Raw genomic sequence first — 60,948 nt, 5'->3', positions numbered from 1 at the left:
CTAGTTTTGTGTCATCTGCAAACTTGCTGAGGGCATCTCTGCCCCATTGTCCAGGTCACTTATGAAGATGTTAATCAGCATCAGTCCCACTACAGCCCCAGTCGCCACTAGTGATGGGCTTCCAGCTGAAATTCATTCCCCTGTTCAGAGCTCTCTGTGCCTGGCACGTCAGCCAGTTTCCAGATACCGTTTCTGGTGGTTTTCCTGTGCCATCAGTATGGCAGCCTTCATTTGACAGTCTATTAGACTCTTTTGACTAAGTCATCAAAATAGGATGGATGCTAGATAAAGCCTAGCTTCATATTCTGATTTAAACAATATCAATCTGACCCTGCAGAAATGAACTCTGAGTTTTTCAGTGTTATAAAATATATGGTTCTGGTTTTAGATTTTGCGATGTCTTATCCCCATGCAAGTCCTTTAACACTGTGTCTACTACTTGAAATAAAGCGGTAGGACAAGCAGTGTGCGTATGGGGGTCATAAAATCAACACTGCCAATGCCAGACTTTCAATCCATCTAGACAAAAAAAAAGGGCAGTAAACAGTAACATTTAAGCCATGTCGAGTCTTGAAAGCGCACACAAAAAACAAGCCCTGGAGAGTCTGTCTGGTCAGTGAATTCCTTCTGTCTGGAAGTGATGAAATGCATGGCAGTTCTAAACAGTAGTCTTTGACTAATGCTGGTATGAGGATTTGAGTGCGATAGTTAACTGTCAAACCAAAACCATCAATCAACTGCTAAGGTATGAAATGATCCCACTTCTTTCGTCTAGTCTTAGATGTTGCTGGAATATAACTGAAGTATTTGAAATTTTCTAGCTCAGAAAAACCCAAACAGAAAAGATGGCAGTAAGCAGAAAGATTTGCTCCAGATTTTTGGAAATAACATCACCAATAACTTTTATCCACGTTTAGGGTCTTCCTGGGTGACACTGCAGAAAGATATAGGTATTCTGCTAAAGGATCCTGAAACACAGTTTCATGAATCCTAAATACAAGGTATCAAACATTCCAGGAAAGAAAAGTGAAGGAAGGTATTTGATTTCTTGTTCAGCAGTGTTTGCTTCAAAGGCTACACAGGATGACAGTGTTGACTGTCTCATTCTCTCTTCTTCCTCTGTTTTCTCCCTTAGTTCTGTATCTTTCTCTAGGTATCCATCTACTGCATGCTGGCTTCACTCTCTCATACTGATGCAGTGACATTTCTCTCAGCTTTGTGAAGTATTATGAAAAACAGTGACTGGTAAAACATCTGCCACATGTTTGTGATTATGGAGCCAGCACTCATCAAGGGACTTGGATGACAGTGCTAGATATCAAGGAGTGGCTTACATTTCCATGATACCTTTGCTCCCCTCTGCTTCTCCACAGATACAGGGACCTCTCAGAAATTACACTGGGCAGGCTAATAAAACCAATTCAAATCATCCAGACCACCAAATCCCTTGTTTCTGAGAACCACTTGAGGTGGGTGATTGTCCTTTAAACACGTTTTCCAGACAGTTTCCCTGGCTAGGATGAAGCAGGAAAATCAGAGAACGCGGTGTAAGAAGAATGCTGTGCCAAGCAACTTTGTGGAGAGGAAGATGGAAGGTGAAATGCAGCTTATTCCTTCAGGCTCAGAGGCCTGGTGGAAATCTGGTTAGCAGTAATCATGATGAGCCTACATGTGGAGCTGGTGCCACATGGCTATCTGTCTCCTGGGGTTCCTCAGCATTTCTTCCCAGTGGTTCCTCTCCGTGCCTGTGACGTGCAAGCCCAGGCTGCACTTGCCGAGCACGTGGCTCTGCCCAGCACCATCCTGGCTCAGCATTTCCAGCTCCACACTGGAAGCACGCAGGAGCTCATGAGGCACCTCAAACATGATCATCTCATTCCACACAGGGTTGATCTTGTGTTTTGCACGTTTGGTCTGCTTCTTCTTCAGCTTCAAGGACTGATGCCTCAGTGTCACCTTGACAGAAACATCTGTGTAGGAAGTTGTGAGAGACACCATATTAATGAGCATGTAACAAAATACGTGCAACAGAATTTTAACTGGTGCCATCAGACTGAGAGAACATAAGAAACATTGATCCTGGGGGGTTGGTTTTCACTTTTTAGAAATTATTCAAATCTCTTTGGCTTTCTAAGCCGAACATCTATTTTCTTCTGCTGAAGACCACCCTTTCCACTTTATTTCTAGATTTACATAATAGCAGAAACAAGAAACTATGTTTTCTTGCTATTCTACTCACCATTGCCAAGTAGATCTTTCAGCTGCTTGGAATGGAGATTTTTAGCCTTAATAATCACCACCAGCAGGCGGTTAGCTGCTGGCAGGTAGCTGATAGAGAGCAGAACCTCTCCATGGCCTGTAGATGGCTCCTGGAAATGGAGACACAGGAAGGGTTAATTTTTTATACAATCTTGGCTGTAACATTAGGAAAACTAAACAGAACAAGGTGATGAGTGGACAGTTGTGAACCAACCAAGCTGTGTCACTGTCTTTGTACAGGAGATATTTCCAGTTACACTGGATGAGAATGAACCTGGCAAAGATGTCTGAGAGGACTCCTCCACTCATGAGTCCTTGATCATGTCAGTTACTGCTTGCTTTTCTCGCTGGAGAGTAACTGCTTCCCAGCATCTCCCTTTAGTGTAATATTTAGTCAGAAGAGGAGGATTTGAGGCTGAACTACATGAAAGTAGTCAGATATCCCTTTACTGAGAGGTTATTTTTTATATCCCCTGCTTCCATTCCTGCTTTTCATAATTCACTCTGCATTTCAGCTGCTCTATCTGTAAGGAGGCTCTGATCAGACGTGGATCCCACCCAGTCCACGCTGCCTGGCAGGAGTGTAGGGCTCCCTGGGAAAGAGTAGGTGATTCTCGGGTCTGTGCCACACAGACAGACCCTGGAGCTGGAGTTGAACCTTCTCTGATACACTTGGCTGATATGGGAAAAACCCAGTCAGCCTGAAATCCTCCATGAGCTTGGCACAGCACTTTACAGAACGTCCTGAGTTGAAAGGGACCCACAAGGATCATAGAGTCCAACTCCTGTCCCTGCATATGACAACCCCACAGTTCACTCCATGTGTCTGAGAGCGTTGCCCAGTCTCTTCTTGAATACTGCCAGGGTTGGGGCTGTGACACCTCCCTGGGGAGCCTGTTCCAGTGTTCAACAGGTCCCATAGGGAGGTAGTCATGGCCCCACGCCTGGCATTTTCTCTTCCTTCCTAGCCTGTCTTCCCTCAGGCCTGCGAGCAGCTCTCCCTGCCACCCCTGTGGGGTTTCCTCTGGGGCAAATGCTCTGAACCATCAGGCCCTCACTTCAGCAGGCCACACTTTTTCTCTTTTTCTTTCTTCTTTCTTTTCTTTTCTTTTCTTTTCTTTTCTTTTCTTTTCTTTTCTTTTCTTTTCTTTTCTTTTCTTTTCTTTTCTTTTCTTTTCTTTTCTTTTCTTTTCTTTTCTTTTCTTTTCTTTTCTTTTCTTTTCTTTTCTTTTCTTTTCTTTTTTTTCTTTTCTCTTCTTTTCTTTTCTTCTTTTCTTTTCTTTTCTTTTCTTTTCTTTTCTTTTCTTTTCTTTTCTTTTCTTTTCTTTTCTTTTCTTTTCTTTTCTTTTCTTTTCTTTTCTTTTCTTTTCTTTTCTTTTCTTTTCTTTTCTTTTCTTTTCTTTTCTTTTCTTTTCTTTTCTTTTCTTTTCTTTTCTTTTCTTTTCTTTTCTTTTCTTTTCTTTCCTTTCCTTTTCTTTTCTTTCCTTTTCTTTTCTTTCCTTTTCTTTTCTTTCCTTTTCTTTCCTTTCCTTTTCTTTCCTTTCCTTTTCTTTCCTTTTCTTTCCTTTTCTTTCCTTTTCTTTCCTTTTCTTTCCTTTTCTTTCCTTTTCTTTCCTTTTCTTTCCTTTTCTTTCCTTTTTTTTCTTTTCTTTTTTTTTTTTTCTTTTTTTTTCTTTTTTTTCTTTTTTCTTTTCTTTTTTTCTTTTCTTTTCTTTTTTTCTTTTCTTTCTTCTCTTCTCTCTCTTCTCTTTTCTTTCTTCCTTTCTCTTCTTTTCTCTCCTCCTTTCCTTTCCTTTCCTTTCCTTTCCTTTCCTTTCCTTTCCTTTCCTTTCCTTTCCTTTCCTTTCCTTTCCTTTCCTTTCCTTTCCTTTCCTTTCCTTTCCTTTCCTTTCCTTTCCTTTCCTTTCCTTTCCTTTCCTTTCCTTTCCTTTCCTTTCCTTTCCTTTCCTTTCCTTTCCTTTCCTTTCCTTTCCTTTCCTTTCCTTTCCTTTCCTTTCCTTTCCTTTCCTTTCCTTTCCTTTCCTTCCCTTCCCTTCCCTTCCCTTCCCTTCCCTTCCCTTCCCTTCCCTTCCCTTCCCTTCCCTTCCCTTCCCTTCCCTTCCCTTTCCTTCCCTTCCCTTCCCATTTTTTGTTTCTTCCCATTAGTGATGGGACTCTTAGCCTCCTGACCTTTCTCCCCTTCCTTCCCTCTTGCCATGGACAAGCACCTGGGATGCAGAGGGACAGGAGCACAGGGCCCGTCACTCTCCCCTGGGAGAGCAATTGCCATTTCCTCCTGGGAGCAGGTGGTAAGGAGAGAAAGTCCCCACTGGCGTGTGCAGAGCTGCCAGCCTGCGGCAAGCACCAAAAGGGGAGCAGTTATTCTCTCAGCGAGTAGGTGATTGTGACAGAAATCTGGTTTAGTGCGAGGTTAATGACCCAGAAGAGTCCCCGAAAGCCAATGTCAATTCAACAGACTCCCTTTGGACTCCTTAGCATGATCTACAGGCTTTAGGGCAGACAGCCCTTCTCCAGGCCGTTTCTGTGCTCTGCACTCTTGCTTCTGAGCAAGCCATAAATATTTCAAATTAAGTTTTCACCCAGTTACTTGCAACAGGCAAGGACAGGCCCCTGTGTGCTCCGCATGAGCTGATTGAGTCTCCAGAAAACATGGCTGTCATCGCTGTCTGGTTTGAATGACTTATTTGTCGTGCACAAATCAGGTGGGAGGCCATTAGCAAGGAAGCCTGAAATTCAATCCCAAAGCAACCCAAGTAAATATTTTTTTCATGCACTCAGGTAGCAACAAAGGGCTCATACGCATTTGTCTTACATAAATCCTATCCTAAATCTAAGTGGATGTTAAAAATTCCCACACATAAAAACAGAGGCAAATCCAAATGACTGTAAGTCAACTACAAAAGAATAAGTGTTTGTACATGGAGGGACAAGTACAAATACTGCCTCAATACTAAAGCACAGTTCAGGCAAGTTATAAGCTGCTTTTATTTATTTATCCATTCTACAGTTTACCAGGTCCCACTCTATAGCTCTTGGCTAGAATTTGGTTCCTGTAGCTCCAGGCATGAATAGATAAAGTGGAGATTGGGGTGGCAAGGCTCTGTAAACGGGAATACACACACGCACACATTGTGCACATGTCACATGTTGTGTTTATGGCCTTCTAGCCCCTAATATTCTGACCAAGTTTTTGACCAGCCAGTATTCACATGAACCCAAAACCTACAATGGTTGGTGTCTGCTGGAGTTTTGCATGAAGAGACCAAGCCAGAGGTACTTTTCCTTGCCCCTCCTTCTGGGTTTTGTTTGGGTCTTTGTTGGGGTTTCTGTTTGTTTTCTTTTTCCTATTAAATCCCTAACCTGCACTTTGTGCTGCAACCTTGCAAAGTCACATAACAACCAGAGCTTTAGTCTTCCTTTCTGCCCGATAAGGATAAAAAGCATCAGGGGGTCATCAATGAATTACGTGTGCAGGGCACTGCGAAATCACAAAAGGGAAGGTGCTGTGCAAGGAGCCACTATTATCACTGTCATTAGCAAAGCAGTTGGAGGGAAGGAAGACAAGATAAGGATATCAGTCTGCAATATCTACACTCTGCATTGCTCACAGGACTTCATGAATTCCTGAATACTAATTACATTATCTGGTTAGCTGTAAGCTGCTCTCTGAGTTCCTTCCCGTATGTGTGGGAGACTTACTGGGAAGGCAGGAATGACATTTCTGCCACTTGTGGCTTTTCAAGGAAATGTCAGACTTTAAACAAAGGCCAGTAACTTTGTTCCTGGATGGATGCTGTCAAAAATAGCTCCTCTTTTTTTTTTTTTTTTTTTTTTTTTCTTTTGATCAGCTCTTCCTCACTCTCTCCCTCTCTGCTTCTCTATGAATGATTCAGGATCTGTATATAAGCTATCTGTGTAACGGTTGGCTCTCTCAGGTCCCAGATGACGCAAATTCAGCTTTCACTGCACATCCTCAGCTCAAACTGGGGCACTGTTCAGTAGTACTGTTAGTGTTAACCTTGTGCTGTCAGCATGCAGAAGAAATGAATGCTGCCCTGCTTATATGCATGGTTGTGAAACTGGACAAAGGCAGAGTACCCAGTGTGTCAGGACTGCATCAGGTGTACTGAGTGATAACTGACCATTGCTGTGGACAGGCTGTTCCTTGGGTATCGCTTACAAAGCAGATACTACAGTAGGTTAGGGGGATGCGGGGCCTCCACCTATCTCAGTTTAGGAATTTAAATCATTATCTTGGAATAATTACTTTTGGACATATTTTTTTGCAGCAGTGAACTGGGAACTCAGTTCAATTTACAGCTATTAGACAAATATTTAGCTTTGTGCTTGAAGTTTATTAAGCTAATTCAGATCACCCATTTATTTCTGCTGCCTTTCTCTCTGCCAGAATTTTTTTAGAGTGGCCAGCCCAATTAGCATTCAAATGGCAATCAGATAAATTAGCATTATTGGAAATTAGAAATGCTAACTCTGTACTCTGTGTTTGGCCAACTCAGTGGAGAGCCCTCACCTCTGACAGTGTCACGCACTCATTTATTTCAGCATGCTTAGTGACAACGCTGTTGTTGTTTTGCATTGCTCACCCCCTACCATACCAGAATATAATAGGTACCTGTTTGTAGCGATGTAGTAGCAACAATGGCAGTGCCCTACTGCCATGTTGTTAAGTGTATTGCTGCTGCTAGAAGAATAATCAAGTTCATGGCAGGGAAAACACTCCTGAAGAAATGTGCAACAATTTAGTGCACATGAAGCATCCCCTGTACCTGCATCAAATACCGTTGGGGTCCTTCCTTCTATTTTCCCTGCCTGTGCAGACAGGAAGGGGTGGATAAGGAAGGAAAGGGCTGTTTTGATGTTTAAATAAACCAAAACAGTGAAATTAGTCATATTTTGACATCTCCAAGAATGAATAGCACTGCTGTATTGATCCCAGTAAGGATAAGTGGTCTTCAGTCAAACATTTCATTCCCAACAATGTATTTCACTCCTAGCTTAAAGCTCACTGAGGTGCCACTGTATGCCCTACCCACAGGAGCTCTGCAGAGTCCCTCTGTCCTGCTCTGTAGGCACTCTCTGGTTTTTCAGCTCTTGCCACTACTGTCCTGCATCGCTAATTCGCAGGACCTCATGCACTTCTAGAACTTCTTCTAGATATAGGCTTTGAATTACAGATATCAGTGTCTGATTGTCATGTAATTGAGCGAGGAGAGGCAGTTTAGACACGTCTTAACTGCCAGGAGCTGTAGATGGACGGGCTGGGTTGATGGGCCTTTGATTGCTTTCTGAAATGATTAGTTACAGACCAACGAAGAGCAGTGCCAAGTGACCTCTGCAGTCACACATCACCCCTTTAAATCTGGCTCCAAACAAATAAAGCCACCCACTGACATGCAGCTGTCTTGGAAGAGGGCTTCTCCTGTCTGAACAATTAATCATTAGAGTTTCTGTACTACAGACACAAATTCAGTCCATACCTTCTCTGGGGTCTTTAGCCTTTCCCACTGGGCCACCCCAAAGGACTCCTCCATGTTAGCAAGGCCCAGTTTGAGTTCCCCCACAATGCTGTGTCTGGAGAACTTGTCGCAGTTTCTCAGTGTAAGAGTCAGTGTCCCCTCTGGCATCTCCTCTTCTGTTAATGGGAACCTCAGGACCTCCTCCCAGAGGGTGTGAAGCATCTTCTTCTTCAGCTCTGTCTGGGCCTCAGCAATACCAGACTTGCTCACCAGTGTGCCCAGTATGTAGCAATGGCAGCCAGCATCTTGGTCCCCACTCATTCTGCCATGCATAGCTGGAAAAGAAAGATTGATTGTAAGGACCTTTCATAAAACACAGCCTTGAAATATCTGTGGCTTAAGTGCTTATTTCATGAGAGTCATAAAATAAAACAGCTACATAGACATTGACCTCTGTTCCTGCTTGCATGGGGCAGATTAACCCATGAGCGCATACTCTGGTATTTTCCTCATGCTGCACATTGTCCTTGTCTTTCTGCCACTGCAGAATGACCTGTTAGTGTTTGGGAGCCCAGCAGCTGAGTTTAAGGAAACATGCTCTGTTGGAAGGTAAAGAACAGCCATGAGATGAGACACCGCATGGCAGCTCTCATTTACTTTTACCTCAGCATACAAAGAAAGCTTCTTACAAAGGCTTTAAAAGCAGGATGGCGGTCACAGACATAAGAGATGGGAGAGACCTCCCTACTGGCACACATCCACCCCTGCAAGCCAGCGTGGATATGGGTTTTACATGCTGCTTGTCCAGCCTCTGGTAAATGACTTCTTCAGGAGCCATCCCACAGCCCAAAAGATCTGTGTCAAGAGACATTCGCCCCTGATTTTATATCCCTTTTATGTTGAAAAGTCTAGAGTGTGAATCGCATTTCATACTCCAGCTGCATCATCAGAATTGTGCTGCCATTTCCACAGGAAGAGGAGCATGCCTTCCTCTGAGGGGTCATGAAACAGAACGGCTTTGTGGGCAAAACTGAAGTCCTTGCTGCAGCCACTCCAAGGACAGCTGCTCCTGAGCTTTCAGGTCCCATGATTCACAGGGCTCTCCTGGTTTCTTGGGGGAGCAGAGCTGCAGAGCAGAGCTGGATCCTGCCTGGGTGGTAGTGGGGCACTCATGGAGAGCCAGGGTAGCATCCCACAGTCACGGGTGTCCACCCTGGAGGCGAGCTGTGGCTTGCTGCTGGCAGGCAGCCCACAGCAGCAGCTGCCATTTAGCACCCCTTCAATTCTCGCTTCAGAGGGTGTGATTTGATTAGGCTTCCACAGAGATCTGCACTGTGCATGAATTATTCAGTCAGCTTATTTTACTTTCCCAGAGGAACTGATGGTGCTCCAGCCCTGAGCAGAGAAGCTGTTACAGTTGTCAGTTCCCACTTCAGAGAGTGACACAGAGCCTGGCTGCCTGGCCAGATGCAGCCACAGGGACCTTCCTTAGTGGCCAACAAGGTAAGTCTGCTATCTCCAGCTTAGCCCTTGACTTGAGGCAGAGACAGTAGGGAGTGGGTCAAGTTGAAGAATGAAAGTTATAGAGAGAAGGGAGATAGCCCTGCCCTCAAAGGAAAAAAAGATAAAAAAGAAAGAGGTTGCTTTGCACCATGTTTGGGACTGGAGAAGCCCATCCTGGTTCCTGGCTTCGGCTTTTGAGCTGTGCAAACAATTGCTCCCAAGCCATGTCTTGCACAGTTACTTTAACAGATACTTCGATTCTGCAAGCCCAGAACCAATGAAACATCCAGTGATCCTGGGGTCGCATGTTGATTTTAAAGGCAGGAGGGGAACTCTCTATAAAATCAGTGGATGCCTTGTACCCTCCAGATGCAGAACCACCAGTGGAACACCTCTGCCCCTTACCTTCCAGAAGGGTCACACGCAGCTCAGCTTTTTGTCGATCATATGCGAGGGAGTAGTGCAGCTCAGGGGCCTGGTTACAGCTCGCTGCCCTCTCGGGGTTCAAGTGCTCCGTGACACACACGTCCTTTACCACACCTGGAACTGAAATAACCCCTTTAGCAAGCAAGTCTTCACCTTCCAAGGAGAACAAATCCACCCTGCCTTGACTTGACTTTTCTAAATGTCTGACTATTCCTGCACCTTGTATGGAGGAATATAATTTGTGTTCCTTCTTACTCCATCAACATATATCCTTTTTGCTCTGTCTTCTCACGTTCAGCTCTTTCTACAGCACTTGGACAAGCCTTCTGCTCTTTACCTCTTTGTACTCTAAGATGGTTCACGCACTTGCTCTTTCATCTTATGCCTAGGCCAAGGTGTCTAAACTACACTCATTACTTGTAATTTTATTTCATATAATTTTTAACTTGCGTTGGTGAATTAAATCCTGTGTTCCTTGGAATGAGAAATTTAATCTGCTTTTGAACTGCCATGCAACTCTGCATTGGTTCAGATCTCTTTTAAATTTCAACAATACAATCTTTGTCATGCAGAAGATGTCAACTTTCATAGTGCTTGACCAGGTTGAAGATAATGAGCATGAGAAGCTGTGAGGCAGTTTCTCCACATGTGATTTTGAAGCTTAGCACTTATTTCATACTGAAATAAAGCAAGCTGCAAGGCTAAAAGAGAAGCCACAGCTTTTTCTCATCAGAAGCTGCTATCTGCAAGGTCAGTTCTGACTCACACAGAAAGCAGTAGTGGGACCAGCACATTTCCTCCTAAAAATCTCAGCCACAGTCCAGACCAGTTCAATGTGACACCAAAAGGCGAATGCAACAATTCTTGCTTTATTTTCAGTAACACTTGAGCTCTGAAATCAGTCACAGCAGGAAGCAAACTTGCTTGTGCCACTAGCAGTACAGAGAGGCTCTTAGATCAACACACTTATATAAAGCTTTAGCCTACATGCAGCCACCATCCTTCAGCCTCTCCACCCTATAATCTTCTCCCTGACACGTAAGGATGTGGCGCAGACAGTCTCTTCCTCCAATCCAGCTGCTTCCCGTGGTACTTTCTTTTCCATACTCACAAGTCTCAGGGTGGAAGGGTGAATGTAGCAATTGTGCTCCCAAAAGGAAAAAAAAAAAATAATCTCAACTAATTTAAAAAAACTAGAAAGAGTTCCCTGAAAAAAAATTATAACAGATGGCATGATGTGTCTGGCAAACCTTCAGGAAGGTTTTATTAATGTGGTAACCAGAAGAGTTAAAAGGCAGCTGTGAAGGTAAAAATCAGTATGGAAGCAACTCAAACATGCTGCCAGATGTATATAATTATCATTGCATTTTCTCCCAGGCTCCAGGAATCTTATGTTCCAGGCTTTGGCATGTTACCCTTTGGGCTGGCTGGAAAACAAGAACTGCGTTTGGCGAAAATGTCTGAGGTGTCAGCCTTTGGTTTCACTGCACATTACAACAAGCCAAGACCATTTCACCAAACTGTTGGAAAAAAAGCAGTAGGGAAAATGAAGCAGAAGATTCAACCCCTGCTGCCGAAGACCCTGACAAGGACAGTTACTGGACAGGTAGCATTTGTCCTGGAGGAGATACTCTGCCTAGTTCAGATATTTCAGCTACACTAAATACACGTTTTTCTACCTGCCTCCAGTGAGACGGATTCTTCAAAATAAAAGATGTTTAGGAAAAAAAAAGAAAAAAATCAACCAGCCACAACTACAGCTTTGTTATCCGAATGTCACGATGAACTCCATGACTACTTTCTGTTAAACACATGCATTGAAGACAGAACTCACTTATAATGCCAATTATAAGACAGTGAAAAGAATTCTATATATCCATTTTCACATTTATTTATCTAACTACAACCACATTATGCTCAGAAGTATTACTGATCTACACCTAGAAAAGCAGTTGTTGGTTTGAAGACCAAATGCTCCTACCGTTTTGAGGGAGAACAAACAGCTCTTCATTGACTTGTATCTTCATCCTGCTCTCATCCAAACCAGTATGTTTTCCAGCATCTGGTTCTTCTGTTGTCTTCAGGGAGTATTGTGTGTAGTTAACGATTTCAGGTGAAGTTACTACTGGTTTGGGGCCATAAATGTTGGGAAACTTCAGGAGTGCTCGAGGCTGGACTGGCTCTGCAGTTTTCTTAACGTTGAACTGAAAATTAAAAGCTTGTTATTTGCACTAATTAGACTAATTCTTCAGATTCTCTTAATGTTAAATGAGCTGAGACAAACGGAAAAAATACAGTGCCTCTGATCATTCTTACCATCGTTGTTTCTTGGGTTTTAGAAACCATTGTCTGCATGTTCAGAGATTTTCTTGTCAAAGCTGACACCCTTCTACCTGGTGTATGTCTTTTCAGATTTATGCCTCTACAGATGTTTGGTTGCCACAAAAAAAATATATGTCCTTATTGTTTGATTATTCCTCTGTTCCTGTACCAGTTAATCCTTATTTTCTAAGTCTGTTTTCTCTTAGCATAGAAATCAACCATGAAGTTCATTTTGCTGTGATTGAGGTATGGTATTTTTTACCCTGATGTTTGAAGTCAAACCCAAGATCAAGAGGGTATAGCTATCCACAGATTTAATAACATTTTATGTGAGTATGTAGTAAGCATTAGAAAAGAAAAGGTGTGGCTCATACAGCTATTTTGTGCTAGTATGACCATGGTGTAACAAGACAACGGAGAACTGGTTGAACAAATGAGCCCTGCAATGGCAAACCAAAAGTAGTTGATTCACTGGTCATCTCAGTCTCTTGGACTATCTCCTGTCTCCACCTGACCCTCAAACACACATTTCCCCTTTATTATACTAAGTTTGATCTTAACATTTGATCCCCTGCTGAATCATTAACATGGAATGAGCAGAAGAACCTGAAAGGCTGTATAATGCTCAGGCAGCCCAAGCAAAGTTTGTCACAAAGGCATTACTGTTCTCCCAAAACAATGAAAAATATTTTAGTGGAATACAACACTCCTCTTTTCCTTATGTCCCAAGAAAGAATCCTGTCTGCTTACAACTGAAATCATTCTTGATTCATTTATATTTGGATTCATCAATAGGAAAGAACAAGAGCTGACTAGTAAATGACCCCAACCCTTGCAACAGATTTTATTAATGTTTCCAGAACATAAAAGACAAAAAGCAGAAGTAAAACTGCCATTCTGGTTGATTATTGTGCAGTGGGATTCTCTCCAACCTCGCTGCCTGCCAACCTATTTTGTGTTAAGTTCAGATCAAGGGTGAGCCAGAAAATGTTTGTAATTGTAATTAAAGTTTTTCATTAGTCTCATTGTTTCCTGTTAATAATGAACGTAGATGATGCCCTGAAGCACTTGTCTGCATTGGGACTTTGTGGTTCCAGTTCACGTGTCCTGAGGGAGCATAGCTATTCCTCCAGAAAGAGAGCTGAAGAAAGAGAGCAGTCTTGGACTTTGAGCTCTTCAGTCATCCTCGGCTTACAGAGATCATAGCACTATGGTTATATGCACTTGGTAGTGGTAAAGAACTAAATAGGTCAGCGACTCCATCTTCCCAAGGCAGCATCAGTGTTTAAGAAGCACACTATATAACACAGCATTTTGTCTTGTCTAAATTTAGGGGCTTTGAAAGAGAAGTGGGTTGAGAAAGAAAGACATCACTGTGTGCAGATCCCCACCTAGAATTTAGCTGAGTTCAGATATTATGTAAGACATATGGTGCGGGTCTGTAAGCGAGATCCCGCTTTTAGGGACGTGAGCCTCATCAGTCCTAAAATATATAGGAAATTTGAAGTTACTCATCCAAACCTTGAATGCAGTTTTCCTTTCTTCTAAAATTAACGCAGACCGACAAAGTGAAGTATGTTAGGAGTCAGTACACAACAGTTTGAAAAATGAGGTTGCTTTTGTTCTGTTTTGTTACTCCTGACACGCATACAGTGCCTGCCATGCTGCTCAGTCTCTGCTGCTCCTTCTCTCCTGTATAAGGCTGTTGTCCTACCAGTCACTGACTGTCACACCGGGGCACTGTGCCTGCATTGCTGTGTGCTGCTAGCACATGAAGCACTTTGGGATCCTTGGGGAAGAAAAACACCATACAAAGCTGAGTTGCTGTTAGTAGAATCTTTTCTTGCACTTGCTAAAAGCCAGACATTTAGCCAGGAAATCCATCAGCACACAGCAAATAGAGCTTCACTGGGTCTAAATATTCCTCTTGTCTGTCTGCTCTACAGAATTAGAGATGAGAGACATATGCAAGCACAGTGGGACTAGCCCACCCCCTCTTCCAACTGCATCTGCCTCTGTTTATTATTTTTGCTGCCAGCTCTGTTCCCCAGTGCTGTCTGCTAATCTAGTTCATAGCAGTGCCCTACGCAAGTTCCCTTTGCAAACCAGCAGCAGTATCTTAAAGAGATGAGCAGAAGACTTCAGATAGTTGTGCATAAAACATGTGAAAGTAAAAAAAAAACAAAAGTAGCAAGGAGGTTGCAACTGATTCTTCTGGGTCCCTGCTCAGTGTCACTCAAACAATGCACCAGATTGTTGCCACTGCTGGATGCATTTAGTAATGTTCATTCTGCATGCTTTTCTGAGACTTTGCAGATATACAGTGGGTTTTAATTGATCTGCAGATGTATCTTTGTGTTTGAACGCTTCCTCCTCACGTATACAGGGCGTGTCCATGGGGAGCCTCTGTCTATCGCAAATACAAGCATCACTGTCATGGGAGACATGCCAAGTCAATAAAATGCAGTCTTGCTTCATCTTTCTTTTGTCATCTCTGTTCATCAGAATCAGTGGCCCTGACAGGCTTCAATAATTAAGTATGCCAAGCACTGGCTAGGACAAACAGTATACTAATGTAATCAGAAAAAAGTCCCAACAGGTCAATTTATAAACACAGACAGAGATGATAAAACTTCACAAGCTCAGAACTCAATTTGAGATTAATTCCTTCAAGGTATATAGACTGATTCTGAATCAGTGACAGCATAGGAGAAAACATGTTCCTGGCAAGAAAACTATTTTAATTGGAAAGAATTGTTAAACATATGGAATATGCAAAATAAGAACATTTTGCACTTTCTGTGACAGAATGTTCATTCAGCTGCTGTAATTTGGCTCTATTTCTTTAAAAAAACACCCAAACCCAGTAACATTAGAAATAATACTTATAATGAGAAAGTCTACGATGCTAAAAGAATACAATCACTCAGGTAACAGTGATACACTGAGGGCAGGTTGAATAATTTGATCCCCTGTTGGTCAAATACCAGATTAAGTCACGGCAAAGCTTGATGAATGTAGAAATATTGTGAGGACCATAACCTAATAGCTGCTGGGTACTGGAAGCTTATTTGGACTTCAGGGTCACTTAGTGCTTATTTCAGTCATGCAAGCAGGGTGACACCCTGGAGGAAAAGCTCCAGGACGGATTAACACTTTTCCAAAATTTCACTAAAGGCTGTATAAAAAAAAAATGTCCAGTCCAAGGATGGAGTTCAGGTAAATATTTGGGAAGTTTGTGAGCTTTAAGATTACAACAACAAAAAGCATCTTGTAAAAATGGACTGATGGTGAGGTTATCTGTGGGTAGGGTTGTTCTGGACAACAGCTAGAAAAAATGCTATGCAAAGTGACATGACTGTCAAAGTGATACACTTATCATTCATTTTAACAGTAAACTTGGAAAAACTCAGCAAAACTCAGAGGAGTTGGCAAATCCTCTCTATGGGTTAGAAAATAAAAAAAGGAGCCTGGAAAGGCCATGACAAAGCTATCAAACAGGACAGCAGGTGAAAATCATCCTAGCAAAATACAAACAGGTACTAGGAGGGATTCACCGTGCTCATGGATGAACACTCAGAATTAGCAGCAATCTCTTGAGAAGTCCTAAATTCAGTGTAGATGTTCATCCATGGTCAGTGGAGCCATCCTCCAGCAACCAGAAGCTCTGGTAATGTCATTCTATGTATCTGCACCAGATCTCACAATACAATTGGTAGATTTGGTCATCTTTCCTGAGAACAAACTGCAACAGGAGCATGAGGGTGCAAGGGCTCTTTTCCACTATGACTCTAAGAGTGTTAGCCAGAGAGAGACTGAATATATAACTGTAAACATTACAGAGAAGTTCAGTTAGGACTCCTGCTACACTCTTTATAATACAAAACTAATAGGCAGCTCAGATAATTAAAAGACAAACAAAGACTTACACAATGGATCACTGGCCTTTGGAACAGGCTGCTGTGGCATAACATTTGGTTGAATGGCTAGATGAAAGCAAAAAGGATGTAGGCATATACAAACATCAAGAGCAACAACCAACAGGTAATACTTTCAGAGACTGGAGAGTGCTACAGCTCATGCTAAAGATTGTAGTCAACCAAAGAAATAAGTCAAACATTTCCCTTTAAAGGAGGTCTTCCCATTAATAAGTATATTAGAAGGTTCCTATAGTTCTTGTTCTCTCTTGCAATGAGCTCAGGAGTAAATCAGGGTTTTTTTTTTTTTTTATTCTAGCAAGGAAGACAGACTCCACAGGGATGCCTGACATCCATACTCCACATTGCTCTTATAGTAAGTGAAAAAGCAATTCACAGTGTGATGAGATTGTCTGGTCATCACACTCTAGATTCTCACTTGCATTTTATTATCATTTCAATGACTCATTTTAACTTCACAGATAATTAATCTCCTCAGAGGGGCAGGGAGGAGGAGGGATGGTTTTCACAAGAAACCAGCTGTTGACAGGGAACTATCCTGTATGAACCATAAGTTATCTGAATAGAGTTAGAGAAACAGCTGTTATAGGAGATCCCAGCAGGAGTCATCTCCTCTTTACAATGCTGCATGCCACCTGGTAAAGTCCAGTCTTCTCTCCTCAGGAAATTATTTCCCTTGTGATCTAGCTTGACAGCTAAGCAGCATTTCCAGTCCTCCTCCCTTATTTCTGCAACTAGCAGCTTTCTCTTTGGCAATGTGGCAGCTGTCTCCTTCTCCAGTAATTCTGTGGGTCACCCAGCTCCTGTCTCTCTTTTTCCTGCAATCCTCCTCCCATTAACATGTTGTTACATCCTGAACACTGTAAGCAGATAAATAGGCAGCATAAATCACATGCTGATTAGCCTAACAGGCAAGTCGCATTCCCACCCTCTTCATTTAAAGAAAAATCACAGAGTAAATTAAGAGACTGTGTCTTACTTGCTGGACTGGCTGAAGCACACTGGGCTTAGTATTTTCTGTGTCCTCCTCTTGGTCCTTTTCTGAGAGTCCTTTCCCAGGTTGCTTGCATTTGCAGAAGCAGGTGAGACCGCAGAGGGCAAGGATGCTAGTTGCAGTCCCTAAGGTAGCCCCCAGGGCTATAACTGGGGCAGATAGAACCATTGTCCTGTGCTGCACAGGAACAAAAAGCACAGAAACCCTGTGACTCCTTCTTCTGCCTGGGAGAGCAGCTCTCACACATCCACGCTGATTTCTAGCCTGGTTTCATTCTCCTTGGAAGTCTGAAAACAATTCTCTCGTGCAGCGAAGAAAAAGGGACCAATCTAGAGGCAGAGATAAATCATCCCACCTTTGCTAGGCAACAAGGCTACCTCTCTGTCCTGATGATGGGGTTTCTGCTCCAAGTCAGGTAGAGGAAAGAGTGGTTGTGGTGCCTGCAATCTCCATATAGCTGTAAACAGGCAGTTTTCATTGAAGCCTGTTCTCCAGCTCCACTGGGAAAAGTCTGATGTGTGATAGAGAGGAAAGACGTCAGCAGAAGGGGCTGGGCCTTGCTAGCTAACTCACAGAAAGTGCATCCAAAATGTTTGATCAACTCTCTAGCAATATTTCTGAGGGCTACCTTGCTAATTTACTCGAGAGGCTGATTTTTGCTGTCTTAAGGCAAAGATATCAGTTGCCAGAAAGTGCTGGCCTGAGAATCCCTGTCGTGGTAGCATTATACATACAATAGCACTATAGTAAAAATAAAGCCTGTGTGTAAGTCAGGCAAAACCTGGCAATCCTTCAGAGGCTGGGGAACAAACACATGCAAGAATTAAGCACTGTCCCACTTCTCACCAGGTTCCCCTCAAAGTGCAGGGTCTGAACCTTTTGGGGCCACTTTCTGTAGCATCAATGCAGAGCAGCAGTTCTATTTTAAAAGACAGCAGAAAATCCTATCAAACAAGACACACTGGCATATATGCTGCTTCCTCTGGAGAGGCTGAGAGAGCAAACAACATATGCTTGGTATTAGTCACACTGCTTACTACACCGGTGTCAGGCAGTGGGCTGGTGAGCAGAGTAGAAGAACCTACATGAATAGACCTGAAGGGCTACACATCCGTCTCAGTTCTCTCTGGAGGTGATGGAGTGATTAACTTTCCCTGACTCATTTATTTTTGTGTTATTTCTCAAGCTGCCCAACTTGAGGAAGAGAATAAATTCCATCCTTTGATGTGTTTCCTGTGACATGTACAACTGTTTCCCAAATACTTCACAAGGAGTACCTAGTGGACCAGAAGATTATTACAATGCTGGGTCACTATATATCTGGTCCAGAGTGGAACTAGCAAGCAAGAAGCAAAATATTCCTTATAAGGCTCTGGAAAAAATACCCAGTTCTACTGGGAGTTTCTTTGTCTTTCTGTTTTGGAATAGAGTCGATGCCTCTGGATCAGGAAAAAAATGAACTATGTACACAGAAATGTTTAGAAATCCAGTTTTTATGATCTTTCTGCAGCTCAGGTTTTGCCATGGATTCATTTTTTTTTTTTAATGTTTCTCATCTTACTCTTTCTCATCTTACTCAGCCTTTGTTCCATTATAGATGACATGTTCACCTGCCTGGCACAAAGCTTTCCTCACACATCTGACTCTCATTTTAATTGTTAGAGATTCCTCTTTAACACTGCAACATCCTTATGTCATCTTGCCTTCTCCTCACCCTGCCAGGCTAGTCAGACACGCATCTTGCCCCCTACTTCCAACCCTCCCAACGACCCATCAAGAACCACTATAGACTCCTTAAGCAAAGACAATCCCCCAATACTCTGCCAAGCCCATGGAAACTGGCCTTTCAGCTCAGCCCACAAAAGCAAAGCCTTGAGCTTTGTCTTCTGCCTATACAAGAACATGAAAGTGGCCACACCATGCTGGACCACCATCAAATCTCTTGCTGTGCTTAGTAGTGGGAAGAACATCACACAGAGGAGATTGAGAAATCTGGCTAAATGCTTCCTTTACTTCTTGCTCTTTGTGGCTCAGGAGCTTTCAAAGCCTTGAGTAGCATCCTTGTGCTTATCTCTGTTGCTCTGAAATTTCTCTGCCAAAGTTCAACTGTTGCGACAATTTGCTGACCTACCTAAGAACTACTTCATTCAGCCCATAGTTGAACAGGCAACATTGTAATCATACGGCCATGAGGTCTTATCTTGAATTTGAAGAATGTACCATATTGTCACAGACTTCCACAACCACTAAAGAGCAGCAGAAGAGAGTCTGAAAGAGGACAAAAAGGATGAATACATGGTTTAGATGCCTTTGGTTTCCTCCACAGAACGGGATCTTCCCCAAGGTGCTCATGAAATCTAACACAGCTAGATGAGAGGCCCCTGAGATTTGGAAACCACATGAAAAGGAAGAAGGTGTTGTTAAAGGTGGAATACATTGATGGAGATTTGGAATGGAGAAGGCATTCAGTCCATCCATGAGATGCAATCTTCCTGTGTTTTCTACAAGCTGTTCTGAGAATTATATATAACAGAATGGTTTTACAGAATGGTCTGGGTTGGAAGGGACCTTCAAAGACCATCTTGTATAGAATAAGCTGTGGAAGAAAGGCCACATTAAAATCTCTCTGCAAGGCAATAATCTAACAGTGTACCTCTCCAAGATGTTTTCTAGCTGCTCATACCTGAAGATTAAGTTTTACTTGCCAAAAATTGTATATACTGTGAAAAGTAAGATGTACAGAATCATCATCAGATATCATATATTAATGATCATAGCCAGACAGCAGCCTTTTCCTGCTCTTGCTAGGAAAACAAAACAGCTGTTGATAAACATTGAATATTAGCAGTATGTGAGCTTCTACAAGCGACAGGCCAAAGATTGTGGACTTTTTTGTGTGCACTGATGCATGTAACTGGTACAGATACATAATTTAACTGTATCTTTGGCACATACAGTCACTGCATCTATCTGCCATGGTTGCTTATTCTTAACACATCCTGTTCTAAAAAAAAATGGACCATAAATTTATTTCAAAGCCAGATTTACACTTGCTGGTTTTAACACCCAGTAATAAAATTGCTTCTTTTTCTTTAACGCAGCAGTACGTTAAAATTGGGCCAGTTCACACTGATACTGTCCAGAAGCACATAGATTTTTTTATCTGTCAGATCTGCCATTGGAAAGAGACTTGCCAAGGCAGAAAGACAAAAGCCTGCTTTTGCAAGCTTTACTTTATGGGCAGGTTCAGGCCTGACAGCATATTTTACAGTCACTCTATCCACATCGTTTATCTAGATTCTGATACATGTATAAGAATGACAAAAGCATATACTGTCTTTCGGCTCCTGATACTTCAGACATGAATATTCCATCGTGACAAAATATAAGACGCTGGACAACCTTTGATGCCTATAGATTCTTTGTTCCTGCTGTGAGCTTATCCACTGATATTTTGGAACTTTCTGTCCATTTACTATATGAAAAAGGCTTTCTCTGAATGAAGAATTCGTAGTACAGTTCACATGGAGAATTACAAAAGCTTTTGTATTGTCTAGCTGTAGTTCATGCCTTACCAGAAAGAAGCTCTTTAATGCAATTGCCAGCCACCTGAATAAGCAGGTCAGGGATTTGCAACTTTTATTCTGGCATTAGAAGACACAAAGTCCCAGAATCCCTCACTATCACAAGGAAAAGCTGACATACATCTGAATGAAGGATGGTTGCAAACTACTTTCCCTGACTCAGACCACTCTGTCAGGGGCTAGTATTTGTCAAAAAGATCTCTGATTCTCACTGAGGCGTTTCACCAAGCAGAAGTGTGAGTTAAGAGTGGGAAATGGGAAAGGGATTTTTTGCAGGGAAATCCTTGTAACAGTCAGATTTATCCTGAAGGTGTAAGATTATGTTTTCACTTGTCTTGACTTGTTATGAGATTCTGAGATTCTCTGCTACAGAATTGGGACACTTTGAACAGGCTGATGGTCTAAAATAGCTTACTGGATCATAGCAAGGGGTTTACATCACCCAATTTTTGGCACTGAAATAGTCAATTAATGACAGAAGACCACAAATAGCTCTCATGCATTTCTTTAACAAGAAACGAACCATGGTGAAAACAAAAGTGAGGGCAAAAGGCTTGTGGTTACAGTGACTGCATCTATCTCTTTATGCTTTTATATGCTGTTGCCTCAGGTTGTAAATACTTTAAGAAAGTGATTTTGTCTTCTTCCAGGTGCTGAAGTACTCCTCCACCAGATGGTGAAGTATTATAGACCACTGAAATAATCTTTTGCAGTGCTTTAAGATGAAGCAGTTGTCTCTACATATTTATATGCAAAAACAAATGAAGAAAAAGAAGAAAGATTTGTGAGAGGAGTCTGGGCTTGGCCTCTCCATCACTGTCACTGAAACAGACCTGTAGATATAAATCAAGTGAATGAAGTAATTATGAGAAGAAAAAAATAATAGTTTTCTAAAAGGGAGATATACAATGATCAGCCTTAAGAAACTAAGCTTGAAGCTGTGGTACTTCAGCTGGTGTTAATGGATATAGAGCTTTCAAAACCTCCAGGCTTACATGAGTACCTGCCAGCTGTGTGTGTGTAGACTTTGCCTGATTATAAGGATTTAGCATGCAAAAGGGTACAGCTAGTTGCATGTGTGCAGTGTAAGCCTCATGGTAAATGATTCTGTACTAGGATGCTACACTGTCCTGAGACCAAGATCTGTGGGATTCACGAGATCTGTGGACAAAATCTGGCTGTGTAGCTCTTTCAGGAGGCTGCCACGTACGCCCTGTCACCAGCAACCACTGAAACCCTGGCTGCAGTACAGCTCTTGCATCCCTTATGGCAACATTGGATGAATACTCCCAGAGGGTGAGAGACTCAACACTAGGAAGCAGGGAGAAGGAGCCAAAAATCACAAGTGGTCATGAAGGGTAGCATGATCCACAAAAGGGTAAGAGGAAAACATTGGGCAGGAATAGGAAGGGTCTGTAACATGTGAATTGGGCGTTGGTGTGACTGCTGTAGAACAAAGCTGCACCCTGCTCTGCTGGGCAGAGCACCAGCTCGATGGGCAAACTAGAGGAGTTCAGGGAAGAGCCACATGAATAAATAAAGGGCTGGAGGGCAGTGGATCAGAGTGTGAATCAAGGAAGTCAGTCTGTTCATCAATGAAAAGGCTAAAGGGTGAATTGGTCAAAATTCTTATGTACCCAGCTGGCAAATAAACCTTTGGTAACAGAGGTCCTCTTCCTTCAAGCAAACAACGCATTGCCAGGAGCTAATGGGTAGAAGCTGATGCCAGACAAACTCAGAGTAGAAACATTTTGCAGATTTCCAACAATGGGCATAATTTCAGTAGGAAAGTTCTCCATCATGGGCAGCTGTGAAATCAAGACTAGTGTTGTGCAGATTGGTTTTATGTGACCTATTTTCATTCCGTTACAAGTTAACCTGATGGTTAACCATTAATGACATGACCGATGTGCTGTCCTCTGTTGTTTCATGTTTACATAGGGTCTGCTTGGGGTGTTATCAGAGTATTAATGCTTTAGAAAGTTACATCACACCACAAAAGCAGCAGAAAAAACAATGTCTGTGCTTCACCAGGTGAACTGCTTTATTGTGAAGTCTTAGCACCTCAGTAATGGAGACTCTGAAAGGAAATGCCAGCCTCAGCTCAGGAAAGACATGGGTGAAAGAAAGAAAAACAAATCACTGCCAATGTAACTGAAAGGAAAGTGTTGTTCAGTAAAGTTGTGAGTGCAAGGTTAAATACATTCCCAATTAGCAGGTGAAGATAAACAAACGTTTTCCTAAATGGGGAGAGTTTCTTGCTGAGAGCAGATGAACAACCCAGATATTCTGCCATCCAATTCTGCTAACTTGCTGTTGAAAACCCAGGAAAACAGGGTGCCTTTTGTGCCTGACTATCTCAATTTCATCTGAGAATTGGCTCTAGCTGGCTGGTGAAGCAGAGATTATTTTTGCACAGGTAGTTCCACTGCAAGTGTATGTTTACTTATTTTCTACTAGAATTTTTTATAATCACAGTAGATTTGAGAAGCCTCAAAACCTTTTGAAGTGTCAAACACCAAATTATACATTGTGTATTTGCAATAAAATGCTGCCTCCTAGAGGTGACAATGTTAATCTTACAGTTTCTTTTATGAGTTGCTAGAGCTTCGATTTTTTCACAATGCCACTAACGTAAAGGATACTTTGCAGATAAATGCATTGGGATCTCATACTTGTAGTTAAAATTAGATCTCTAGGTATGTTAAGGCTGAAAAGCCAGGAATTTCAAAAATTATCATTGCCTATTGAGCCTTAGTTCATGTCAGCCTTGCCTTCAAATCTTTAAGTACATGATGGCAAGCCATTTTATTTCCAAATGAACTCTGAATAGTTTGCTGATAAGACGCACTCTTTTTGGGAATGAATCAGGGTTATGTACTGAAAGCAGCTGTTTTTTTATGTGTGTCCCCATTCTATGAAGGAGTAGATAAAGAAAAATAAGATTCTAGATTGCTGGCTGATCTTATGGTTTAAATAGCTGGAAATACACACAATAATTACATGTTTCTTTCTCATTTTCTGTACACTCAACCTAGTACCTTGTGATCTGAATTGCACAAGAGCTGGGTGCTCACTTCTGCAGCAAAATTCCAAGGGTGCCACAGGATCCATGCTGGAGCATGTACAGCATGGTGCAATATTAAGCATTCTGAAAGAAATACCCTACAACAGATCTTTAGGATGTAGCATTTTGGGAGAAAGCCCAAGAAGGCAAAAAGTCCTTCTGAATTTGTAGCAGGGTTTGCGGGCTGTGTCTTCCACCTTGCTGTGTTCCTCATCCCACTGCCTCTCAGACCGCACATACCACTGTCACTTCAGGAGAAGCTTTCAGAGAAAAAAAGAGGACACTCATTAAAAAAGCTGTCATATTTTGCATTGCAGTGCAAGAAGCAAACTAGCAACATAATGGCCAATGCATCACCTGCTTTTATGTGAGTTAATTCTGTTTTCGGAGCAGATTGCCATTCCCTTAAATGTTATGTGCAATTCTTGACTCTCCATTCTGGAAAAGGTTGTCACCAAACTGAAAAATGTTCATAGATGGATCAGAAAGGATGATCAAAGGTGAGGAACAGCTTCTGCACAAGGAACAAATGATGAGCAAGCTACAACTCCTCAGCCTGGAAAAGAGATGCTGCAAGGGGAGAAGAAAGAAGTCTCTGAAATCCTGAGTTTACTGGGGAAACTGGCTAGGGATCAACTTCCCAATTCCAGTATATGAACTACAGGGAAGATTCAAACAGGACTCATGCTCAAAACAAAGGGGAAGTATCATATATGTTTTCCCTGTTCTTATGTGCTTTTCTAGGCAGCCAGTTTTGGCTCCTATCAGAGAGAGGACACAGGGTCAGAGAGGTCTAAAATCAAGACAATTAAATTAAACAGTATTCCCTGAAAATAAAACAAACAGTTTCAGAACAAATATGAGGCCTTGGTACTTATTTTTAAAATGTTCTTTAAGCTCCAATGATTGTTTGCTGCTACCCTTATCTACAGTCATGCTGAATAAAGCTATAGCTAAATGGAAAGTTAAATGTATTCACGAGGTGTTAATGTCTACATCTTATTTGCAGTCTCTCAGAGAAAGCAAAAGTAACTACAAATAGCGCTATGCTCTGGTCTAATCCTGGGTGTCTATTCTAGCAGGCATCACATACTGTACAACTTTTTTTCCAGCATCTTTTAGGTAAGAGCCCTGAGAAGATTCAACATCTTTTTCTGGAAATGTTATTTTGAGTCACTGACTCATGTAAAGTAGCAGTTTGGCAGCAGCTGTTGGCCTCTTCTTTTCTTCCACATTTCCTTTGAGCCTCAGTCAGAGTATTCCATCCCTCAGCCAAAGAGGCACAGGTAGGAAAGCACTGTAAAACAGGCTGCGAGCCGATCTGTTCTGCCTAGTTGCTCACTGTGTTCGTTGGGTCTTTTGCTAGATATCTCCATCAGCAGAAGCTGCAAGTACCTCAGCAGTGGTAATTCTTAGTGCCAAATGGTTAATCACTTTTTTTGCAGTGATTTTTGTACTGTTATTAATATAAAGAACATGACAGATTTCCCTAAGACAACATTTTTTGATCCTGTTCCTTGACCCAGAGAAAAGAGCAGAGGCAATCATTACAGATAAGAGACACAGTTTCTAGTTCCAGAGTTGAGAAGCTGAGTTTCTGTTCATGTTCACCTCTGGCGATTGCTTGTGATCCACAACATTTCATCTGGTTTTGGAGAACTTTCTATAACTCTGATATTATACGAGTTTCAGCCATCACTCCAATAAAAAGAGTTGGTGCATACAATTGTGTACCCAGACATTCCAGTTGAGAGACAGAGACATCACAAATACCCTGTACAAAAACAGCCTTTTCAGAAAACAGCCTCCAGCTGTCTGGAAAGATGCCTTCCATCAAGTTTATTGACAACGAGTTAAGTGCACAGAGTGGCATGGGTCTGTGCTTATGATATCTTCACTGCTCCACTGCTGTGAACCACCTGACCTCAATGCCTGCCTTTGAAATAGTTGAGACTGGGAACTTGTTTTGATGTCTGCACAAATATGTGCTGTTTTTAGCTTTTCAGAGATCATAGTGAGATCTGACCTCATCCTGGTGACAGTTAATTGCTACTCAGAAGCGATGTTGTCCAGTGTGTGAAATAGAGCAATAGGTCTTCCACACTTCACACTCCAGCCACACTGTTATTGGCAGCTTTGCAATCAGGCCTAACCTAAATGATCTTGAGATAGCCACCACTTCAGAATTTAGGTACTTCTGTGCTGGAAAGAACACGGGCATTGCGTGTGATTGCCCCAGAGGGCTCTACTTGCTTTGTACACAACTTCCAGTCTCCAAAGTAGTCACATGGGAAAAGCTTCCTCTAACACAAGACTGAAAAAGTTACATCCAAATTTGAAAGGAGGCCTCCCATGTGTGCTCTTTTCAGTAGCTTTAGGGAACTGTTTCTTTCATTTTCACACTTGCCCATATTATACTTCAGGGAGGACTGTCCTCTCCCCAGTAGGCTCCCTGACTTGAAGCCCCGTGTCCTCAGCTGTTCCCTACCATCTCTCAAAACTTCTGAGTAAATTGTCTTCCAGGTCCAAAACTGCAAAGTGGTTCAGAGGCTCTTCCCTGGGTAAAGCAGGGGGAAATCTGACACAGTTCTGGTGAAGAGTAAAACCCTTATCGTAAATTCCCTTACTTGACTCAGTTCTTTCCAGAGTCTCTACTGCACTGCTGTGCTTACACTGGCCAGCTCACTCTGTCCTTCTTTCCTGGACACATTTGTGACTTTTGAAACTCAGTTATATCCTTCCTCTACTTTCATAAACCTTCCTCTCTTCTTTCTCTTCTTACTTCTATCTGTTAATTTTGTAGGTCTTCTTCTCTTGCCCTCATCATATGAGAATTCACTATCTATGGAGAGACCAGAAAATTCTTTCTCTGTACCTTATCTCCACTAGATCTTTTCCTGATCCATTCCCACTGTCATGTTTCATAAATAGTTTACAGAGCCTATACCAACATCTGACTGGTCTGTCTTCTTACAGCGTGAAATCCCAAGTTCACACTGACATCCCAAGAGACTTTACATGAGCTTAAGTCTAATATAGTCATATTAGAATTCATTATTTTCCCATCCAAGTTGCCTTCACGATCCAACATCTTCTGTCACACCACTAGTTACACATCAAAGGCCCTCAAGCACATACGTCTTGGATGTCCCTAGCATGAAGTATACACATCACATGAGCAGCAGTTTGCATCTTCTTTGTCAGTGCCAGGCTCTTCTTGCTGCCTGTACAGCCTAACTCCTCTGAAGTAGCAATTACACTAAAGATGATTTGTGGCATTATCAGACAAAATTGTGTCATCAAGATTAAATCACCCCAAAGCTATGATTTAAGAAAGACTTTTTGTTCCAACAAAGTTTAAATTTTGCATTTCACCTAAATTGTGGCAAAATACATGAATCTTGTGTCAAAATTTCTGTTCAAAGTTGAGACACACTTGGTACCAGACAGTAAGAGGGAAAGGTCAGCTCCTGTCTCTAGAACAGGAACAGTTGTGTAATCTTCAGCAGTTGCATGGCAAGGTGTGTAGGAGAGACAGCTGCCTACAACTTCTTTTCCCAGTTTGGCTAGTTCTGCACAGATCAGGACACAGAAATGATGGGGCACAGAAACCACACTATGATTAGATTCAGAGGCCACTTCTTTATTTAAAACAGCAATGTAAATGGTCAAAACATCTTGAAAATCTTGGCACAGTTCTTCCAGCCACAGTGGAGTACACAGTGCCTTCTGGGTGATACTAATGGACCCTGAGAGGAAGCTCCAAAACCCCTTTTTTCTCATGTCACAGACAGAAAAAAGACAAGGCAAAAAGACACCAGTCTACAAAATGTGGTGCCACATCCATACACCTTACAATACTGTACTCTGCAGCAACGCCCAAGTAGTCTAGGTGAGAAGGCCCTCAGATGGACTCTCTTCACCCAAAGCTGGAAAATTTGTAGCTTCATCTTCTAAACCAGGTCTCTGGCATGTCATGAGAAAGGAGAAAAACCTTTTGCCTGTGTTGCCACAGAACAGAATCACTTCCAAATTCACCAATGATCTTTGGCAAAATCAGAAATTAAACTATTAGAGCAATCATAAATCTAAATGAGGCTACAGCTACCAGGAAATAGTGCCAGCCCTTTCTCATGCTGCATTACCAGCACATGGGAGCCTGTCACCACTGCCTCTGTCCGGTGGCACTGCTGATGGGTAGGACAAGGTGCAGAACCTGGACCTCAGGACTAGGCCTTTCCCATGCCCTGCAACATAAGGAAAGGTGTGGGGCAAGGAAGGCAGATGAGAAGAAGCTACTCCGAAGGTGAAGGAAGGTGAACTTCAGTTCACCAACACTTCAGTGTCTCATTTTCTCCCCAGCTTTTCTGTCACTTCCATCCAGACCTGGCCAGGTGAGAACATTTAGACATAAGTTGGGGGCTGTGAACCCAGACAGTTATTCAGTATAAGGATCAGCCTGGTGTTCCCCCCACCTCTCCAGTTTTACTTAACAGAGGGACATGCAGTGATTGTATGGGCTCCAAATGTACTCAGACCTTCATTCCCAGCTGCAGATCCTTCCACCAGGAAGAAGAGCTGCAATTCCTTGGCAGTTTCAATACCATAGGGCAGGAGAAGCCCTGGAGAGAGGTGAGGGAGTCCTTTTACCACCAGCAGGAACCTGGGCTGAGAACAGAAGAGTTGCCTGGGGGAAACGACCCATTCTGATGTGATCTGAGGGGAAATGCACTCAAAGTGACAGTGCCCATCTATCAGTCTGGAGGAACACCATTGCTTCCCTTTTCCTAGGCTTGGTTTGTTACCCTTAGCAAGTGGCTGATAGCAAAGATGTATGTGTAAGCAGCAGTGTGAGAGGAATTTAAGTGAAAATGCTGCTTAATGAAAGGCTACTCTAAATCACCCCAGGCTATCAGTCAAGCCATCTGCTACAGTAACTATACACCGGAGTATGGAAAAGATATTTTTGTACCATAACAGCTCATAATTTGGGCTGACCACCTTCACTAACAGCAAAGAGAATCCCCACGAGTTTCAGTGTTTTAATTAAGTACACCCTTCAGCAGAGGTGCATGTGGTCCTGGTCCTGTAAGCAGCAGTAAGCCATCAAGACTGATGCCCAGTTAGTTGCATGATTAGGCAAAAAATGAAAAAGTTTTCCTGGATAGTTCAGTTAATTGGGTAAAAAGGTTGATTTAATAATTTGTTCCATGTTGTTTTTTCTTTTTCTGTTTGCATTTTACTTTTGTTTAACTATGCCACCACATAAGCCAGCACCTTAACGGTGTAATGTTTCTTCATCAGACCTCAAGATACCAGAATTGCAATGGTCTGAGGGTAGAGCCATAATTCATCTAATGGCAAGCCACAGAGAGTGGCTCTCTGGCCCTCATAAATTCTTGGAGAGACGAACTCTGGCATTCTCTTCTCATTTTTGTGATGGTCCAAAATCAGTAACACATGGGCCTCTCTCTTCTACATCAGAAAAGATTATCAGAACAAAGAAAGTGATAAGTACTCCACCCTTCTCTCCTTCACAGAAGCCAACCACGTTGAATATTCCACATCAGCCACTTCTTCAGTTTCCTACAAAAAGTTTTCTTATTTAAAGGAGGAATACAAATACACTCACAGATCCTGTTTATGACATTTCTTATCAGAGATAGAAAACAGATACATATGTAAAGCATGGGAGCAGACCTCTAAGTAAAAGCTTTGTCAGAATGCCTTGACCCTGATTTGTTGCCGAACTCACACTGTATCATTTGCAGATCCAAAACAGAACCATGCCTGTAAGAAATCAGAGCTGCAATTCAGTCCTTCCAGTACAAATAAATGGTTTTCCTGCATACAAGCCTGTGAACTGAGAGCCAAAACTGAGTCCACTGAGAAGGATGGAAACTGCAGCCAAGACAAATGTGAAGCTAAAGGCTAGACTTGAAAGCCCTCAGGTTAAAGTTTGTCTGTGCACATCTTTATCAGCTAATTATATAAGTCTAAAATAAATTAAATACAAAAACATAGGTAGGCTTTTCTCTCCAGCAGAAGATCTCAAGGCAGCCTCCCTAATTTATTTCAACTGCAAGTTCTCTAAGGAGAGGGCCTGCTTGATGTGTTCATTGAAAAACAGTGAGAACACCGGTAGGTGCTTGAAAAATGGTAATCGTAGGTAATTTGCCAATGTCCTTTTAATGTCTTCAGTAACTAATGGCAGAGTCACTGCAGATGAGTGGAAAAGAGAAGCCCCTTGGAAGCTTTTTCTTTAATGTATTAACAGCTGTAAGCCAAGGGTAATGTAGCCACAGCTCCCCTGGGAAGCATCATGGAGAGATCAGTCATGGTTTGGGTAGCAGCCATCCTCTGTTCTCTATTAGGTCCCCTCTTCACCAAGGGAATGATGGAGGCACTGAGCTGGCATCCCATCTCCTCTGGGATCCTTCCAGACCCCATGGTGGACAGTCCTGCAATACCTGGGTGACCTGGAGCAAATCAGTAGGGGAGGGGGGGTGTCTAAGAGTGCATGCATGAGTGAATGTGTGTACACATTCAGCTCCTCCTGCTGTGAAATACAGAAAATTTTATTTCCTTTCCAGATGGGAGTGCTGGAAGTGTAAATCCATAATGATTTATGGAACGTTTGTACATGCTGATAGGAAGAGCCCTAGCACAGCACAACAAAAGAGGCAATCCTCTGCTTTTTGAGGAACAGGCAGCTCTCAGAAACTGAAAGAGGATGAAGCTGAGTTTCCCATGACAGATCTCCAGCGAGACCTGGACAGGCTGGAGAGTCGAGCAGGGAAAAATTTAATGAAATATAACAAGGGAAAGTGTAGAGTCTTACATCTGGGTAGGAACAACCCCAGGTTCTAGTATAGGTTGGGGAATGACCTGTTAGAGAGCAGTGTAGGGGAAAGGGACCTGAGGGTCCTGGTGGACAGCAGGATGACCATGAGCCAGCACTGTGCCCTTGTGGCCAGAAGGCCAATGGTACCCTGGGGTGTATTAGAAGGGGGGTGGTCAGCAGGTCGAGAGAGGTTCTTCTTCCCCTCTACTCTGCCCTGGTGAGACCTCACCTGGAATATTGTGTCCAGTTCTGGGCCCCTCAGTTCAAGAAGGATAGGGAACTGCTGGAGAGAGTCCAGCGCAGGGCAACAAAGATGATTAAGGGAGTGGAGCATCTCCCTTATGAGGAAAGGCTGAGGGAGATGGGTCTCTTTAGCTTGGAGAAGAGGAGACTGAGGGGTGACCTTATTAATGTTTATAAATATGTAAAGGGTGAGTGTCATGAGGATGGAGCCAGGCTCTTCTCGGTGACAAACAGTGGTAGGACAAAGGGTAATGGGTTCAAACTGGAACACAAGATGTTCCACTTAAATTTGAGAAGAACCTTCCTCTCAGTGAGGTGACAGAGCACTGGAACAGGCTGCTCAGGGGGTTGTGGAGCCTCCATTTCTGGAGATGTTCAAAACCCGCCTGGACACATTCCTGTGTAGCCTCATCTAGGTGTTCCTGCTCTGGCAGGGGGATTGGACTAGATGATCTTTGGAGGTCCCTTCCAATCCCTAACATTCTGTGATTCTGTGGTTCTGTGGTGACCTGATTGAATCTTGAGTTGTAGTTGTGGATTTTTAAATGTGAATTATTTCCTTTGTAAAAGCTAAACGGGAGCAATGAGAGGCAACAGGGGTGCTTAGTCCAGGCCAAGGCTGTGCTGTGCAAACCATCCCAAGGACTCTTTTCCAGCACAAGGCAGAAAAGCGCCACCTTCCCTCCCTTCTTCCCCGCCCGCTGCAGCTCTGCCAGTGCTCTGCCAGCTTTCCATGAAGCAAACCTGCTAGTCTGGTGGCCCTGTTGTCCCCAGCTCCATGGCGTCACCTCCATCCCACTCAGTAGGGTGGCAGGACCTGCTGGTCCCATCCAGACCCCATGCCCCCAGGCCAGACCGTGCCCCCCGGTCTGTCTGCCTGAGACCCGATGGGTTTTGCTGATGTGCAACAGCACAACAGACAATGAGCAAACCAAACTTGCAGGCTGCCCTGAGATATATCAGTTATAGTGGTGAAACCTGTCAAAGATCTATGGTTTCTTCTTTGGAGGCAAATGGTAAGCGACTTCAGGAGCAACAAGCAGATTCCTTTTTATTTAATAAAGTTTATTACCAACCCATTTTCCCAATGTCCATAGATAGTCACTATTATCTGTCTGGATAGCAGCTCTCTTAAAACAGGACAGGTACTGCAAAGGCCATGCTTTGATTTTCCCCAGAGTACTTTTCTGTGGATCCAGATAACATCAGAAGCAGCCAGGGAAGGTGTTCGAACTCACCTGCTCAGGAGGCATAAGAGCAACTACAAATTAGGAGGAAGCAAAGCCATACACGATCCTGGTAAATGGGTGTAATTCATGGAGAGTCTCACATTGCACAGAGAATCTGCATTCAGACAAACAGAGTAAGACTGAAACCATCTTCTTGAGACTCCATTTGAAATACTCAAAAATCCTTGAGAGAAGACAGTCAGGAAGCCAGTGAGTGAAACACAACCAAAAGTATTGAGATAGGCAGTACAGACACCCTTTCTGATGATGTGCAAAGGAAAAACAAAGTCAGTGAAATGAAGCTAACTGATGGTGATGAGAGGGTATAGGAGCATATTTGTTTCAGGGTGAGAGACAATGTCTAGAATTACCAATGGACTCTCTACCAGGCAGTTTTGTGTACCGCAAAAGCAGAGAAGTGATGCCTTTCACTTACAGCGTGCACAGTCAGCTCCCACGCACTCATCAGAGAAGCAGACATGAGATGATGTTTTGAAGCCCATAGTTAAATCACCAAAAAAGTGTTCACAAAGGTGACTTCCATGGCACAGTTAATGTCACCAAAAGCCACTCGTCAATAAGAGGAGACCCTTTCTCACAGAAGATGGAAGCAAGCAGGGGATCTGGATGGCATTGCACAATCTGTCGCAAGGAGATGCGGAGAGAAGACCTCTCCAGTGCTTTACGTGTGCAGCTGGGGCAGCACCATGTGATGGCATATCTCTCTTCAGAGGGCAGAGACCAAAGATAACCCCAGGCACTGCTCCAACATCCCTCACCTTACCCCATCACACGGATTCCTTTGCAATCAGCATAACATTATTCTGCAGGCTGGAAACATCATGTAAAACCTTTGATCCGTCCATTCTTCACCTAAGGGCAGCAGACAAATCAGATGGCTTCTTCTGATAAAAGAAAGGAATTTGTTGCGGGTTTTTTTGTGGTTTGTTTTGGTTTTTTTTTTTCCTTTTCAAGACAATCAGAAGTTCATTACTAGAATTGTCCAAATTAAAGTTCCAGTTTCATCACCTCCATTCCGCTCCCTCAGCTCAAATAATAATTGGATCATATGTCACTACAGTTGTTAGTTTAACTGGTAAATTATGTTCCACTAAATTTGGCCTTGAAATCTGATTTCAAAATGAAAATGAATTTTGTTTCAACATTTATTTTAAAAGTTTCAATGTTTTGTTGTTGTTTGGTTGTTGTTGTTTTGTTAATTGCATATTTTTCGTAAAGAACAATCCATCACAAAAAGAAATTCTTTATTTTTCCTCTTCTTCTGATGACAGACTGAAAATCAATGTTTCTAGGTTTGCTCTTTGAAGTGACTGATCAATAGAAAGCCAATGTTCATCACTTAGATTTGAGTTCTCTCACAGAAACACTTCCAGAGCTTGGGCTATTGCTGGAGCTATTCATTGATATGAGCCCATAGCTGAGCTGAAAAGAGAATTTCTCTTCCAAATAAAAGTGAGCCAAATGCAAAAATGCCCCACAAAGCAACATCCCTGAGAAATGATATTGATCAGTTCTGTCTAACAAATTTATTCCTGGTTCAAACTTGTCATTAACCCCAGACCGTAAGTGTAATTGTGTGGAGTTTATGTAACGCCAATCCACAGCAATTTTATTTCTGTGTTGTGGATCATACCATTACTTCAAGGGTTGGTTTTGGTAAAGCCAGATGATTTTAAACCTTTAAGATTTTTTAATATCATACCATGGTGGCTACCACATGGTTTCCATAAGCTGTATACATATATATAAAAATCAACCTAATTGTGTCTTTTTTTTTTTTTTTTATTTCCTGGAGTTATTTTTCCTGTATTTTACTACACAGCAATTAGTAGCTAGTAGTTATAGAAGTTAGCGGTTTGCCATCATAGACACTTCATTTCTTTCTTGTAACTAGGTCTTGATGGCTTGCATTACATTTTTGGAGCTGTTTACAATGAAACACTCCAAGAGAATAATAATTGTATAACACATATGCTTCAATGACACACAATTGAGCAAACTCTGAAAAATGTCTACAGAAGTGTTGTAACTTTTATACATCTGCTGTTTTGATTTCAGCTATGTATACTTTACAGTGAACTTGCGTATGTAACAGAAGAAAAAACACATACTTTCATTGGTATGTCTGTAAAGTCTTTTCTTGGTCAAATCAGAGTATGTATGTCCTCCAGAGCAACTCTTAAGTTTTGTAGTGGTCTTTCAGAAGCAGTGCTCTTTTTGCTGACAGACTTCTTGCAGACTACAACACTGTCCAAATAATTCTTGACATTTTATTGGTGGGTTTGGACACCTGCCAGTCATTGGTCACATTTGCAAAACCTGTGTGGTCCCTACTTTCCACCAGAAACTGGGATATACAGACAGAAAAACTTGAGTCCTGCCAAAGTTTCCCACATAATTTTTTTCTATACGTGCAAAGACAGCTTCTTTTTCCTGAGTCCTAGTTTGGTTCTTAAAGGTTCAAGACAATTCCTGTGGAAGGTTTTTTTGCTGGAGCTACCAGCTTTACTGCATCTGGTAAAACCATGTTCTATTTTTGCAATATCTCAAAAAATTAGGTAATTTTCTGATTAGTGAGAACAGGACTGCTGACAATTCCTCCTCCATGAACACCACACTTAGGAAAACAATCAAATATTGAATATAAACATCAGGTGCAAACCAAAGCTGATAGGATCTTCAGGATAAGTACCAGGCAGGAGTGTCACCACTCCGCCTTGCTCTGTTGTGCGTGCGTGCCAGCTGTAGCATTTACAGCCACATCCTTGATTGTAACAGCAATCTTCCCCGTCATCACTAGCTTTAGCATATGGAAAAGGTGTCAGCATATTAGCACGTTCAGCATAAAATGTGTAGAACCCTTTTTGCCATCCCAGTTACCTCCCTCTTCCCTGAGCACAAGCAGTTTATCAGTCACTCAGGAAGCTGGAGTATTTTTCCATGCTACAAAGGTGCTAAGGTTACCAACCTTCCTAACTTGCTTTTTAACTTTGTTTTATTCCCGCACTATCGCTGATCTCTCTTTTTGCACCTGGACTGGTTTTCCCTGAGGGCAGTCTGACCTTTCCTTTTTCCCTCTAACTCTAATGGAAGCAGATTATATACAAGCCCCATTCTGCAGTGCCTTTTTGGTATGTTTTGGCATACCAAGGCATCTAGCACCACAGGCATCTGTTTTGCCTTTGTATCAAGTGAGAAACCTGGAGAACCCATCTCAGACTGCAGACCAAAGCTGCACAACCTTGCTTCAGCCCAATGAAGAATCTTATCCCTATTAAATCCAAATATGGAAAGAGGCATTTAGCATTGCTTAGAGCAAGCATTTATGTGCACAGAGGACACACCAACTGCCTGTATCAGCAGGATTAGCATGCTGACAATGCCTACTTGATCTTTTTTCTTTCATGGTCACAAGGACCGTGTTACCCTGCTTTTCACTGTCTGGTGCCTAGGGCACACCTTACTTCAGCCAGAGTGCAGGGACAGAAAGGGAAAAAGTCGTCTTTCCCTATGCTGCCTCCCTGTGGGGGTAATGAAAGTTTACCCCTGGACTTTGTCAGTTCAGAGTGTCCTAAAATATTCAGCAGTGTGTGACTGTGAACTGTCCTCCACTGAATGAAGAGTAATCCCCACCAATGCAATCCAGATTACATTTCCATGTAACTTCTAGCCTTGACTGGAGATGATTTGGTGACAAATAGGTGGAAAGCCCTCTGCTGCTTCTTGATTCATTCACCAGCAGGGAAAACTTCTAGAATGTCTTACTCAATGCAGAAAGAAGGAATAACACTGTGAGTGGATTTAAAACTTATTCTGAGGGTACCTGAGCACTGGCAGGGTCTAGAGACAGAATCTGTACCTTCTATAATTCAGTTTCCTTCTCCATGCATGGAGACTGTACTCTAATGCAAAACAAGTGTGTATCAGAGATGAGAAAATTCCCCAGATACAGCACCTTCACCAGGCAGAGCTTTGCTCTGAGAAGAGGTTGTGACAAAAGGTTGCTGCAATAAGGGGCTCTGTGATTGCTGGTTTACCTCCTGTAAGCATTTCTTGCTAGGTCTGCTCACGGCTTCCTACATCCACTTCTGCTGAAGTGCACTTCAGCGAGCAGTAGATCTTTTAATCATTCTCAAAAGGAGCAAGTGCTGCTTATGCTGCTGCTGTGTTTCTTCCCCTCTCTGACTGCTGGGCACAAAGCACCTATAACTGTCAGACTGCCAGAAATTATAGAACACAGAAAACGTTCCTGATGTTGTGAAACATCAGGAAACACAGAGGGGGAAATAAAAATTCCATTTATAGAACCATAATCTGAGAAGATGAAGGATATCTTCTCAGGGAAGACACAGGCATGACCTCACTAGTGATGTGTTGGATGTTCCAAAGCAACATGATCCTGTCATGACCTTCTGTGCTTTCTGTGACATAAAGAAAAAAGTAAACTATCATCTGAAATCTCACCAATACAGTACTCTGGAAAGTTATCCAGGCACAAGGTGGTGTCAGTCAAACTGAACACTTAGGGAAAGATTCTTCCAAGAAACAGAGGAAGCACATGGCAGCACAAGCATGAGGGTGATCCAGGTCTAGAGAGCAGGATGAATGAGAATATGAAGACAAGGGATGCTATAGATCAGAGTGACAGCAATAGCAAAGCACCGGGAGATGCCCAGAGGCCAAACTGGCTGTTGAGGACACAAAAGAAGTTGTTTCCTGCCTGCATCCCCATTGGCTGGTGCAGATTTTTCAGCCCCGGCAGGGCAGGCTCTGCTGGTATATCTAGCCGGCAGCACTCCTGAACGGGCGGAGAAAAAGGCAAGCACTGGTGGTCTCTCAAGGCTGGAGAATGGACCTGAAGATGTTCCCAGTCTTCACTGCATTTCTGCTTCATGCTGCCCTGGGCTTCCCTATTCAGGTGAGAGCAGTTCCATGCAACCATGCTCTGTCTTCTAATTTGCCTGTTTTTCCAGGAAAGAAGCTGCAGAGACCCACTTTGATAATTTCCCACAAGAAAAATATTAGTAATATAATGCTATCTTAAGCCAATCTAACAATTTAGTTCCTCCCTTTAGGCTGATTTTGATGCTATTGTTGCTGCATTTATGAGCTATGGAAAAATAATGCCTTTTACTTATTGATTTTGCAGGAGACCTATGAAAACAGCACAACAAGTAAGTAGGATTTATACTATCTTTTAAAGAAAACTTTTAATTCTTGACTGTGTATCACATACTTTGTTGGTTTGTAACTTGACTTTAGAGCACGTGAAAGCACTGACTCTCAGGTCTTTTGAATGAAGCCACGTTTCTAAATTTGTTATTGGGCTGAATGCAGATGTGTTTTCACACAGATGTGCTTTACACATATTTTGGGGGTATGGTTTGTTAGGTTAATTTAAATGCACTTTTACAGACTTGAAAATAAAATTTTAATATGACATTTTGATACCTTTCAGTTAAGTTAAGTATTTAAAATGCCCACTACTCATTTGCCTCTTTGCCTACCTTGGTGCAGCAGTAAGAGAAAGGGATTTCTGTCATCAGAGAAAGCTTTGCTTTGTGCTGGGAGAGAAAACAAATAGTACAGGGTTAGCTGAACAGCTTTTGTCAGCCCACAAAATAGAAGATCATTGCAGGTCTCCAGAGTTGGGGGTGATGTGTTGTGAGAGGAAGAGGCCTTGGAAAAATTTGCTTGACATAATCAAAGCAAGTAAGTGGCTAACGATAACTGACCAATTCTTATTTTGAGCTGTCATTTATGGCACGGAAGTAAAGGGATGTTGTAAAATTACTGCTCAGTATATTTGAAGCCGACTGACGGACATGATTACTTGAGTAATCAGTTGCTAGGAATCAGAGTTGCCTGGTTATTGGGCCAAACACATAGAATTAATTTTGATTTACCATTGTTACTGCTTTTTGTGCCTTTTGAGACTCCTTTCAGTATTTTTAGTGGAGGGAAAAAGTGAACTGTATCATTTTGAAAACTGTATCAGACCAGACGTTCATTTCATCAAGGACATGGCAGATGCCTTTAGTGGTGTCTCATCTGGGTTTTAAAAAGGGGTCACAGACTTTAGGAATCTGGAGCCTAATTTCCATGACTTTGAGTACAATCAATTAACTTTTGAGAAATCAATTAATGCCTCTTGGGTGCAGGAATTCTGAATATGGTCAACCCATCTCAAAAATGTGCTTTCCCGCAGAATTTTTTTAGATGTCATGGATTTCTCTGGTGCAGCAGGTGGGAACAGACTGAACTTTTCTATAATAAACCACCAGCATTACAGTGGACTTTCATTGCCGTGTAACAGAAGCAACAGTCTGGAAAGCAGACTGAAGCCTTTTTGGCTCAATAAAAGCAATTCTCTTGTGGGTTCTAGAAAGATTCTGAGCAGGAGCAAGTCTCCTCAGCACTTTTGGGCAATAACCACTGTGAAAAGGGAAAGACACTGCAAGGTGTGACAGAGCTTGGCACATCTTCTATTGAAAAAATGTGGTCAAAAAGAAAAGGAACGCAAACCACAAAAGGCTTAGAAATAAGAGATACTTGCATAAGAATTCTCTGTGTCATTGTTGGATAGGAAAAAAATAATGGCTCTAAATTTTGACAAGGAAGAGTGCAATTATTGGTAAACAGGATGAAATTTCAAGAACGGCTTTCAGCATATCCATCATAGTTAAGAACAGGTCAAACGAACTATGGTCAGGAATAACATAGATAAAAACGTTTCTGCCTTAGGGAAAGCAGACAAACTTGATGACCTCTGGAGGTCCTCGCAATTTCTTAATTTTATTATATTATAACAATGAGGTTTCTGGTCAGAAATTTATATATCCGATCAGATTTTCACTTCCATGGTTGTATCTAGAAACAGACATTTGGTAGAAATCAAAAAGTGTCACACTAGAAAGACACCTTGGGACTCAGAATGGTTTCAAGCTGCTCTCAGGTGCATACTGAAGCTAAGATTATTTGTTGCATGCTAAATTATAGCCTTTGTCCATTTATTACTTTACTGTATGACACTGTGAAACCTGAGAGGATTGTTGAGCTGGTTACCCTGCACCTATTGCAGTGAAACCTAGGGACAAAGCTTTCCCCCTCCCCCACTCCCTCCCTTCCCCCCCACCCCAGTTTCCTTTGTCATTTTCCACACTGAAGCTGATAAAATAGTTTGCTGACTCTTAGGTGGTAAATGACCAGGATTGTGTCAGCATGATCTACTCAGCATGATCTACTAGGAACTTTCATAGCTGCTTGTGTAAACATCAATTTAATTTCTGTGCCTATGCGTCAGTTACTGTACCCCATTCCGTCCAAGCAAAGGGACCTGCCAAAAGCATTCCCATGGCTGAGGAGGCCTGTGATACTGAACACTGTGAAGCTGCATTCAGAATCTAACTTCTCCCTTTTGCTTGTCTTTTTTCTTCCTTGCTTTTTGCAGCAACAGAACCTACTGAGGTAAGGACAGCTAAATCTGCTCTTTTGATGACTTTGGGGTTCAGCATTATGGAAAGTGAGGCCAAGGCTCCTGTACTCCACCTGTATCTTCTCACTCTTCTCAGTTCAGCAGTGTAACAGAGTGAGCGGTTACCATCCCTGTTCCATTTATTGCTCCACAATGCCCAGATATAGCCCAGGAAGCTTTTGCTTTCTCTGGGCTCACAGAGAAAACTCAAATCTGTTTTTTATTTATGCAAGGCAAGGGCAATATGGCAAACTGTTTTGCTACAGACATGACCCCCAGAGCTGAGTACCAGCCTCCCAGTTCCCTAGAATCGCAGAATCACAGAATGTAAGGGATTGGAAGGGACTTCAAAAGATCATCTAGTCCAATCCCCCTGCCAGAGCAGGAGCAGTTCCCTAGAAGCCCTTCATTGCTGTTTTGTGAGGTGATACTGGGAAGATTTCATTGGCAATTTCATTGACCTTGCACACCCACTAGCAGGGATGTAAGTAAAACGGGATGATCTGAAACATACTGTGCACTCCAAAATGCATTTCCTGAATCTCCTACACTGATTACCTTTTGGATATCCATATTTGCCAAGATATCAAAGAAGGATATCTCCATACCATGGTACTTCTTTACACATGGCCCAGTATATAAAAGCTTGAGACTGCACTTGTGAAAGATACTTGCAATGGTAGGCTGGACACTTTTGATCCTTTGCATGTTATATTATTTAATATTTATGTTATAGTATAAAGTGTGAAATAATGCATAATTCTTGCAGGTTACTACACAAGAGGATATATATGGTATGTATTATTCCATCTAATTGTAAGTATTTGATAGGATATACTAATAGTTAGCTACCCAGTTACTCCAGAAAATAACACATGCTTAACACAAATTAATCTCAAAGAAGAAATTTTAAATGAATGCACTCACCATAATATTTCATGCAAAGCAGAGTCTCTTGGTCCCGGCCAATTGCTTGAGCTTGCTAAAAACCTCACCTATTACTTTTGCTAAAAATAGCTCTGCTTAAATAATCTTCTGATTTAAGTCTCTTCCAAAGCTTACAGAAAGTGCAGAGGCCATGTGTTCAGGCGTTTCACTGATGTTAAAACTTATTGCATGATGCTCAGACTTCGCTGGTTCTATGTACCTGTAAGGCCTAGGATGCTGGGCCTAGCTGGGGACATGAGTCTGACCATGCATGGAATAGGACTGCAGTTCCAATTTCACTGGTTTCAAGGGGTTTTCAAGGGGTCAGCATGTCCAGCAGCAAGCAGTAGGACTGCTCTTCATCCTTTTTTACTCCTGGTGTCTTATGTTGGGGGTTTGAGTGTGTGGAAGGAAAACTGCTGTCTGAGCACACAGAGGGAGCCATACAGCCATCTGGCCACTTGAGCAGGACAAGACAGGCTTACAGGAGCCAAAGGTCCAGCCCTTGAAATGCAAAGGCTAGGGGAAAAAAAAAAAAAAGAAAACAAAAAATAAGGAGAAGGAGGAGAGAAAGATCGAAAGAGAATGGCTTTTGGGACTGGGTAATTGCCAAAATAACCACAGGTGTCAGAAGATTCACAAGACTGTGTCACTGAGCAAATATCTACACAACTGAACGCCATGCCAGTCCCCAAATAGACTCTGTAAGTTTTACATGCATCACTCTAATCAGGACCCCATCAAACTGAGCTCCTGGAAACTCATCAGGTTAAAAATCAGGATACATATTTTCCCTGGGAATGAGAAACTGATACTCTTGTCTTTCTACTCAGAATCTCCGTTGCCTACAGATACTGACTTTGAGGACGAAGTTGTTTTTAACAGAATTCTGGAAGTTAACAAAGGTAATGCCAGCAAGCCCTGCTGTCTTTGTTGCTTTTTGGGGGTGATGAGGGAGGAACGATGTCTTAGCACAGACTGTGCAAATATTTTTCCCATCTTACAGACAGTCATGTAAGAGGTGCCCAAAGGCAGGCCACAGGGACTACTTTGTGTGGTCTACTGAAGCCCTGTGGCATTTCAAACCTATGGTGTCAATACTGAAGATGATGCCAAGAGTGAAAGCAATTGACTCTCCAAGCAGCTTCTTCAGCTTTAGTTCTTGACATCTCTGCTGTTCTTTGGACATAAATAGAGAAGTTGGATATTTGGATGCTTCACTATTTAACTTCCTTTTTCTTGAATGCAAGCATCACTTGAGTCCAGGCATCACATGGCTTTATGCTACAGACTCCCAGACAATCTATGGTCAGTTCTATGGTCCCTGCTCCAAACTTCTGTTCCTTGATTCTTCCAAACATCCCACTTTCTATCAGCTTGTCTTTCTCACATTTTCCCTTTCATCAGTCATTCAAGAAGCTTTACTACTGTCTGTAGAACTGGACACCAAACATTCCTACAGTTTTCTCTAGATAACACTCACTTCTTTTCAGTTTGCATGCCCTCTTACATGTACTTATTGGCACCTCGAGCCTTTTCCCAGAACCCTTTGTGGGCAGATATCTGATACCATTCATTCAGTGTCATATGATGGGTGAAGAAATAGTACCAAGGTACAACATCCCTCTCACTATTGCAGCTGCTTTCAGTCATTCCCTGTCTTGTCTCAACCCCATCCAACAGAGTTGCAGCTTCCCACCTCTCCTATTAGCTAAGGACACAGCAGCAGAGGTAGGGAAGCGGATAATGTCCGTCTAGCCCAATAGTCAATTTCTCAAACTGTTCAGGAGCAGATGCCTAGGGAAAAATAGAAAAGAAAGATGAGTAGAGAGTGACAGTTTTCCAAGTGTGCTTTGCCAGCACCCAGTAATCTGGCTCAGATTTTTCCATCCTTTCTCCCTCACCACAGCGAGTTCTCAGTACCTGCAAGAAGGTGACATAGTTCCACAAAGAAGTCGCAGTGCCATCAATTGTCGCCAATGCAAATGGCCCCAGTCCAGCAATGGGATTGTTCGTATTCCCTATGTCTTGGATCCAGCTTACGGTGAGTGTAAATGTCTTTTTTTTTTTTTTTTTTTTTTTTAATGGGTATTATCCAATAAGCTTCAGGTATATACCTGCTTCTAGTAGCCACACAAAGAGTTGATTAAATCAGTTCTAAGGATTTACTTGCACTGTGCAAGCACAAATGAATTATAAATTACAAAGACCTGCACAGGAAAAAGAAAAGACGTTAAAATTCCTTGAGAAGTTTGCATCCGTAGTGTTTTGGGTCTGATCTCTTGGTAATTCTGTCTAGTGGTACCTGCCAGAATACCTGCCTTTATAAGGTTCATGCCTGTTGAATGTTCAATGGCCTACTTTTCATTAGCAAAATAGCTTTCCATAGCTGTCTCTAAGTGTACAGTCAGAAAATACATCAACACACCTCTATAATTTAAAACAAGTAGCGGAGAAAATAAGGCTCCCACCTGAATACCTTTGGATAAATATTTGGATAAAGAGGATCTTGTGCTAGGTGATTAATATCTTAAATGAAATTCATTACTGATCAGAAGGCAAGAAAGAGCCTAGGCTAGTGTTTCTGTCCCTCATTTATCTTGTTTTTGAGCTCATGTGAGATTTTAATGACACTTGCCATTGTCCTTGTTTGACCCCCAAAATTAACCCTTTCTTCTCCAGAGGAGAGCCACATAAAGGGGATTCAAGATGCCATGGCAGAATTTGAAACACTGACTTGTATTAATTTTGTGAAGCGCAAGACAGAACGTGACTACCTCAACATTAGATCTGTTGATGGGTGAGTTGAATTATAAATTAACAAGTGATTTCTACATTGTTTTTCGATTCTTCACTATACTCATTCTGTGTGACCTTAGAGAGGAAAGACGAATGGATTTAGAGAAGAAACTTTGTGTTTTATCCCAGTGCCAAGGTGTCCTCCCTGGATACCTTGCTAGTGCAAGGACTCAGCCGTTACATCAGGGACTCACGGTAGACACTGAAGTGAAGCAGATCATGGGAAAGCAGCAATAAGGTGGAAAGAATACCTAAGCTCATGATTTCTTTGTGGTATAATGCACACTTGAGCACAACATATAACAGATGACTGTAGGTCTTATTTGCACAGGCAAAACCAATTTAAATTTATGAAGTAAACAGTTCTCTGAATCACACAGCTGACTGTCAAGGTCAGAAATACAGCTTACGAGAGAATTGCTCAACACCCATTAGCTTGAAAGTGCTATTAATCTTAGCTCCAGCTAATGATGCAGGGTTCGGTATTTCAGAAAAAAAAAAAAAAAAAGTTATTTCTAGGAAGTTAAAGTCACTGTGTACAGAAAGTCAGAACTCAGGAGCCTCCTTGCTATTGAAGCTCTTCCAGGAAGCTTTAGCAATGACCATACTTGGTTGTTTTCTTCATCATGGTCAGTTTTGCCGTTCTGTAGACTCTGATTATTACAGTGGACAGGAAGGGATCCTTCCACGCCCCTGAGACATGTTTGAAGCAAGGTTCTCTGTACTGCCCCTTTGCCTGCCTGACAATAAAAATCCCATAAGTCTTCTGTTGGTGTTCAATGTCTCTTTCAGCTGCTGGTCCTACTATGGGAAAGTAGGAGGTGGACAGACCGTTTCTGTGATGAAAGGAGGCTGCATGTGGAAAGGAATAATTCAGCATGAACTGGACCATGCTCTGGGCTTTTTGCATGAACATTCTCGAAGTGACAGGGATAATCATGTAAAGATCATGTGGGAGTACATCAGTCCATGTAAGTACCTTCGAATTCCTCAATGAGGAAAGTGATGTAAATACATCCTACTATTCCCAGTCCTTCCTTCTTCCCTGGAGGGAGTAGGTAGGAAGCATATTCTAAGTGCAATGTCATATATTACAGCTGACAGATCAGACTTCAGGAAGTTTGAAAACTCCAATAACCTGGGTCTTCCATATGACTATTCCTCAATAATGCACTACGGCCCGTAAGTAGCAGCATGTTATTGCTTTTGTTGGAACTCAAATCTTACATTAATTACTATAGTAACTCTCTCCTAACTACCAGTTTCCCTGCTTCCCCTTCTGAGAAAAACACTGTGAACCCGTTCAGAGAACCATTCTCTAAGAGTAATTGTGTTCTGGCTTTCCATTAAGGAGCCATTCACAACTGAGGTTGGGGGCAAAGGAGGGCATCTTGAGATTGCTTCTTCCTACTGCTGGACATTTTAATCAAACTTATTTGAATAGCACTGTTAGATACAACAACTTGTGTGCAACTCTTGTTCTCCCTTCAAAGCATGCCATTAAAACCTGAAAGAAGTAATTGTACTTAAATAACAAAATTTTTCATGTTTCTTGTTTTTGTTTTTCAGGTACACATTTACTAATACCTCTGGGCAAGCAACTATTGTACCAATTCCTGATGAATCAATACACATTGGACAGAGGCAGGGACTGAGCAACTTGGACGTGGCTAAAATCAACAAACTTTACAATTGCAGTAAGTATCTCAAATCCATCCTTTCGTTTTCTACTCAGATCCTTCACAGAGACATTTGGGTGCACTGCAGAGGCAGCGGTTTCTCATCAAAGACTGTGAGACTGTTCTCCTAAATTTGTGGTAACAATTAGGGTTACTCTGGAAGAGAACCCAAAGCTGAAGCTGAAGGCACATTGTGATTAGTAAGAAAATGCTTTCTGCTTCAAATTAATCAAACACACTGTTGGTATAAGTGGCGGCTGCTGTGCAACTGGCCTAACTGCATACCACATTGTGTGCTTCATTGGAGTAATTCGGTTTCTTACAGCTCGAGAGACAACTATAAACTCCACAAAGAGCCAGACATGTCTGTTCCTCATTGCAGTTTGTATTTAAAACTTGAGACAAACCAAACCAGTTGTAGGCTTCTCTGAACTGGAACAGTTTCCTGATGCCTTGTCCAGTTTTCAAATGTCTAAGTTGACATTCTAGACTTGTATGTATTTTTAACTCTTAAATTTTAGTGCCTGCTAGAATAAATTCTCCCATACAATCAGAGATATTTGTTCAGTAAAACAGAAAAAACATTATGAATAAAGTATCACCCCTTGCACAGAGGAAAGCCCAAGTCCTCCTCCTAAGCTTGGAATCTAAGCATTGCAGGACATCATATTTGCACTTGACTCTTCTAACATAACTTGATTTCCCCACCTCACCAATTGCAGTGAATTGAAACCTCTAACAGTCTTTATAGAGGTGAAGAAAGAGATCCCTTGCAAAATTACAGAGCTAAGCAATAAAAGCTCATTTTTTTTCCACACACTATTTTACTTCCCATTTTGATGCATTATGTGAAAATTAGGATAACACGATTCTTCATTTAACCAAGATGTACCAGCACCTTGAAATGAATCCTGTCAGATCAGAAAATCAAGATCAGTCCATTCAGAAGAGATTGTAAATGAGTGGGAGCTTCCACATGCTTAGTGCTGAAGCAAACTTTGTTTCTTTCTCAGGTCGCTGCAGCACTATTCTGGATGCAGCATCTGGGTTACTGAGATCTGCCAACCACCCAAGGAATTACTCAGATAACACCAACTGTGTCTGGCTCATCCGAACCCGATCCAGAAAGGTAATCAGGTGTTAATAGTGGTCTTGGAATATGGCTGAACTATGTTAAGCATTTTGCACTTTGCCTGCCTACCAGCTGCCAGCTAAGATCTTTTCCATTAGAGAGATTTCAGACTAGTCTCTACTTCTTCTTCATGTCCTTAAGCCAGGCAAAGACAACTGCAGAGTTGCGATTTTGAAAAACATCCATACACTGGGCTTCAGGTTTGCAAAATTAAGACAAAGCAGTCTGAGCATGGGAGCATTCAGTCACAGGCCCATTAGATCTGAACCCTGCAGCTTCAGGGGATGAGGCAAGACTGGGTAAGCAGTTCCAGTTCAGGCCTTGCTACAGTTTGGATTCTGTCTGTTTTAAAGGACACTCCATGAAAGAAGTCACATACATGTCTATTAAAGGCTGGTTTTCTTTTCCTTTACAGATTACTTTGCACTTTCAAGCCTTTGACCTGCAGAGAACCAAAGGCTGTCAGGGTGATTATGTTAAAGTTTATAATGGATCCAGCAAGTCTTCTGCAGTTCTAATGGACAAGACCTGTGGATCGAAGTTACCCAATGATGTAGTTGGTTCTGGTAGTCTTATGCTCGTAGAGTTCGTCACAGATGGTGCTGATACAGCTTCTGGTTTCCAAGCCGTCTTTACCTCTGGTAGGTTTGAAAAAAAGGAAAATGGCAAAGAAAAACGATCTGTGTCAAATCAACAGGTGTTCTACCTTTCTCTTCACATGACATTTGGCAAAACATTGTTTGAGGAACTGATCTCTGCAACAGACATCAGTTCCTACCTTGTTTTTGATACAAAGCATCAGTCCTACACTGGTACTATTTATTCACTGAGGCAGATGGGGCCATGCTCAGGACAAGTAAATAGTGCTATCCAGGTGATCTGCTGTTTGCCTTGTCTTTCAGATATATGCCATTCAAAGCATGCATCATTAAGGGTGTGATCAATTTAATATTACTGCTAGTATTACTGAGAATAAATCCTAATGTAATATTTAAAGATATTGCTTCTCTGAAAAAGATGCAGTTTTTAATTACACAGTTCAGAGGGTGAGACAGATCTATGATGAAAAATGTCACCCAGCCCCATGGCAAGAAGAGAGGTAGTATTTCCATGGTCAGGATCCCTGGAATGTATCCACCTAAAACACATTTTCTTCAGTCCCATTTAATTCATAACTAAGGACACCACTACACAATTAAGTTGCGCAGGCTTCCAAGTTAGCATGTGTCAGCTGGAATAAAAAAATTTCTGTGAGCATATCTAGCTTACAACAACTGTAGTGTAGCTTGCCTTAGCATGAAAAAAAGATCAGCTATGTCATATGATCTTTTATTAGCCATGGAATAAGCACAAGCATACAGAAAGTTTGCATAAATTCACTGAAATGCAGTAACTTAACTGTATACCCAAATCAAAACAGCAATTTTGCATTTTTTCTATGTAGTATCCATTTCTGTCCATTGTATCTATGGAAGGAAAGAGGGGTAAGAAAGCTCCCCATGCCACTTTGATGTTTCATAAACTATAAAATGATCCTAGTTGTCAGATAAAATGTGACTAACATTTACATACTTCAGAGATACAATGGTTTGTTCAGAGAGATCTGATATTCTCTCATTTCATTTACAGAGAAGATTCAAAGAAGAGCTGGCAACAACTGATGTAATGAAGAAGAACCTATTTCGTGACTATTGAAATTATGTGTTTCTTACTTTGCTCCTGTCCTGGTTTGGATCAGTATCAAATTTAATTCTAATAAGAATCTAAGTCTTCATCTTACTGAGAGAGTTTATTCCTCAAGCCATACAAATGTATGAATTCTATACATCCAGCGTGCTACCCTTTTGTCTGCACAATTAAGTTATTACCTCTTTCTATTTAACAATTGAATAAAAAGCTTCATAAAAAATGTTCCTATTTCTGTTTTCCAGTAGTCCTTTCCAGCCATACACATTATGTGGTCTTATACCACTGACATCATCATAGGTCTGGTTAGTTGGCTGAAGAGACCAGCTCAAAACTTTACAAATTCATTTTATGACCTTCACAGTCTTTCACGTCTTAGATGCAGACTCTTTTCCCAGCCTAAAATTCAAACTTCCAAAAATGACATCTCCCTTAACAATCCTGCTATACCCTTAAATTGCAAGAAAGAGGGAGAAGACAAGCATGTTGCCAGTAAAGGACTGGTACTTCTGTTGTGGTTTTCCTTGTACAGCTCCAGTAGGAAGGGGCCAGCTAAGGGTGCTTGTTTACCCACAAGCCATTTTTAGTTCACCAATACAGTTAAACCTATCACAGGACAAAAGGTGGACTAGATAATGCCCCCAGAGTCAGGCAAGCAGCTCAACTCTCTGATCTCACAAGGACAGAGGGCTGTAAGAGTGGTGGAGCTCCTGGAGACTTCGTTTCATAGCCTTTGCCTGCAATCACACTTTTAAAATGACGTCCTCTTGACCATGTCAAGCCTGTAACAGATCTGAGAACTAAATAGGCTGCTATTTTACTCTTGTAGCATAGACAGATAGTATAACATATGACTAACCTGCGTATTTAATACTTGTATATTCAGGACTGAAAAAAAATCAAATACTTTTCCTGTTCTTACTCTGTAACACTAGGAACCTTGGAATTTTTCTCATAGAAATACATTTCTAGAAAAGGACAGTGGGAAATCCATTTGAATCTCAGAGTAAAATTTATACAGCAAATGCCAAATTATTATTTATTTTATTTTCTTAATGTATGCACTAGTAAGACTCAGTTTGCAAGAATTTGCTCAAAGCCCTGTCTGTATTTATACTATTTGATGAATAATCACTCACTTCCTCATGTTAGAAAAATTATAATACCATTGAAAATTGCTTCTTTATCCATAGTGGCTGTTGCAAATGCCTCTGAAGACAGAAATTTTGAGACTGCTTTAGAACAAACATTTCATCAGTTCTTTAGATGCTGCAAAACAGGTTCAGCTCCTGATACATTGTTCTAGTTACTCTCAGCAGTCAAGTGTTGCTATCAATACATCACAAAAGGAGTAGTACTTACGAAATATTGTTAAAAATGCAGTTCTAGAGAATAATATTTGACAGCTGTGATTCCCGATAACCTACAAAACAAAATGGAGGAAATAATAATGCAAAGCCAGAACCTATGGGCAGATCAGTGAGTAGCAACATGCTTTTCTGGAGAGGAATTTCAGGTGGGATTAAGGTGTTCCATAGGGTGATGAAAAGACAGGTTCAGGTGACTTAGGTTCTTGTGCTTCGAGGAGGGATACATCGGATGAGTTTTGTGGAAAAGAGACATGAAATACTTTTGGCAATGACTGAGAATTTAATAAAGCTGTGATCATCTGTGTATTGCTAAAATAATTAAGAGGTGTTTTTTTTTAAGGGAAATTGAAGTAAACTATGTTAAGAAAAAGACAAACGTAATGGACATTAAGATCATTCTCATTCCACTGCAAGAGGAGCCAAGGTTAAACCTCAGCATGTGACCACTCACTAGCCCCCGGGCAACTCTTCACAGATAGCAGCAGCTCAGAGTGTTGTGAGCAGCCCAGGACAGTCACTGATTCCACCTCGCTCGGGTTCCCAGTCATGAACTGGAGGGTACAGGGACAGCAGCACTTAGCAGCCTGTCTGTCTGTATGGAAATGCTTTCTGTTCCAAGGAGATTCACATCCCCTTCCTGTGACCATAAATGTCTCTCATCCCAAGCTCAGCCTGAGGGTAGAAGCCACCCTGTTCACAGGGTTCATATCTCCACCTATTGCTCTATAGCACAAGTGTAACCTTCCTCTCACATAGATGTGGGCTTCTCTCCAGCTGTAGGGACATACACTAGGCTACAGACAGGTCTGTAGGACATCTGATGAGTATCTCAGCCTAGGAACAGCTTCATGAGGCTATTACTGAATGAGTCTGATTGTGGTTCCAAACTCATTGTCAGACATATACACACAAATGCAGTCATGTCTGCATTCTCTTCCTCATCCTTTATCACCTCTAGAAGAAACATTAGATAATGCAGCAACATTATCTTCAGAGACACCAGCAAGGGAGTACTTCAGCAGGGAGAGTAACATCATAAATCACAGCTGGGATTTTCCCAGACCTGTATCCAGGTGTGTGCACAGTCTCCTCTGGGACAATAGTGGGTATCTGCCTCATGCAGTTCTAGTCTAGATGCTATTTCAGCAGGACAGAGCACCAGACATATTGTGAGGGTCCCTTGCAGGTTTATGTTCCTTTGGTGCTGCCCAGGGGGTGAAGCTGGGAATTCTGCTTCCTGTGCTAGATCAAATCCACTTTGAGCATTTGGAAACCTTCATATGCACAAGGTCCCCCAGGGATGTGGCAGAACATATTTTTTAGGACACCAGCTCTTCCCCCAAACTACATCCATAGCAATCCAGCCAGGCCAGTCCTTGTGGAGATATTCTTAACAGAAATACAAAGATCGGCAGGAATGCTGTAGGGATGGAAATGTGCACGTGTGAGAAAGCACTGGAAGAAGCAGCAGAACAGGGGTTACAAGAACAGCCTGTATTGATAACAAGGGACATCATTCCCATGACACTTCTCCCATGACACCGGACCTGAGAGGATCATGGAGGAATGCATTGTTTATGGCATGACCACGGGGTCTGTACTCCATTCAGGCAACAGCACAATGACTCGTCAGTGCAAGATCCTGCACTCACATGCCAGCAAGTCTGCAGCTACTAAATGTTCAATTTCTTTTTCCTCTGTTACCCCAGCAAGAAAACAGACATACCCCTCCAACACTGACAAACCGTTTGCTTGAACACAAGGGATTCTTCTACGGGGAGGTGCAAGGCTGCAGTTCCCATGCTTATTTCAGCAGTATAATTCCCCCTCAGGGTCTGAACTTTTCACTGTGCACCGTGCAGACATGGGAGAACTACACTGTCACCTCAAACCCCAGGCACCCATTGGCGTCTTTGCGTTCAGAGTCCTGAGGCACATGCAGAGTGCCCAGTCTGTTCACCATCCTGCCATACCACCCATGCTGGCAGTGACAACAGAGCGCGCGTGGGATCCCTTTCTGTCGTGGGGCTCTTTGTCCACACCATACCTGTCCTCATTCACCCAGACCCTGCTCCCGCTGAACTCACCATAAGGTCTCCAGAGAGTGGGGAGATGCACACAGAGAGGCTCTGGCTGCCCTGTGCTACATGAGGCAGCGCAGAAACCTGCACTGGTTCAGGCAGGGGAGCTGATGCCCCAGGGGAGCACAGATACAGATGGGGCTGGCCCAGTGCAGGCTGGGCTGGGTGTGGGGCCTGGCCGGAGCAGTCAAGGTTCCCTTGAGCTCCACTGGCCACGGGACACAGAGCTGTGTCCAGGTCAAGGCCTTGGACGTGGGCAGGACCCCCCAAAGTAGAGGGGCATCAGGCTCAACCAGATCCCCCCTGCCCTCTCCCCAGCAAAAGGTGAGCCAAGACCTCTCTGCAACAGCAGCAGGGGAACATCAGCAGCACCAATTGCAATTTTACTTTCCATTTAGTTGTCTAAGTTAACATCTTCACTACATAATCAAGTTCTGGGTTTTTTTTTCAGGCAACTAGTTTCTGTGGAAAAACGTTACTTTATTGAAAGCCAGTCTTTCTTAACCAGCTGCCACTTGGGTTAAGATACTGTGCTTGAATGGGGAGATGGAAATACTACTTTGTGAAGATGAAGAGTAGTGTTCTATACCTTAGCATCAATAGGCAGACTATTTATATGTTTAAAAAAAAAAAATAATAAAGTTCTGTGTTGTAGATCAAACGCTATCCTTTGAACAAACCCTTTAAGCCTAACTGAACTAGAAAAGAACAAACACTATTCTAAATCTAACTGCCCAAGGGATAAAAAAATTCTATAAACAGCTCTGGTATGGAGCACTAAGTAAAAAGAGAACTGGAACAAACTGAATTTCATGCCAAAAATGAAAATCAGTTCTACATATACAGATTATATTTTCATTTGAGGTTATACTCCACTTTCTCTGTAATCTTTGCCTTGAGTTCTTATTGTTGGTATATACTGCTGCATGTGCTGGTGAGACATCTGAAAGCATTTTTGCTCGGTCATTGTGAGGAAGTTGTTATATTGACTCACAGCCTTCCTGAGTTGAGTAGGAAAATTTATTTACAAATAACTTTCACATTATTATTTTATATGAAGGATAACTTTTTTTTTCTTTTTTTTTTTTTTAATAGAAAGCTGGTAACTTTTAGTCTGTCTTTTCCACCACTTTGAATGCCCTCTCAAAACACCAGTGCAAACAAGCACAACCTCCCCCTTCTCCCTCCCATTCTAGAACATACAGTAATTTGTAGCAACTATTCTGTATCTCATTCTAGCCTCAAAGCAGTTGTTATCATCCTCTACCAGGAGAACCTAGGAAAACAGTTGCAGCTCAAAGTACGTTCAGAAGTTCATTCAACAATAATGTCACTCTGTATCTTTAATTCAATGAAGTGACCGACGTAAGAGTTAAGAGACATGACAACTGAAACGAAAATTTAAAAAATTTATTTGGCATTAATGAATCTGTTTGGTTTATATATCTTTCAGGAAAATGGTAAAACCAGTATCAGAGGGAAGCACACAGCAGAAAGAATGCATGCAAGCATGCAGAAAATAATACATTTTAAAGTTACTGCCCTAATTCCCTTATATTTATCATATATTACATTTACTATTTAATCAAGGTACTGTAATTATACAGTATCTTGACTAAGCTGTAACTCAGTACTCAAAAGGCAATTCCAGTGAAATGAACGATGACAGTAATAAGAATCTTTTTCCTTCAAATGGGTTCTCAAAAAGCTGTAAATATGAAACAGCCATTCTACATAGAAAAGATTGTTCCAGAGAAGTGTTTATTCTTTTTTAATAACTTTAGAATTTGGCTTCCTGGATATTAGCAGACTAGTGGATAAAATGTAAAATCCTTTTTCTGTATTTTTAGGGGGGTATGTGGAGATGATAATAGAAGGAACATGGACTAATGCACACATTCAAGATGTCACCTTAAACAGTAATGTTGTAAAGAGTGTTACTCATATATAAATAGATAGCTATTTGCCTAAAAAGAAGTAAAAATTAACAAACTATAGGCATCCCAATCAATAAGCAAACAAGACTTCCACACTGATGGCCACTTCTGCAAAAAGCCAGAACCCATTTTGCTGGGTTTTAGGATCCAATAATTAGTCTTCATCTTCATCACATTTTCCATTTACACCAGCCTGATGATAAACTGGATGCCACTTGTATAATACTTCTGCAGGATTCTGTTCTTTGCAAACAATGTTTACTTCTATAGCATTCTCTTGTTATAACTGACCCTCCTGCACCTAGAACAGTTTACAGCTTCTCTTTTCCCCCATGTTGTAGCTCTCCTTCCCACAGCTGTCCACCAGCAAGGCCAAAAGTAGCACAAAAAAAACCCCAGCAAACCAAACCAAAAACCCAAAGCCCACCAGCTAAACGAACCAGACGGGGTTCAGGTGCCACTGTCCCGCGGCCGTCTCCTCACAGAGCCGTGCACCGTTCTTGAGTTACTACTCCTGCTCCTTAGTAAACCTTTATTTCCATTTATGGGATTCAGACTTTGAAATATAAATGTGAATCATTTGATGGTTGTTACCAGAGCTAGCAGCCTTGGTCTTTTCCTCTCTCCAAGTACGTCAGTTACACACAGGTCACTGTTTTCAAAGAGGCAGAAAAAGCAGCATCAAGTGAGAACTTTTAAAGCCACTTTGAAAATCCTACCTGAAAAATATCCATCCTGATTAGTGCTGTAGAAACAATGTTCCTTCTGTCTTGCTGGAATGTCCAACTCCTCTTATGGAAAATCCTCTTGTGTTTTTCCTACTGTCTTGTGCAATGTGGTACACTATGAAGATAAGACAAACAAGTGTATATAGGCCACTAAGTTTTAACTCTCGTCTTTCACATTTAACTACTAAATGCGTTTACTTGGGGTTACAGTATCTGAGATGATGCTTAAGGCTCATTTTTGCTCTAGTTGGTTTTTTGTTTGTTTGGGGTTTTTGTTTGTGGTTGGTTTTTGTTTGTTTGTTTGTTTGTGGGTTTGTTTGTTTGTTTTTATTATTATTAAATGTGACTTGTGCATTCCTTAAGGTTCTGATTCAGCAGCTACACAGAGATAGAAGCTTTTACACTGGATCAGCTCCCGGAGCTGCTTGTGAAGGCAGCAGAGTGCAGCCTTGCACTGCTGAAAGACAGGGGCAGGTGCTGGAGAGCAGCCTGCAGTGACAGTGAGACTGTCTGGATAGAAGCCTCACCTGACAGGGTCCAGACCCACAACACCTGGATGAGGCAAGCAGGACAGACCCAGAAACCATGGCCAAAGTCAACCAGGAGCCAGACAGGGCCATGATGATGAGGCAGGTCCATGATCAAGCCAGGTGTGCGAGTCAGTAAATCAGGTTTGAGTATGGCAGCAATAAGCAGGGTCAGACACAGGCCAATGATCACCAGGCAAGTTCATAGTGACCAGGTAGGTCCAAGGTCAAGCCAGGAAGTTAGTCCAGAGATCAGGATAAATAGGGTTTGTAGCCAAGTAGAGCCACAGTCATGACAGTACTGGAGACAGATACACCTTAACCAGAGACTGAAGGTATTGATCTGAGCTTAAATGAGGCTTCTGGGCCCATGAGCAGAAGGCTTGGATGGACATCCCAGGTCAAGCTGATCAAGGCGATTAAAGCCTATCAGTGCACTCAGGGCCTTGAGAGCAGGAAATAGATGGTGTTGAGGATGTTGTTCCTTAGGTAGCATGGTGGTTTAGGACAGGCTTAAGATAGTTCTGCAGCTGGATCCCAGGGTAAGCAGCCAGCAAGTACCACAGAAATTCATGAACACAGAACTGATAAACCATCTGCAAAATAAAAGTTATTAAAACTCAGGAGAATGCTGAGGTAGCTGCTCGATTATTTATAACACCTTCTATTTCTCTCACACCTCAGTCCGAATTATAGTCCAAAGCTGTGAAGTTTTTTTTGTTTGTTTTTGCTTTTGTTTTTTTAGGCAATAGATGTATGTTAGGAGTTATTTTTTATGACAGCTGCCTGCTATACACGTATTGAGAGTTAACATGTGAACATAAACGAACCATGCCTGTTTCTTCTGTGATTTTGCTGCTGCCTTGTCCCGCTGGCATTTTGTGCATCTATCAGTCTTACTTGTTTTGACTCTTGTATGTCAAGCCCGTTGATGGAAGAAGCTTTTGTTTCCAGTCCTTTGTCTTGATGTATCTGTATGATATCTACTTCTATCATACAATTCTCTTCTAAAGCATCTTTTGTGATGTTTTTGATCTATAGCTATTTCATTTTACATCACTGTGTAATGGGATTATCATGATTGAATCCAGTCATATTTGCCTGTGCATATCTATTTAGATTGAAAGAATTATGACTGGAGAGAAAATGCACACAGGGACATTCATGTTCATAATTATTTTCTGTTGACTTTTAAGTTTCCATTTGCAATATACTTAATTGTTCTTCTTGTAAACAACCGTCTTGGAGAAGCTTCTATATTCGGCTTAGCCAAAAGTAGTTATGAATGTCATGCATTTTAGGAAGATGCATTATCATCTTTTTATGGAATTTCAGAAGACAATGCAAAACTGGCTTGAAGCCCTCATCTTCTAGATCTCAATGATTCTTCATTGTTTTATACGTTGCTTTTACTAGCTTGTATAGATCCACCTTTCAAATGTACATATGAATGTTGCTAATTAGATTGCCTAACATATTTAAATGTAATTTACCACAATTGTAAATTACTCCTTAAAGCAAAATGGGATGAGAATGTAGGCCTGTGGAGGAGAAGCATTGCTTTGGGGTAACTAATGGACTTGACTTGTAGAAAGCCACATTCAACATTGCAGTTTGACTGCAAACTCAGGATTATATTATGTAAGAGGAATAAAAGGAGGAACTGTTTGCATGAATATACAAAGCTATATGAGACTCCAAGATTTGTATCATGTAATGAATTACAGGTTAGGCTTTACGTATATATTATTAGAATCTGAAATATTACTCACTCACAGGAAGTGTGATGTAGAATGCCCTGAAGTGAGAAAGAATGGATGCTATGGTTACATTTACACTTCCAAATACAATTCTTTTAAGGTCTTAGAACTAAAATAGCTGTTGGTATGAATGCAGATGTTCAAGAGAGCTTAAAATATTCCTTTCTGAATGAAACCTAGTTTTAGTTTTCACCAGCAGTAATATCCTCAATATATTTTAAAAACAAAATAAGTAGCCCATTAAACTTGATCTGTCTTTAATCCTGTCTCTTTTCACAGTAGTTGACAAAATATGTTGACAGATGTATCACTAAGTGTGTTTGATATAATACGATTCAGTCTCCTGTTTGACTTTATTCCAGAAGAAGGCATTATTAATTTTAGTCAAAATATGTGCAATTTTTAACAGAAATCTGGGATTGTTTTTTGTGCCTAAGTAATACACAGATCTCAGTTGATGGGCAACACTCCAGCTCAAAGTGTTCCAGAGACTGTAACTGCTAATAATGTTGCTTTCTAGCATTGATGTGCATTGGATAAGTGCGTGATACATTAGATATCCTTGGGAAATGGATACATAGCACTGTTGGGTTTGTTTTTTTTTTTGTGGGGGAGGATGTTTATAAAATACAATGTAAATGAAAGAGGAGTAATAGTCTATTTAAACTCACTGGTATTACCCCAAAATCTTTTATGTTATGTTTTTCTGTTCACAAAATGTGCAGAAAATTCTCAAATAACTTTATTGCCCAAGTTGTAAATTTGTTTGGAAAATGTTTTCTCCTTGTGAATGTTTTATGAACAATTTGTTTTCGATATTCATGATTCAAATTGCAGAATTAATTCAGTGCCTAAGCAGTACAGTTTCTGCATTGCAATTGTGATCGTGCAGCTTACCCACACTTTTTCCTAAATGGAAAAGTGTGTTGAGTATATAGAGTATTGATAATCACACTGAAGCATGTATTTGGGGACTATTTGAGCTTTCACATTTGAATTTATTTTTGCAAGTTAAAGTAAGGATTGCTTTTTAAAATTCTAATGAGTGTTAGTGGATTTTTTTCGATTGCTTATTCAGCTCTAGTAATTGCATTTTGCTGACCTAGATTTTCCCTGCAGTTTCAGCAGTTTCAGTTGAGTGCAGCCTTCTCCCTTCACTTCATCTTCTAGACTACACTGAAAAGTTCCAAGGGCTGGGAAGGACTTGTCACAATACACTGCAGATATCTTAATTTCAGTAAAATCTCTTTATCCAGTGAAGCCCATTGGGATGTTTTAATGAAAGGTACCCCAAGATGTAAGATTTTTTTTTCCATATACTTTCTAAGGATGACAGTCAACCTCTCTTTAACCTATGAATGTATTGCTTAAAATTAATCATTTATGTATGTATTTATATGGTTGAATAGAAATAGCTTTATAAAGCTCTAGATTGTCTTCTGGTTCCTTTAAAATCAGTGACAGTTACACACATACTTAACACTTGCTAAAATAAATTCAGGTTGAGATATTTAAGCATATAGCTCTAGCATGACTATGTCTTTTTCCCTACCTGTAAATCTTACATTTCCTCCATTACAAGGTTCTGTGAGGCTTAAGTAGTTGTTCATAACTTCAGTGCAAAGCAGACCTGTAAATATTGACCATGGGCAGAAGCTGCATTATCCACAGTAATAAATTTTCACAGTTTTTTAACAAGTTATCCGTTAAATCTACAGATTGCTAGTATCAGAAAACATTTTTCTTCGTGGTTATATGTGGGAAATACAAGGAAGGTTTCCCATTGAAGATGTGGCTCCCTAGGTGATTGTATTCCTCATTACTGGTCAGCATTGCCAGTTTAATCTGTTTCTGTGCAATTCAGAAACCCAGATCTTTAGTGTGGGAATTCTATATTAGCAATGTCTTGAAGTTCTCGTTTGGGGTTACTCAGTGACTCAGGGCTTACTCAGTAACTCATTTTCTGTGAGGATGACTGAGCACGGGCACAGGTTGCCCAGAGAGGCTGTAGAGTCCATGCCCTTGGAGATACTAAAAAAACTGTCTGGACACAGTCCTGGGCAACCGGGTGTAGGTGAACCTGCTTGAGCATGAGGTTGGACCAGATTGACCTCCAGAGGTTCCTTCCAACCTCTGTGATTCTGTGGGGGTAGGGGAGGGAGCAGCATGCTGAAACGGGAAGAATCTGATGGTTGTACTTTAAATGGAAGGTGTAATGAAAGCACAATTGGGGGTCAGAAAGAGTTTGGGAAGTGAGGAAGGCCTAAAGTATCTCAGGGCACAGAATACCATCCAGGAACTGAAAATGAATTTTCTTCCTGTATAACGTGATTTGGAGTTATTGATTACTTCATATTAGGAATCTTGGCAGTAAAAGCATCACAGAGCATTATCAGCATTGTTGTACAGTAGCTAAATGTTGGGGGTTTTTTAATCTTTGATCAAAATGCCTTAGTCCTTTGACATTCTCAATTGATATATTAACTGCCTCTTGTCATTTGGGAGGATTATGTTATTTTGATGAAAGAGCTTTTTATGAATCTCACATATCTACAAGAGAGCAGGGCATGTTGCCAAGCTTTTTTTCCTCCACACGAATGCAAGATTTCACTTCTTCTAATTGGCTTATTATTTATTCCTTGACCGCGGGAGCACTTTCTCTCTGTAATGTATTCTGTAAGTTAAGAAGCTGTATATTCTTCTCCTGGATATATAGTAATATGCCAGCTTTTGGCTGTTGAGATCCAACTCTTTCTTTTCCAGAGTCAGAACCAGTCTTACTGCAAGGATTCTATGATGTCTCAAAAAGATCAGTTCTGGGATGAAGAGCAGCTATCTCTGACTAAATTTTGGCAAAACTGAAGTGGCATTATCCAACACACCCGTTTTCTCCAGGACACATTTTCCTGTCTTCTTAGTGCAAACTCCTAGCCTCTGAGAATTTTCTCACACAACAGCTAAAATTAAAAAGCAGAATATTAGCATATTGACAGAATCACAAAATTAATCGTAATTCTGCCTTCTCTATCCAGAAGGGGAATTATGGAAGCCATGGCAGCAAATTATGCTCCCATAGACAGAGGGATGGTTGGTTTTGTTTGTTTTTTTTTTTTGGAGAGGACATCCATAGCCCCTTTAAGAAGTTATTTAGGTGTCTAGTTTAATTTGATTTATAAAGAAACTTTTTTTTTTATATATGCCAAACTTTTTACATTTTTAAGGGTTAGTATTTTCAGTATGAGTCATCCTGTGACCCTTGCAAACATTTACATGCAGCTTCTCTTCATGTTTTCCGAAATCCCTGACTGGGCCTCACGTGCTTTATAGGAATTTTGTAGCACACTTGTGATTTCCCTTTTGTAAGTTCATTTCATTTTTATGTATATCAGACTTCTCAAGCTTTTTGTTTCTCTATGTGCAAAAACCACAAAGACAGCCATGAGAAACTCAGCAGTTTTCTAGGTCATTTTGTCTACAGTCAATCTCATCTAAATACTTGCTGTCACTGGGCATTTGGGGTTTGCTATTTGGGAGAGTAATTCTTACATTTTTTTAAGGGATGAGAAAATATTCTAGATCTTTCCATCGCCCTCTGTATCAGAGACAGCCTGAGGTCAGAAAGAGAGAATGCGGCAGCTGTATTAACATGTGTCATATTAATGGTTATACTGTTGGAATTGATAAATGCCATTTGGTGAATAAAGAGAAGATACCCAATAAGTTAAATTCAAAAAAGAAAGCAACTAAAACATAATGAGGCATTTAATTAGCTAGGCTTAACCTCTTAACTCTGCCATTTAATTTTTCAGTCCAGTGTATTCTGGACAAAGCTCTTCAGTTTTCTGTTTGATTGATTGTTGTTGTTGTTTTTATTATTATTTTTTATTTTGTTTTGTGTTTCAATTGACTGAACAGATTATTAAGTCAATAAAATAACCATTGAGATTAAAAGAAACAATACAATGAGCTGCAAGTAGCAGAAGCAATACAAACAAAGAAAGAGAAGGAGAGACCTAAGAAGAGGAGGAAGAAATCTAAAGAAAAGAAATCTAAAGAAAAGACAAGTAAAAAAGAAAACAAGATACACGTGCTACTTACCTCTTTACATTCATATTGTATAACTTTGTTCTTGTGGTTTTTGATCTGGAAAAGTTAGTTATTCTCTTTTACTGACTGATATAATATAAAAGAAGCTAGTCCCCAGAAAATCAGTATTTTACAAAGTTTAAGACAGCTCTTGTTTCCACAACTTACAGCTTAAACATTCAACATTTTTACCAAAATCCATGAAGGTAATTTTACTGTGTTTTACTGCCAGTAACTCTTTTTAAAATGACAGTTTGTACAGTTACTGATTCTTGGCATGGTCTGTAGAGAATTCATGGGAATTTTGCATGTTCATGGAATAAATGTATAGAACACCCATGGTTGTCAATGAAACAAAACCAAAAAGTTATTTTTACAGAAGACTTTACTGATTGCTTTACAAATTGCACACATTTGCTTGCTGTGCCTTAATTCTATCCCCTAGGCCCATAGCAGCACATGTCCAGCGAAGGGCAAAACTACCCTCATTTCATCCTCCGGAAGCTGTATAGTTCACTGGCCCGTGGAAGGAAAGGTAAAGGCTCTATATGGGTGCTGCACACAATACCATCAGCCAGGTGAAGCTGCTGTATCAGTGAATAGGTGAGTCAGCAAGGCATCTGCAGAGAGAAAAGCAGGCACGACTGTTGCTAAGATACCATGGTTGCAATACAGAAAGTAGTACAAGTGGCGTTTCTTTATTAATAACTTACTGCAGCATATGTAATCATGACATGTAGCAAAAATAATGGACATCCTACATGTACAACAAGTTATGTCACATGGTGACAGGGCCACAGATGGGAGCTCTGAGGCCCATCCTGATAGAAAAAAACAGGCAGCAGTGACAGATTA

The 60,948-nt window shown here is 41.4% G+C and overlaps 2 protein-coding genes across 3 annotated transcripts; one reads left to right on the top strand and one right to left on the bottom strand.

Moving 5' to 3' along the window:
* Positions 1-1,665: 1,665 nt before the first annotated feature.
* SYT13 (synaptotagmin 13) lies at positions 1,666-17,087 on the bottom strand (the record flags this gene model as incomplete). Of its 2 annotated transcripts, none has more annotated exons than XM_082057829.1 (6): positions 1,666-1,970; positions 2,240-2,369; positions 7,758-8,071; positions 9,645-9,785; positions 11,647-11,869; positions 16,905-17,087. In XM_082057829.1, 6 exons carry the CDS (start codon positions 17,085-17,087, stop codon positions 1,666-1,668), a joined length of 1,296 nt encoding a protein of 431 aa, XP_081913955.1. The 2 variants fall into 2 exon arrangements, with proteins under 2 accessions (XP_081913955.1, XP_081913956.1); XM_082057830.1 differs by having other exon boundaries at positions 9,645-9,779.
* Positions 17,088-36,669: 19,582 nt separating this feature from the next.
* Positions 36,670-47,843, top strand: LOC309442676 (astacin-like metalloendopeptidase). The gene is made up of 13 exons (XM_082058755.1): positions 36,670-36,825; positions 37,057-37,081; positions 39,358-39,374; positions 40,151-40,175; positions 41,142-41,213; positions 42,218-42,352; positions 42,991-43,108; positions 43,900-44,078; positions 44,205-44,289; positions 44,677-44,804; positions 45,800-45,915; positions 46,334-46,559; positions 47,548-47,843. Exons 1-13 carry the CDS (start codon positions 36,757-36,759, stop codon positions 47,577-47,579), a joined length of 1,227 nt encoding a protein of 408 aa, XP_081914881.1. The 5' UTR covers positions 36,670-36,756; the 3' UTR covers positions 47,580-47,843.
* The last annotated feature ends 13,105 nt before the right edge of the window (positions 47,844-60,948 follow it).

The sequence above is a fragment of the Streptopelia decaocto genome (genome assembly GCF_964273445.1).
Source record: "Streptopelia decaocto genome assembly, chromosome: 7".
NCBI classification, from domain to species: Eukaryota; Metazoa; Chordata; class Aves; order Columbiformes; family Columbidae; genus Streptopelia; species Streptopelia decaocto.
The sequence above is the reverse complement of the archived record's forward strand: the minus strand, read 5'-3'. Positions and strand labels throughout refer to the sequence as shown.

Bases quoted from the DNA above. Each gene is read 5' to 3' on its own strand.
- LOC309442676 (XM_082058755.1), top strand. From the start codon at position 36,757: ATGGACCTGAAGATGTTCCCAGTCTTCACTGCATTTCTGCTTCATGCT. The intron at 44,079-44,204 runs GTAAGTACCTTC...CATATATTACAG, and splicing joins GTGGGAGTACATCAGTCCAT to CTGACAGATCAGACTTCAGG. The intron at 44,290-44,676 runs GTAAGTAGCAGC...TTTGTTTTTCAG, and splicing joins TCAATAATGCACTACGGCCC to GTACACATTTACTAATACCT.